Source organism: Dipodomys merriami, unplaced genomic scaffold, assembly GCF_024711535.1.
Source record: "Dipodomys merriami isolate MVZ:Mamm:240054 unplaced genomic scaffold, mDipMer1.0.p SCAF_574, whole genome shotgun sequence".
In the NCBI taxonomy this organism is placed as follows: domain Eukaryota; kingdom Metazoa; phylum Chordata; class Mammalia; order Rodentia; family Heteromyidae; genus Dipodomys; species Dipodomys merriami.
The window spans coordinates 413,438-480,605 of record NW_027206151.1 but is presented as its reverse complement, the minus strand read 5'-3'; the positions used below and the strand labels follow the sequence as shown (position 1 = coordinate 480,605).

At 52.8% G+C, this 67,168-nt stretch overlaps 6 protein-coding genes across 12 annotated transcripts; 4 read left to right on the top strand and 2 right to left on the bottom strand.

The window, feature by feature from the left end:
* Window positions 1-11,840: 11,840 nt before the first annotated feature.
* LOC138812987 (secretoglobin family 1C member 1) lies at window positions 11,841-13,194 on the top strand. The gene is made up of 3 exons (XM_070001226.1): window positions 11,841-11,922; window positions 12,422-12,621; window positions 13,029-13,194. The coding sequence occupies exons 1-3, from the start codon at window positions 11,868-11,870 to the stop codon at window positions 13,059-13,061; spliced, it is 288 nt and encodes a 95-aa protein (XP_069857327.1). The 5' UTR covers window positions 11,841-11,867; the 3' UTR covers window positions 13,062-13,194.
* Window positions 13,195-14,301: 1,107 nt separating this feature from the next.
* Window positions 14,302-17,037, top strand: LOC138812985 (ciliary microtubule associated protein 1A). The gene is made up of 7 exons (XM_070001225.1): window positions 14,302-14,434; window positions 14,782-14,898; window positions 15,018-15,218; window positions 15,508-15,609; window positions 15,737-15,858; window positions 16,311-16,451; window positions 16,737-17,037. The coding sequence occupies exons 2-7, from the start codon at window positions 14,790-14,792 to the stop codon at window positions 16,824-16,826; spliced, it is 765 nt and encodes a 254-aa protein (XP_069857326.1). The 5' UTR covers window positions 14,302-14,434; window positions 14,782-14,789; the 3' UTR covers window positions 16,827-17,037.
* Window positions 17,038-17,355: 318 nt separating this feature from the next.
* LOC138813017 (BET1-like protein) lies at window positions 17,356-21,951 on the bottom strand. The gene is made up of 4 exons (XM_070001299.1): window positions 21,705-21,951; window positions 20,387-20,478; window positions 19,857-19,913; window positions 17,356-19,741 (listed from the first exon to the last, which is right to left on the bottom strand). Exons 1-4 carry the CDS (start codon window positions 21,721-21,723, stop codon window positions 19,574-19,576), a joined length of 336 nt encoding a protein of 111 aa, XP_069857400.1. The 5' UTR covers window positions 21,724-21,951; the 3' UTR covers window positions 17,356-19,573.
* A 313-nt stretch (window positions 21,952-22,264) lies between these two features.
* On the top strand, window positions 22,265-27,741 carry LOC138813015 (synembryn-A-like). 5 transcript variants are annotated; one of them, XM_070001294.1, is made up of 10 exons: window positions 22,265-22,449; window positions 22,556-22,603; window positions 23,097-23,687; window positions 23,940-24,031; window positions 24,525-24,675; window positions 25,667-25,762; window positions 25,883-26,009; window positions 26,084-26,228; window positions 26,596-26,718; window positions 27,039-27,741. In XM_070001294.1, exons 1-10 carry the CDS (start codon window positions 22,366-22,368, stop codon window positions 27,157-27,159), a joined length of 1,578 nt encoding a protein of 525 aa, XP_069857395.1. In that variant the 5' UTR covers window positions 22,265-22,365; the 3' UTR covers window positions 27,160-27,741. The 5 variants fall into 5 exon arrangements, with proteins under 5 accessions (XP_069857395.1, XP_069857391.1, XP_069857393.1 ...); XM_070001290.1 differs by having other exon boundaries at window positions 25,847-26,009; XM_070001292.1 differs by having other exon boundaries at window positions 22,271-22,449; window positions 25,865-26,009.
* An 823-nt stretch (window positions 27,742-28,564) lies between these two features.
* On the bottom strand, window positions 28,565-47,961 carry LOC138813016 (NAD-dependent protein deacetylase sirtuin-3, mitochondrial). Of its 3 annotated transcripts, none has more exons than XM_070001295.1 (6): window positions 47,828-47,961; window positions 46,089-46,272; window positions 45,777-46,009; window positions 44,304-44,404; window positions 32,102-32,263; window positions 28,565-29,708 (listed from the first exon to the last, which is right to left on the bottom strand). In XM_070001295.1, exons 1-6 carry the CDS (start codon window positions 47,880-47,882, stop codon window positions 29,493-29,495), a joined length of 951 nt encoding a protein of 316 aa, XP_069857396.1. In that variant the 5' UTR covers window positions 47,883-47,961; the 3' UTR covers window positions 28,565-29,492. The 3 variants fall into 3 exon arrangements, with proteins under 3 accessions (XP_069857396.1, XP_069857398.1, XP_069857399.1); XM_070001297.1 differs by having other exon boundaries at window positions 28,565-28,995; window positions 47,828-47,958; XM_070001298.1 differs by having other exon boundaries at window positions 46,089-46,280; window positions 47,828-47,944.
* A 1,774-nt stretch (window positions 47,962-49,735) lies between these two features.
* LOC138813014 (26S proteasome non-ATPase regulatory subunit 13) lies at window positions 49,736-66,179 on the top strand. Its single transcript, XM_070001289.1, has 13 exons — window positions 49,736-49,887; window positions 51,745-51,823; window positions 56,018-56,052; window positions 56,139-56,194; window positions 57,200-57,243; window positions 57,412-57,498; window positions 59,684-59,855; window positions 61,813-61,892; window positions 61,974-62,099; window positions 64,659-64,721; window positions 64,962-65,042; window positions 65,213-65,329; window positions 65,825-66,179. Exons 1-13 carry the CDS (start codon window positions 49,793-49,795, stop codon window positions 65,918-65,920), a joined length of 1,131 nt encoding a protein of 376 aa, XP_069857390.1. The 5' UTR covers window positions 49,736-49,792; the 3' UTR covers window positions 65,921-66,179.
* Window positions 66,180-67,168: the final 989 nt, after the last annotated feature.

Below are 67,168 nucleotides of genomic sequence, written 5' to 3'. Positions count from 1 at the left end.
CCAACTCGCAGATGACCCGCTTCTGTAAAGATGGCGGCGGCACTGCCCGGTCACGTGATGTCACATTGATGGAAGGGTCACGTGGAGTCCACAGCCTTCATCCGCGGGGTGAGGCCCAGCCGATAGGCCGCGGGGTCGTGTAGGCCCAGGCCATTCATACATTATGCTTCCGGGTGAGGCCCAGCCCATAGGCCGCGGGGTCGTGTAGGCCCAGGCCATTCATACATTATGCTTCCGGGTGAGGCCCAGCCCATAGGCCGCGGGGTCGTGTAGGCCCAGGCCATTCATACATTATGCTTCCGGGTGAGACCCAGCCCATAGGCCGCGGGGTCGTGTAGGCCCAGGCCATTCATACATTATGCTTCCGGGTGAGGCCCAGCCCATAGGCCGCGGGGTCGTGTAGGCCCAGGCCATTCATACATTATGCTTCCGGGTGAGGCCCAGCCCATAGGCCGCGGGGTCGTGTAGGCCCAGGCCATTCATACATTATGCTTCCGGGTGAGGCCCAGCCCATAGGCCGCGGGGTCGTGTAGGCCCAGGCCATTCATACATTATGCTTCCGGGTGAGGCCCAGCCCATAGGCCGCGGGGTCGTGTAGGCCCAGGCCATTCATACATTATGCTTCCGGAAGCCGCTCCGGGGCTGGTCCTAGAAAGGATCTACCTGACGCTCCAAATCCTTCCATTTCAATTTTAAAAACTTGGTAAAAAAGATTCGGGTGATTCCCACCTGTAATCCCGGCCCCGCAGGCGGCGGCGGTGGCGGGTTCGAGGCCAGCGGTGGCGAGGGAAGCCGCGGGCCCGGCACGCACGCGGCGCTCCCAGCCAGGGCGGAACACGAGCTCCCGGACGCCGCGTCCTGCGGGGCCTCTGCGCACGACCCTGGCCGCGAACACTCAAAAAGGCGGGAAGCCGCCCTGCGGCCACGGGGCAGAGCGCTGGGCTGGACCGGAGCAGCTGGGGCAGTGCCCAGGCGCGGGTTCGAGCCCCGGGAAGAGGGGGGAGAGAGGGGAGGGGAGGGAGAGGGGGAGGAGGAGGAGGGGAGGGGGGAGGGGAAAGGGAGGGGGGGAGGGGGAGGGGAGGGGAGGAGGGAGAGGGGGAGGGGAGGAGGAGGAGGGGAGGGGGGAGGGGGGAGGGGGAGGGGAGGAGGGAGAGGGGGAGGGGAGGAGGGGGAGGGGAGGAGGGGAGGGGAGGGGAGGGGGAGGGGAGGAGGGAGAGGGGGAGGGGAGGAGGGAGAGGGGGGAGGGGGGGAGGGGAGGGGAGGAGGGAGAGGGGGAGGAGGGGGAGGGGAGGAGGGGAGGGGGAGGGGAGGAGGGAGAGGGGGAGGGGAGGAGGGAGAGGGGGGAGGGGGGGAGGGGAGGGGAGGAGGGAGAGGGGGAGGAGGGGAGGGGAGGAGGGAGAGGGAGAGGGGAGGGAAGAAAGGGGAGGGGAGGAGGGAGAGGGGAGGAGGGGAGGGGAGGGGGAGGGAGAGGGGGGAGGGGAAGGGGAGGAGGGGGAGGGGAGGGGAGGGGAGGAGGGAGAGGGGGGAGGGGGGAGGGGAGGAGGGAGAGGGGGAGGGGAGGAGGGAGAGGGGGGAGGGGAGGGGAGGAGGGGGGAGGGGGAGGGGGGGAGGGGAGGAGGGGGAGGGGAGGGGAGAAAGGGGAGGGGAGGGGAGAAAGGGGAGGGGAGGGGAGGAGGGGGAGGGGAGGGGGAGGGGAGGAGGGGAAGGGGAGGAGGGGGAGGAGGGGAGGGGAGGGAGAGGGGGAGGGGAGGAGGAGGAGGGGAGGGGGGAGGGGAAAGGGAGGAGGGGGAGGGGGGAGGGGGAGGGGAGGAGGGGAGGAGGGGGAGGGGAGGAGGGGAGGGGAGGGGAGGTTGGCCCCCGGAGGGACCCTCACGCAGCCAGCGCCCTCCTGCGGGCAGTGGAGGCCGCGGCCGCCTCTCCGACGCGTGGCCCTCGGTGCCCGCCTCGCCCCTCCGCGAGCCGCCCGGCGGGAGGAGGAGGCCGCGCGGCCGGGGGCGGCCGGGGGCCGCGGGGAGGTCGATAAAGGCGGGGCGCCATCCCGTCCCGCCAACAGGGCGAGGGTCGGTGGCCGGAGGAGGGGCGGAGGAGGGCCCGAGCGGGCGCCGCCCTCCCCGGCACCGCCCTCCCCGCCCTCCCCGGCACCGCCCTCCCCGGCACCGCCCTCCCCGGCCCCGCCCTCCCCGCCCTCCCCGGCACCGCCCTCCCCGGCACCGCCTTCAGGAGGTGGGGGGCCGCGGGGCCGGACAGGGCGGGGGGGGCGGGGCCGGACCGGGCGGGGGGGGGGGGCGCGGGGCCTCACCGGGCGGGGGGGGGGGCGGGGCCTCACCGGGCGGGGGGGGGGGCGGGGCCTCACCGGGCGTGGTGGGGGGGCGGGGCCGGACCGGGCGGGGGGGGGGGGGGGGGGGGCGCGGGGCCGGACCGGCCGCGGGAGGCCCCGGGCGGCTCCCAGACAGAGTGCCGAATCCAGGCATTTCTAGCGGAGTCCATTCCCGACCCTGGAGTTGCAGGCTTTGCTGACAGGCATTTTCAGCACAGAGAGGGGGTCAGCCTCCATCACACTCCTGGGAGGAGCGAGCTGAGAGAAAAGAACACGGGAGAGAAAAAGGCCTCGGAGAGCCCCAGGCGGGTGTGGGGGTCGGGAGAGGCCGACGGGACGCAGCAGGAGGCCTGGAGCCAGGGCCAGGCCCGGGCCTGCGCGACCCGACGCAGCAGAGGCCTGGAGCCAGGGCCCGCCACGGACCAGGCCCGGGCCTGCGCCAGGGCAGCCTGGGTGGAGAGGCCGACGGGACGCAGCAGGAGGCCTGGAGCCAGGGCCCGCCACGGGCCAGCCCCGGGCCTGCGCCAGGGCAGCCTGGGCGGAGAGGCCGACGGGACGCAGCAGCAGGAGGCCTGGAGCCAGGGCCCGCCACGGACCAGGCCCGGGCCTGCGCCAGGGCAGCCTGGGCGGAGAGGCCGACGGGACGCAGCAGGAGGCCTGGAGCCAGGGCCCGCCACGGACCAGGCCCGGGCCTGCGCCAGGGCAGCCTGGGTGGAGAGGCCGACGGGACGCAGCAGGAGGAGGCCTAGAACCAGGGCCCGCCACGGGCCAGCCCCGGGCCTGCGCGACCCGACGCAGCAGGAGGCCTGGAGCCAGGGCCCGCCACGGGCCAGGCCCGGGCCTGCGCCAGGGCAGCCTGCGCCAGGGCAGCCTGGGCGGAGAGGCCGTCCCGACGCAGCAGGAAGAGGCCTAGAACCAGGGCCCGCCGCGGGCCAGGCCCGGGCCTGCGCCTGGGCAGCCTGGGTGCGCGCTGTGACTGCCCCTTCGCAGGAGGAGTGTCACACCCGCCTCATAAAACAGGTATGTAGCCAGAAAAAAGAACAAACAGACCGTGTCCTGGACACCGTCACTAGTAGGCTGTGCACAGGCTGCAGGCCCCATGCGAAGCACAGCTGAGGGAGGAGACAGGCACTCACCTCTTTTTACCCTGTAGGTCAGCTCATACTGTAGGCCGTTGGTAGTGGTCGTCTTGAATTCAAGAATGTCCCAAGGAGAGAGGTGGGAGTGAGTTTGAGACGTCTTGGGGATGAGGCAGATGGGGTAGATGTGGTCTAGGGGCTCGCTTAGAAATACAGAGAAATGCAGAGATCACCAGACAATAAGGGACTGGTTCAACCCATTATTCTTCTACAGGTGTGTCAGCAGGAAAAGGTCCCCCCCCCCTCTCTGTGAGTTGTGGGGCTTGAACTCTGGGCCTGGGCGCTGTCCCTCAGCTCTTCAAGGCTAGTGCTCTACCACTTGAGCCACAGCACCACTTCCGGTTTTCTGAGTGGTTTATTGGAGGTAAAGTGATCCTCAGATCTCAGCCTCCAGAGTAGCTAGGATGACAGGCGTGAGCCACCAGCACCCGGCTAAGGTTTCCTTTCTTGATTATGGATTTTTCTTAGTGGCACAGGATCTTGTCCAGCTCTGACAGCCAGCTTGCCCTTTCCTAGGTGGACAAGTCCCCCTCTGCTTTCCAACTATAAGACCTCAGTCCTGACCTCCTTTACAGACCAGCCCTTCCCTGAGAGGGGCGCAGCAGTGAGCACCAGAGATGAGGCTCAGTCCCAGATCCCCGGCTGTACATGGGTTTCCCAGGCATCGCCCACTGAGCTCTGACTTTTCAGTAAGTAAACACCCTGTGGCAAGCATGGGAATTTAACCTTGGTCCTCCCAGCCCCCTCAAGTCCTGCCTGTTGACCTCTTGATAGCTCTGGAGCCCTCGCTCTTCCTACCCCACATGGGCCTACCTATTTCCTCCACCCCTGCAGTCCTCATCTGAGGCAGAGTAGGTTGTCTCTTAACTTGAATCTTCCAAGGTTCCCTGATGTCACTAAACTCAGAGATACAGCTGACAAGCCTTTGTAATCACTCTCAGCCTGCCTGCATTCCCCCAAGCCTGGATGTTTCCAGAACAGTTCAATGAGAAACCAACAGGATTTGCAGTCACCCTGAACCCTCTACTCCCCAGTGCTTAGTACTCCCAGAACAGCTCAGTGAGTTGCTGACAGGCTTTTGCAATTACCCTGAACCCTGCACCCCACTGCCCAATGCATGCTCTCCAGGCATTGCTTAGGAACCACAAATAACTATGCTTAATACCTAAGCCTCAGGTCAGGATAATGGAACAAACAGTGCTGGAGTGTTTTAAACAGAGATACTGACTTAACACAAAGTGCTTGGAAAACAGATGGCATTTATGTTCTAATAAGCTTTGCGCGCTGATGAATCCCATTACAAATGTCAACTGTACATCCAAGTGTACAAGTTCAGTACTGCACTATTCACAAAGCCAGGTTATGGAAACAGCCTAGATGCCCTATACTAGGTGAGTAGACCCAAAAAGTGTGGTACCTATACACAGAGGAATTTTACCCAGCCATTAGAAAGACCAAGGTTATGTCATTTGCAGGGAAATGGATGGACCTAGAGAACAAACCATATTAAGTGAGGCAAATAGCACATGTTTTCTCTCCTATGTGGAAGCTAGATCTAAATACTCTGGAACATGATATGTAGGACCCTAGATACTCACACACAGTGAGACCAAAGGAGGACACTTATGGAAGGAACACCATTTGCTTCTGATCATATAAAATATTTATTAAAATGAACTCCAGAAAATGGAAACGAGGGGTTTCTTTTTCTTCTTTTTTTTTCTCCAGTCCTGGGGCTTGAACTCAGGGTTGACTCAAGGTTAGCACTCTACCACTTCAGCCACAGCACCACTTCTGGTTTTCTGTGGATGTGGTACTGAGGAACCAAACCCAGGCCTTGATGTGTGCTAGGTAAGCACTCTACCACCAAGCTACATTCCCAGCCCCATAAAGGTTTATTTTTGTTGCTGTTGTTTTTGTTTCCTTTTCATCTTGTTTGTTCATTTATCTCTTAAGTTGAAAATGAACTATACAAGGTGACATTGTCCAATTGTCTTTACCTACTTGTCAAGAGCCCTGCAGGGAGTCTCTCTGCATGATAAGCTTGACTATCTCGCTGGAACATCTCTGGAGGCTATTTACAGAATCTGGTCTTTGCATCCTGCCCCAAACAAAGACCATGTAGCTGCTATTGACCACCTTTTCACATTGCCCTAAGCAAGCATCCTGCAGCTGCTACGCCCAATGAAAAAGCTTCCTTATTCTAAGCATATAAATACCCCTGTGTGAAAAATAAAATTTGGCAGCTTGATCAGAATCCTTGTCTTGCTGTCCTTTGTGTCTCTTGTCCCTTCATTCCTTCTCGCTTAGGTTCACTGCCCTCGTTGAAGTCCTGCGGGTCGGGACACCTACTGTATTTAACTGTAACCCCTTGTATATCATCTTTACGATAACAATTTTAAAAAGTAAAAATTAGGGCTGGAAAGGTGGCTCAGTGGTAGAGTGCTTGCCTTGTATGCATGAGGCCCTGGGTTCGATTCCTCAGCACTACATATGCAGAAAAAGCCGCAAGTGGCACTGTGGCTCAAGTGGTAGAGTGCTATCCTTGAGCTGAAGAGCTGAGGGACAGCACCCAGGCCCAGAGTTCAGGCCCCACAACAGGCAAAAAAAAAAAAGTAAAAATTAAAAGCCAGATGCTGGTGGCTCATGCTTGTACTACTAGCTAACCAGGAGGCTAAGATCTGAGGATTGCAGTTCAAAGCCAACCCAGGCAATAAAATCCATGAGACTCTTATGTCTAATTAGCCACCTGAAAACTAGAAGTGGTGCTGTGGCTCAAAGTGGTGAAACACTAGCCTTGAGCAAAAAAGGTCAGAGACAGCGCCCAGGCCCTGAGCTCAAGCCCGGTGACCAACACACACAAAAAAGCTCAGGGACAACACCTAGGCCCCAGGACCAGAGCGCGCGCGCACGCGCACACACACACACACACACACACACACACAGAAGAGGTCTCAAGCCTGCTTCTCTACGTGTGTCTCTGCCACAAGTATGGCACAAGCAACAGAGTGGATAGAAGACCTTCCCTGGGAGGATCTGCCTCTGGGACAAACCAACCTGTCCTCAGTGGGCCTGTTGAGAGCAAATTCTCTTCCCAAATCTCAGAAGGCTCCTGACTGACCTGGGCCAAAGCCCCGTCTCCACAAGGGTTAGTCCACAAGTTCTGGCCCATCCACCCAGCTTTCTTACTCCTGCACCATCCCTACTATCCCACTGGTTCTTCTTATTCTTTTACTTTCTTTTTTTGTTTTTTGTCAGTCATGGTGCTTGAACTCTGGGCCTGAGCACTGTCCCGCAGCTCTTCAGCTCAAGGCGAGCACTCTACCACTTGAGCCACTGTATCACTTTCAGTTTTCTGAGTGGTTTATTGGAGACCAGAGTCATGGACTTTCCTGCCTGGGCTGGCTTTGAACCGTGATCCTCAGATCTCAGCCTCCTGAGTAGCTAGGATTACAGGCATGAGCCACCAGTGCCCTGCTGGTTCTTCTTTTTCTAAAATAAGCCTGAACCAAAATTCCTAATCACCATACTCAACTCTAACTCCTAATCCAGCCCCAACTCATAACATAAACCCCTTACCTAATCCCCGCCCCTAAACTCTAACCTTAACCTTAGCTCCAGGCAGTACAAAGTAATACATTTACCTGTGATTTATTTCAACAAACCTCCTGCCTACCAAGGTGTGAGAACAAACTGTCATGGAAATTTGCAAAGGTACTTCTGTCGCTACCGCCTCGACCAGCAAGGAAGACGCGACACCGGACTCTTCTCTCTGCAGTTTATTCAGGACCTTTGAGTAATCTTCTGACCCCAACCCCGGGGAGAATTCCCCACAGCCTTAAGTACCCGCTGGGTAGCCAACCCTGATACGCCACGTGGGAACCACCAATAGGTTCAGGTGCGCGGAAGCAAGCCAGATTCTTTGCCTTAGCCATATAAGGAGTTGTTTACCACGAGAGCACTCGCCATCGGGAAGGCGGAGGGCGGAAGCCGGCGCCATCTTCTAGGTGCGGCCTCTCGCAGCTCTCTACAGTTCCCCCTTTTTTGTTTAAAGAACACAGATGAGAACAGAGGTCTGATCCCTGTTGTGCAATTGCAAGGACTGCATACAAGCCTTCTCCCAGAGGGAACCTTCTCTAGGGATGACTCAGCCTGTCCATTGATTCGTTTTTCACAAGGACGGGAAAAGGCGAATCGAACCCGTGTGCAATCAAACATGCTCTCCTCGAGGGCAAAACTCATGCCTCTCGACTGCAGTACTTTGGCTTTGCAATCTGTGTTCATTGTTTTAGAGTGGCAAGCCACGCTTGGGGGGACTGACCTGCTCCAATGACTGTAAAGGCTTGGATAATCATGGCTGCACTGCGACGCTGAGAACCTCTAATTTGGCAAATGCACCACAGACATACCAAGGAGGCTAACACCAGAAGGCCTGTCAGGGCTCCCAAACCCGCCCATTCCTTAAGATGATTCATAGCAGCGGAGATCCATGAAGATAACCCCTCCGCCAATCCGGCATCCACTCGGGTCGAGTTCACCATGACGATGGCAACCCTGAGCTGTTCCATCAGGCTGTCGAACTCCCCAGTTCAATTACCTAAAAGATAACTAGACAACTGTTTAGACAAATTTGCAGCGTTTTTTAAATAGGTTTTTTCCTGGGCCTGAACTCTGGGCCTGGGCGCTGTCCCTCAGCTCTTCAGCTCAAGACTAGCGCTCTACCACTTGAGCTACAGCGCCACTTCCGGCTTTTTTCTCTTCTTTTTGCTTATATGGTACTGGGGAATCGAACCCAGGGCCTCATGAATGCAGAGGAAGTGCTCTACCACTGAGCCACCTTCCCAGCCCCACTCCTTCTGGGTTAATTGCACCACAGCAGCAGCTAATCCAGCATTAGTTAGTGGTCCGCCCAGCTCTCTGCAAACTCTCATCCATGCTTCTAGTCCCCTATTCTTATATGGGGTTATGGCGGCTCTGCATTCCTTAGTGCACTGCTCATAAACAAGCTGTTTAATTAATGGCATGACTGCGTCTGGGTCACCAAAAATTCTGCCAGCGGCCTCGACCATACGGGCATCAAAGTCCGAAAACGGCTCCATAGAGCCCTGCAGGATTTTGGTGAGATTGCCACTCACCTCACCTTTATTTGGTAAGGCCTTCCATGCCTTTATGCCAATTTTATTGATTTGTTCATAAACTTGAACCGGGTAGCCTATCTGCTGACAACTGTCCAAGCAGCATATCTCTGTCCCAAGCTGGGTTCCCCGCAGCCTGATTGGCTGCAGCCTCTTCACTAGCAAATTCAATCAAAAAGGCCTTCCAATCTAAATACTGACCTGGGCTCAAACAAGCTCGTGCAAGCCCACTCCAATCACCGGGTGTCATGCAGTGTCTGTTTAGGGCCTCCACCTGGGCTACAGTAAAGGAGGCTGTGATTCCGTATGTCTGCACAGACTCAGCTAAAGATTTTATAACCTTAAAATCTAAGGGTTCATGATACCGCTGTCCCTGTGGATCCTGAAATATTGGACAGGCTAGATGTAACTCGGTTCTGACCGCTTTCCACACGCCTGGGCTGAAAGAACAGCCGGGGCTGCCACTTCCAGGGGCCTCCGCATAGAGCGGAGGGGCCGAAGGTGTGGGGCGGTGCACGGAGGGCGTGCATTCGTCTTTATCTGGGTCCTCTCCTTCCCTTTCCTCCTCTTTCTTATCTTTGTTTTTTCTATTTGTTCTATGAGTGATTGTAGTTCCTCTGAGTCTGTAGACTCAGAGGTCTCTAGTTCGGCAAAATCAGGGTATGACCCCCCCCTCCTCCTTTTCGCTGTCTGCCCTTTCCCATCTTTCTTCCTGCAGCATTTCTAGGGCGGCCTGACCATTCTCTACCGCCTCACTGCAACGCTGGTCCTCGAGACAGCCTCTTATCAGTTTCCATATTGGTCTCACTCCGCTCTTAAGCGTTCCTTGTTCAGAGGCAAAATCTAGGTCCCTCCCTAGTTTCTCCCAAGAGGCCACCGTGAGGCTTCCGGAGACAGCGAACCACGGGGCAACGATGTCACATTCATTCAAAAATCTCTCTAAAGTACTCTTTTTTATTTTTAACTTTTTTGAGTGCAGTAGCTCATTGAGAGCCAAAAAAATTGGGTGCGAAGAAGAAGCGCCCATGTTTTAAACATTTAAAGCTGGTAAACAAATTTTACTTTCACTTTTGGCTACTCTATTGACTAGCCCCGGGTTCTCGCTCTCTCTTTATCTACCGAGAAGAGCAAAAATCCCCCCCCCCTCTTGTGGCAGATTCCCCTTTTACCTGGGAACTTACTCCCCGCTCTTGTCGCGGATTCCCCTTTTACCTGGGGACTTATCCCCCGCTCTTGTCGCGGATTCCCCTTTTACCTGGGGACTTACCGGTGCACCACCCTGACCGCAGAGAGTTCTGAGTCCTCGTTGGGGTTATGGCTGAGTCCCCATACGGGCCACCACGTGTCGCTACCGCCTCGACCAGCAAGGAAGACGCGACACCGGACTCTTCTCTCTGCAGTTTACTCAGGACCTTTTTTTTTAATCTTGTGACCCCAACCCCGGGGAGAATTCCCCACAGCCTTAAGTACCCGCTGGGTAGCCAACCCTGATACGCCACGTGGGAACCACCAATAGGTTCAGGTGCGCAGAAGCAAGCCAGATTCTTTGCCTTAGCCATATCAGGAGTTGTTTACCACGAGAGCACTCGCCATCGGGAAGGCGGAGGGCGGAAGCCAGCGCCATCTTCCAGGTGCGGCCTCTCGCAGCTCTCTACATACTTCAGGACCATTCTGGTCAAATTCCATAGGGACATAGCATTGTCCTTAAGGTCTTTTGTTTGTTTTGGGTTTGGGGCTTGGGGTATATGTCTTCAGAAGAATAAGGGGCACAGAGGTGGTAGGTACAAACTGATTTTAACGGTCGTCCAACAAACTTAGGCAGCCAGAAGTAACAAGTCAAGGAAGAGTGACTGCAAACAGCTCAATCAGGCAAGCATTGCTCAGGACAAGGTCACAGGAAGGCAAGTATTGGGGGTGAGAATTCACAGCATGAGACTCTTTGGCTATGTGACAGGAATGTCACCAGGAGAGAGACACAGGCAGCAGAGAGACTCTCCAGTGCTCAGCACTGCTGAGACACCAGTGGAGATTCTGTAGCTGACAGTGCGTGGGCCAGGCTATAGAACAATGTATGTTTAGCTGAGGTAGTGGGATTGAAGAAGAGGGAAAATGGCAAACTGTATATCACAAAGGGATGCCAAAGGGCAACCCATAAAGGGCAATGGAAAGTGTAGGTGTCAGGCCAGACAGTAGAGCCAACCCTATACATCGGAAAGCTTCAGAAGCACAGAGGCCTGGGCCCAGCCTGGGGGGACGCTGTACCATCAGTCTAGACTCACTGACCTACCAAGACAGGCTCCATTGCATGGCAGGCAGGCCAGCTCCGCCAGGACCACGCCTCACCCACAGTACTTTGCTATAGATAACTTCATTATACATATCTTCTTCCTTTTTTGAATTCTGCATAAATTTGTCTGTGGAATTAATTTTATGCTAGCAAAGGAGGTTAGAGAAGATTCATCAAAGCAAGAGTCTAAGTGACACTGGCTTCAAGGACAGGACTAGAGGGACACCTGAGCCAGGGGGCTGTGTCTGGCCAAGAGACGCTCAGGGCCAGCTGGAGGCGAGTGAGTGGAGGAATGCCAAGAGCCATGCGGAACAGGCCCCAATGAGGATGTGGGCATGGTGGGTTCACAAACAGTAGAAGTGTGTGGAACCCAGTGTGGAAGGAAAGGTATCCCGGGACTGGGCTCTGTGGAAACAAGCACTTCTGTAGGAGAAAGGACTGGCCGCCCAAGGAGCCGTCGGCCACCAGAGGGCAGCACAGGGCAGGAGGAGAAGAGCTAGGCCACCATGCAAGCTATGCATGTTATCAGAACCAGACTGAAGTCCTGCTGATGTGACTGGGCCCCGTGCGGTGCCCCTCAGAGCCCCTCTGGCCCTCTCTGGATGCTGTCATCTGCTTCAGGTTCCTAATGGCCCTGTCCCTCCCAATCACATGCCCAGGCCATTCTCCATCCTAGTGGGAAGGCCCCACCCCTGACCTTTGCTGCCCAGAGCCATACAAGGCAGTGAGCAAAGAAAGGTCCACCACAAAACCCTCACTGTAGCCTCAGGGCTGCTGAGACTTTGGTCCTGGTCCAGAAGCTCCCTTCCCTAAGTTTATCCTGATTCCATTAACTCCACTCACCTCAACTCGTTTGCCAAAAGCCTAGACACGCCTGCCCAGCTTGCCTGACAGGTCTTGATGGACAGGTGGAGCCCAGCCCCTGGGGGAGCTGCCGCTAGCTAATATATAAAAGCCCAGGTTCCACTAAGCAGCTCCTGAGACTAGCCATGAAGAGGAGTGGTGCTCTCCTGCTGGTGGCCCTGGGCCTCCTCTGCATCTTAGGTGAGTTTAGGCTGTGTGTTTAGCACATCCAGGATGGGGGGAAGGGGCGCTAGGAAGTTGAAATGAGTGTGTCTTTGTACACACAGGCAGCAGAGACTCTCCAGTGCCCAGCAATGCTGACACCAGTGGAGGGTCTGTAGCTGACAGTGTGTGCGACAGGCTGTAGAACAATGTGTGTTCCGCGGAGGCAGTGGGATTGAAGAAGAGGGAAGATGGCAAACTGAACGTACACTGATTCTGTTGACTCCAATCCAGTGTCACCCACCATGGCTCAGTCCACGGAGCTTATTTCAGCTCCACACCAGGAGGAAATGATGCTGTGTTAGGGCTTGACTTTTCTTTCCCAGTGAGACTAGGGGAAGGACTAGTGGAAACCAGAGCATCTGGGACTAGAGTGATAGCGGAGGGGTCTGCAGAGATGAGGAGCTGTGTCTTCCAGGGAGGTTTGGGGGAAGGCTTGGGTAGCCCTGTCCTGGTGTCATCTCCCCTTGCAATGCAGGGTTGGCCACAGGAGAAGACGACAATGAGTTTTTCATGGACTTCCTGCAAACCCTGCTGGTGGGAACCCCAGAGGAGCTCTATGAGGGGCCCTTGGGCAAGTACAACGTCAATGAGGATGCCAAGGAAGCATTGACGGAGCTCAAGTCCTGCATTGATGGCCTGCAGCCCATGCATAAGGCGGAACTCGTCAAGCTTCTGGTACCGGGGCCTGGGCTCTCCCTCCCTCCGCGCCTGAACCCTCCCCTCGAGCGCTGTCCCTAGCTAGAACCCCAGAGCCCACTGCAGCCCTCCGACCTACTCCAGCCAGCCAAAGTGGATGCCCCAGACCTCTCTACCTACACAGAAAACTCTAGACCCTTGGATCTGATTCCCCAATTCAGGAACTATGTAAAGCAGACATGTGCACACACATGCACACACTCAATGCACTGATGCAGCATGTGTGTGCCAACCTCCCAGATACCAGAAGTGGCTGGACTGCAGGGTGGCAGGACCTGTCTTCTCCCACACACCCCTGAGATGGCCCAGGGCTGTCTGCTTCCTGGCGCTGCAGCTTTCTGGCAACTGCTCACTAACTCTTCTGGTTCACATGTATCTGCCTCCAGGTTCAAGTGCTTGGCAGTCAGGATGGGGCCTAAGTGGATCGCGACATGGTTCCCAATAGGCACAGGACCAGCCATGCAAGCAGCCATGGACACACTGCCACACTGCTGTTTACCCACAAGCAAACTCATCTTTCAACATGAATCAATAAAGCCTCCTACAGCCTGGGCCCTGGCTCCTGTCTCTCCCAAACAAAGGGACATGTAAGAACACACTCAAGGACACACTCCTTTCACCAAGGAGCAGAATGTAGGAGGATGGGCACACTTAATGGTAGATTGGACCCAGCAGACACAGGGTAGGCAGGGATGCAGCACAGAAGATGAACAGGCAGCCATGTGGACACGGAGGGGCATCAAGGAAGGGGGAGGGAGAAGACTTGTAGTCCTAAGGCCAGGGCAAGAGCTGGGGCTCAGACAAGGAAGTGGTCAGGGCAGTAGGGAAGACCCCCATCCGTGCTGAGGGGCTGCCTGCGAAAGCTGATGATTCTGTTCCGTAGCCATGCATGACAAGTTCATGTGACAGTACGGGCAGCAGATACCCAGGTGTCGAGGGCTTTAAGAACAATCCCTAAGAGTCACCCAAGGAAAGAGACCCTAACCTGAGGCTGAGTCCCAAGAGGATCCCTAATAACATCAAGAAGAAAGTCCACATGCTCCGGGAGACACTCAAAATCTGAGGTGGGGGGTTTGCTTCACTGGTGGGTGCTGAGAGCCGGCAAGGTCTGAGGATGGTCAGCAGGAAGAAAGCCTCCCCACTGCTGACTCCTGTCTCCCACATCCACTCAGACCCTAAGCCACTAGAATGACCAGCAGACAGACTCCCCGTATCTGTTATCTCCAGATTCGAATGGGAACATGGCTGAATGGGATCATTACATTCACTCCCTGCCCACCCTGGGCTCTGGGCCCTGGGAACGCTGCCTTGTTCCTCCCCTGTGCACCTTCATCCCAGCCAAGCACAGAGAGGGTAGGAATCTGGAGGGAGTGAGGTCTGGAGAAGATAGGAGTCCCTGGAGAAAATGGGGTCCCTGGTAGAAGGTAGGGGTCCCTAGAGAAGATGGGGTACTGGAGAAGGTGAGGGTTCCCAGACAGGAAGAGGCCTGGAAACGGTGGGGGTACCTTCAGCGGAGGTTCCTGGAGAGGAGAGCTTGAGGGGGGCCTGGACAGAGGGCATTGTCTCCATCATACACACTATGCTCTAGAACCCCCCCCCCCCAGTCCTACACAGCCACATTCTAGAGCTCAGGGGAGGGGACCCCTCCCAATTCTCCAAGCCCCTGGGGTGAGAGGGAGGCCTTTCTTTCATGCTCTGCTTTTGGGAACCGCCTGGCACTGACGCCAGGGGGAGGAGCCCACCTGCGTGGAGGCTGGGTCCCAGGCTGCCCTGAGCCTGCTCTTGCACAGAGGTGAGGCCTGCGGACCGGCCCCCCTCCCAAAGGCACCCAGCCAAGCAGCTCCCATTCTCCCTACCGGCTCCCTGCTGGTCACGCCTAGGGTTCTCCAAGTAGATGGGACCTCACCCTTAGGGCCCAAGACCTCCTTAGAGCCAGGGGGTGGGCAGCGTCTCAGGGACAGTGCTGGAGGCTAGGGAGGGCTTGGAAAACGCACACAGCCCCTAATTGCTTGAGACCCCACGGCAACTGCAGCCTGCAGCTCTGCCCGTGCGTCAGCAGGACCAGGGGCAGGAATGTGGGGGCCAGGGTGAGATGGGCCAGGGCCTCCCAGCACCTGTCACCCTCTTACCCATGGACAGAGCCAGCCATGGCGGAAGAGATATGGGTGGGCACTTGGAGGCCCCATCGCCCCCGGGGACCCATCATGGCCCTCTACAGCAGCCCTGGACCCAAGTACCTGATTCCACCCACTACGGGTAAGAGCCTAGGGGTGGCGGGGTGGGAGGAGCCAGAAGCCAGGTGTGAGGTAGGGGTGGGTCTGGAGCTTGGGGAGAAGGGATGTCTGGCTCCAGCAGCAAAGAGACTGTGCGCACAGGCTTCGTCAAGCACACGCCCACCAAGCTGCGGGCGCCGGCCTACAGCTTCCGCGGAGCCCCCATGCTCCTGGCCGAGAACTGCTCCCCGGGGCCCCGCTACAGTGTAAACCCCAAAATACTGAGGACCGGCAAGGACATCGGCCCCACCTACTCCATCCTTGGGCGCTACCACACCAAGACTGTGCTGACCCCAGGGCCGGGTGAGTGACCCCACTTGAGGCTCCCAGACAAGATGGGCATGGGAAGGCCAGGGTGGACCCAAGTACTAAGCCAAAACAGCAGAGCCCAAGACCCCACAGTCCCGTCTGACCTGCAGTGCAGGAGCCCGGGCCACAAGCCCTGTTCTCCCTGCTTGAAAGCAGCCCTCCAGTCAGGGTTTGCACCCTCAGCTCTGATCGAGCCCACTCACCAGTATGCTGAGGCCTGGAGGCCTCACTCAAGGTGGGAGCTACTCACATGCCTGCTGTCCCCGCACCTCCTCCCCCTCAGGTGACTACTTTCCAGAGAAATCTACCAAGCATGTGTTTGACTCGGCGCCCAGCCATTCCATCTCGGCACGGACCAAGACCTTCCGCGTGGACAGCACCCCAGGTCTGTCACAGCTCCAACTGTCAGCCAGGTGACCGGCGTGTGGGCCCTAGGGGTAGAAGAGACCACACGGTGGGGCCCCTGGGGGGTGAAGAGAACCCCAGGACTCCAGGCCCCCCTCTTTCCCCAGGCCCTGCTGCATACATGCTCCCGGTGGTGATGGGCCCGCACACCGTGGGCAAGGTCTCCCAGCCCTCCTTCTCCATCAAGGGCCGCAGCAAACTGGGCAGCTTCAGCGATGACCTGCACAAGGCAAGGCTCCCGGGGCCCCGTGCCCACCTGCTGAGACCCCCGGCCGGTCCCCTGAACGCATGGTGGGGGGGGAGCCAGGTACCAGCTTGGGAGCTGTGCTGTAGCCGAGAGCACTGCTGGAGGGCAAACAGCAGTGTTAGATAGGCGCGACCCGGAGAGAAGGTAAGCTCTGAGCGCTTGGGGGGAGGGTTCTAGCTTCCCTAGACTCAGGTCATTGTCCTCATACCCAAAAAGGGACAGTGTCCCCACTGCAAAGGGGCCTGACAGAAGGGGTGTGTGTTAGACTGGGGCACAATGGGGATGATTGCTTAGTGATGCTGAAATTGAGGCCTGAATCCCACAAAGGTGTTCATAGGCACAGTGGGTCCAGGCACCCCTGGTGACAGCAGGGTACCAAACCTGCCCCGTTCTCTGACAACACACGCTTACCTGAGTCCTCTTTCACCTCCTAGACCCCAGGTCCTGCAGCGTACCGCCAGACTGATGTGCAACTGACCAAGTTCAAGGCACCACAGTACACCATGGCTGCCCGGGTGGAGCCCCCAGGGGACAAGACTCTCAAGCCAGGACCGGGAGCCCACAGCCCTGAGAAGGTCCAGGAAGCAAAGCCTAGAGGCTGGGTGGGGGTCAGGACAGGACACACTCTGGGTGTGGGGGAGGGGGAGGCCTTCGTGGCTTCCCTGTGCATTGCTGTACTGGCCCGAAGCAACTCTTCAGGTGTGGGAACCAGAGCCCCAACCCTTCCCCAGCTGCTGTGAGTTAGCACTGCTGAGTGCTCCATGCTCAGGGTCCAAGCAGGCTCTTCACTGGCCACCTTGGCCCCAGGTTCTGGAGGGACAGCAGCCCGGCCCCACCAGCTCACGGCTTCTCTCTCCCAGGTGACCCTGACCAAGCCCTGCGCTCCCATCGTCACCTTTGGCATCAAGCACTCTGATTATATGACACCCCTGGTGGTGGATGTGGAATAGCCCTGCCCCGCAAGCTCCACACAAGAGGTCCCCACAGGAAGACAGCCGGGCTGGACTGGAAGCACCCTCTACCACCTGGGCCGCTGCTGGACTGGCTATGCAAAGCACAGCATGCTTATTTGGGCAATTCTAACAAAATATTTTTTCTACACTGTATTCCCATTTGCTAATCTTGTTTCCTGCTGTGTCCAAATTATAAAAATAAACCACACATTCCATTCTTAAGGATTTGTCCTGGGAAAGGCTACGTTTTCCTAGAAGCCCCCCATGACTGTCGGTGCCAACACACAGGAGGTCCCCTTCCAGCTTTCTCGGGGCTCCAGGGTCTGCACAGGAAGACAGGAGGCTTGCGAGCCCGGACCTCGGCCTCACTGTGCTGTGCCTACACTGTGGCCTTTCCCCTCCCCCGCTTGACTCTGGACCACTGTTAATAAGATGTGATGCAATTGCCCGAAACCCCATGCATCCAAAGGTGTGTGGGCATCCCACACAGGCACCTCATACAACAAATCAAGACAGAGTAAGTCAATCCTTCATAAAGCTGTTTATTTGAGTTTTTATTGCTGACAAGTTCTTGAGCCATGGGATACAGCCTGGCAACTTGTCCTCATAGCCTCACACACTGGCCTTTAAGGTCTTTTTATTTGCTGGCATCAAGAACCAAATTGGCATCCCGCTTTTCTCCTGGGTCCAGTGCCAAGTGCACAGAACCAAGCTGGAGGCCCACGTTTTTGGCACTGCCGTCCCCTTTACAGGAGTCACACAGCAGAAGACTCACACAGAATACGGAACAGAATTGCTAGAGCACTACCAACAGCTGTGGAGACAGAAAGGCGAGGAACAGAGACGGATACCCAAGGGGAACAGAACCACAGAGGTTCTACGAGAGATGGCAAAATTTCCACAAGGAACTCATCCCTGGTTAGCCATGTTCTCAGGAAGTTAGCAGTATCCTGCCAGAAAAAACAGGGAGGCCCAGCTGAATCATGATGCGTCTAACCGGCAGGGATCAGTGAGGAGGTGGCCCGGGCAGATGCTGCCAGTGTTTGGTGACAGGCAGAGGACTAAGACAAAGCTCAGCACACAAAGACACCCAGGGTGAGGGCGTTAAAGGTGTCCACGGAAGTGGCACAAACTTTACCAGCCCAGGGTTTCAGGGAAATAACAAAGCCAGAGAGAGAGGTAGTAAGAAGTAATCGATGCTGGAGCCAGACCCTCCTTCTCCAGACCCAACAGAAGGGCCAAAGATGAGGAAAGGTGACTATGGTGAGCATGTGAAGGAAAAGGAGGGCTGCTGACAGGGGGAGCAGGGGAGGGTCCTTGGGTTGCAGGCCAGAGCAGGGCAGGGCTGCCATGTGGAGAGGGCAGGCTGCGTCGACCTGACCTTGGAGGAGGTGGTTCTGCATGGCAAGCCTCAGCGTGGTCACAAGGTAGGTGGTGAGCCAGCAAGCGCTGAGGGTGGGGGACTGGAACACAGAAGCGCACACAACTGCACAATATATTCCTTGAGGACATCTTTTAAAAGCTGGGAGCAGGTGGCTCACACCTGTGATCCTGGCTCGTCCGGAGGTTGAGATCTGAGGATCAGGGTTCAAAGCCAGCCAACCAATTAAGTGATCCTGGCTAGTCAGGAGGTTGAGATCTGAGGATCAGGGTTCAAAGCCAGCCAATTAAGCACCAAAAAAGATGGAAGTGGAGCTGTGGCTCAAGTGGTAGAGTGCTAGCCTTGAGCAAAAAAGTTGGGGGTGGGGGAGAATGAGGAGGAGGAAAGAAGAAGACGATGACTCCTCTCACAAGTTCCGTCTGTATGAACTCAGGACTAGCCAAATAGGCAGTAAGGGCCAGAGACACCTGGGTAGGAAGTCTGTAGAGGTAGGGAGCAAGGAGTGTGGCTGAGGACTCTCCCACAATGAGGGGAACAGGCTGTGGGAGGCAGGGCAGGGGGTAAAAGTTCCCACTACAAACAGTATAGCTGCACGCTCAGGTGGAGTAGGGTCCTACAAGGAGGATCCTCACAGGGAAGACTACCTCACACACGGCATCTCAAAGGGCAGGTGAGACCTTTTCTGTGTTTCATTTCATCTCCTGGGGAAAAAGTTTTGGCAATGGGGGACCCAAGCCTAAGTCCTGAAGGTAGAGTCCTCTGTTCCCAGACATAAACATGCCCCTGTGGCCCAACCAATTCCAGCCCAAACCCACAGTGCATTCCTGTACCCACAGCCTTGCTCTTTGCAGGGGTCTGGCTATATCCAAGGATAGAGGGCACAGGCTTTAAAATCGGGGACTCATGATCTATGCAGATAAATACTTGCTCAGCAGCTCTAGTGAGGAGATTGCCACATCCAGAAATTGCCATATTTGACTCTCAGCTTGTGTGAGGTTCACAGACATAATCCCTTCTTTCTGTTGTCTGCCCCAGGCTCTTCAGATTCAGACATAGACAGGACAGGAGAGCATTAAACTATTAGAGCCCTGAGGGCTGGGTGGACAGCTGCTGGCCACACTGAGCACATTCAGGATTCTCAGCTGTTTGGCTCAAATCTAGCTTGTTCTGACCTATTGGAGGGCTGAGCCTTAGTTTCTCCAAACCACGAGTGCTCTGGTCAGAGGCAACGGTGGCCCTTACCACATAGGAAGAAAATGCATGGCCCATGATGATCACTGTAAAGGAGTATTTTTGTAGCATGTCCTCAGGAGCCCAAGATACCAGGTGAGGAAAACCCTGGATTCCTGTGGCTCCCACTGGCTCACGTCCTTGCCCTTGACAAGAGGTAGGAGAGGATGAAGAAGGCCACAATCAGGCCCACGGCCATACCACAGAGAAGCTTCCGATTGTCTCGCCCAGATCGTGCCATCATGGAAAAGCGCTTCACACTCCCTGTGAGCAGACCAGTCATGCTGGTGAAGTCCGAGTCCTGAGGGAAGGACCCAGCAGGATCACATACGGTGGCACCTTGACCAATCCACCACCCACACAAGCACAGACTTCAGAGCAGGTGGGAGTGGGAGGGCCACACCTTAGACCCTTACCATGCCATCCAGGTACTGGTTCTGGTCTTCAGCATCCCTATCAATGTCCAGGGCCAGCTGATAAGGATACAGAGATTATACAGTCAGGCCACAGCAGTCACAGAACATAGTACCCATCCACCCATCAAGACCAGCCAAACTCACCCATGTCTCTACCAGACCCAGTGTCCCAACAGACTGGAAAGGTTCAAGTATCACTCTGGGTTGTACTCAAGCCAACAAAGCTAATGGAAAGCTGCCTGATATCCCTCTGAGACTCTTCCTAACTCCTTTTTTTTTTTTTTTTTTTTGTCAGCTGTGGGGCCTGAACTCTGGGCCTGGGCGCTGTCCCTCAGCTCTTCAGCTCAAGGCTAGCCCTCTACCACTTGAGCCACAGCGCCACTTCCGGCTTTCTTTTTTACTTATGTGGTGCTGGGGAATTGAACCCAGGGCCTCAGGCATGCGAGGTGAGCACTCTACCACCCAGCCCCTCTTCCTAACTTCGTACCCCAACTCCCCAGGGGAAAGAAGGGGCACGGGCCACCACTGACCGATTTAAGCCTGGTAACCTTGGAGGCAAGGCTGTCGGCCATCCGCTTGTTCTCCCGGTCTAGAATCTCCTCCACAGCCCCGGAGCTCTGAGCTGTGAGAACAGACAGAGGCTGAAGACTCGCACGGAGTTTCTGACCTCTCACCCCAGCTGAATTTGTTTGGTAAGGCAGCTACGGAGACAGGGCTCCCTTGTGTCTGCCGAGCACCTGAGAGGCAGGCTGTGTAGCACGGTCAGCTCCCTGGGGGCGACCCCTTCTTTACCCCACAAGAGGTGGCTGTGACACCCAACACACGGTATCTGACAAAACCTGCCGGGCTGGACCCGCACCCGGCGGTTTCCGTAACAGAGCGGAGTGAACTGTGCTGGACTGACGCAGGAGGAGATCCTGAGGACCGGGGGAGGGGAGGGGAGGGGAAGGGGGAGGGGGAAAGAGGGGAGGGGGAGGGGGGAAGAGGGGAGGGCAGGGGAGGGGAGGGGGAGGGGGAGGGGAGGAGAGGGGAGGAGGGAGGAGAGGAGGGGGAGGGGGAGGGGAGGGGGAGGGGAGGGGAGGAGAGGGGAGGAGGGAGGAGAGGAGGGGGAGGGGGAGGGGAGGGGGGAAGGGGGAGGGGAGCGGAGGGGAGGAGAGGGGAAGGGAGAGGGCAGGGGAGGGGAGGGGGAGGGGAGAGGGAGGGGGAGGGGAGGAGAGGGGAGGAGGGGAGGGGGAGGGGAGGGGGGAAGGGGGAGGGGGAGGGGGAAAGAGGGGAGGGGGGAAGAGGGGAGGGCAGGGGAGGGGAGGGGAGAGGGAGGGGGAGGGGAGGAGAGGGGAGAAGGGAGGAGAGGAGGGGGAGGGGGAGGGGAGGGGGGAAGGGGGAGGAGAGGGGAGGGGAGGGGAAGGGAGAGGGCAGGGGAGGGGAAGGGAGAGGGCAGGGGAGGGGAAGGGAGAGGGCAGGGGAGGGGAAGGGAGAGGGCAGGGGAGGGGAGGGGAAAGGAGGGGGAGGGGAGGGGAAAGGAGGGGAAGGGGAGGGGGAGGAGAGGAGGGAGGGGAGGGAGGAGAGGAGGGGAGGGGAGGGAGGGAGGAGGGGAGGGGGAGGGAAGGGGGGAGGGGGGAAGGGGGAGGGGAGCTGAGGGGAGGCCCTGGGCGAGCTGCGCGTGCGCACTCCCGTGAACCCCGCGCCCACTGCCGCGCCCGCGCCCGCGCCCGCGCCCCAGGCCCGTCGACCCTCCAGGTCTCTGCTACCCCGGACGGGCGGCCACGCTCGCTCCGGGGTCGGCCTCCGAGCCGGCCGGCCGCGGCCCCGGCGCCGGCCCACGCCCGCGGCGCCCTCTCGAGTGCTCACCCCGAGACCAGTCCGCCATCGCGTCCCCGCCCGGCAGCGGCACCGCGGACGTGGCACCAGCGCTCGCGAGGCGCTCGGGCCGCAGCTCTCCGGCCTCTCCTCTTCCGCTCAAGGCCAATCACTTCCGGAAGGGCAGCGACGGGACGGAAATACGTCAGCCTCGGGGCCCCCCGAGGAGCGCGCGGGGCCGCTGATTGGCTCGGGGACCTGCCCGTCAGCCCCGTCCTTCCGGGCCGGAGGAGGCGGGGCGTCCGGGCCGTGCAACCCCGTCCCCACGGGCGCGCGCGCCTCGCCCCTCTCGCGTGGGCCCCGCGGCCTGCGCCGGCCCCTCTGGTGCGTGGCGCGGCTCCTCCGGGCCGCTGCGCCGCCCGCCCGCGCTCTCGGCTCGGCCTTCGGCGGGTTGCTGTGTTTCCCGCCCGCGCCTCCGGGACCGAGCCACGCAGGGGCGCCCGGGGGGTCCGCGGCCCGCAGCGCGCCCCGTCCAGCGCCACGGGAGGCGCGGGCACGGCCACTTCCGGGCTCCGGGCGGCGCGCGCCGGGCCCGCGAGCCCCGCGCCCCAGCAGCCCTCGCGCCGGGCGCGGCTTCCGGGCCGGGCGGGGCCGTCGGTTCGCCCGCTGACGTTTTCCCAGCGAGAGTTGGCGGCGCGGCGTCTCGGGGGCCATGGAGCCCCGGGCGGTCGCGGACGCTCTGGAAAGCGGCGAGGAAGGCGACATTCTGGAAGCCCTGCGGTCGTACAACCGGGAGGTGAGTGCGCCGAGGCCGGGCGAGGGGCGCGCGGCCCGGGCCTCCCGGGAGGGCGGCGCGGAGGCGGCGCGGGGCCGCAGCCCTGAGCCCGGCGCTCTCTCCGCAGCACGCCCAGAGCTTCGCCTTCGATGACGCCCAGCTGGAGGACCGGAAGGTGGGTGCGGTCGCGCGGGGCGGGCGGGGCGGGAGCGGGAGGGGCGCGGGCGGGGCGCGGGGCGCAGGCGGGGAGCAGGAGGGGCGGGGGCGCGGGCGGGGCGGGGGGAGCGGGTGGGAGGGGCCGCCGGCGGGGGGGGGCGCGGCGTGGGCGGGGCTGGGGGAGCGGGGGGGGGCGGCGCGGGCGGGGCTGGGGGAGCGGGCGGGGGGGGGGGCGGCGCGGGCGGGGGGGGCGCGGGTGGGAGGGGCCGCCGGCGGGGGGGGCGCGGCGTGGGCGGGGCTGGGGGAGCGGGGGGGGGGCCGGCGCGGGCAGGGCTGGGGGGAGCGGGGGGGGGGCGGCGCGGGCGGGGGGGGGCGGCGCGGGCGGGGCTGGGGGGGGGCGGGCGCGGGCGGGGCTGGGGGAGCGGGGGGGGGGGGGGGCGGGCGCGGGCGGGGCTGGAGGAGCGGGCGGGGGGCGGGGGTCGCTCGCCGCAGCCGCTCCGTCCCGTCCACAGAGGCTCGCCTCCCTGCTGGTCTCCGTCCTGGAGCGGGGCCCGCCGCCCTCGCACCGCGTCACCTGGCTGCAGACCGTCCGCATCCTGTCCCGGGACCGCGGCTGCCTGGACCCGTTCGCCAGCCGCCAGAGCATCGGGGCGCTGGCCCGCTGGGCGGACATCGCTGGCCCCGCGGGGCCCGGCGCGGGGCCCCCGGACATGGCCGTCACGCTCGAGGCCCTCAAATGCCTGTGCAACCTCGTGCTCAGCAGCCCCGCGGCGCAGCTGGCGGCCGCAGAGGCCAACCTGGTGGTGAGGCTCACGGAGCGCGTGGGACTTTACCGAACGAGGAGCTTCCCCCACGAGGTCCAGTTCTTTGACCTGCGGCTCCTCTTCCTGCTAACAGCGCTCCGCACCGACGTGCGCCAGCAGCTGTTTCAGGAGCTGCGGGGTGTGCGGCTGCTGACCGACACGCTGGAGCTCACGCTGGGAGTGACCCCCGAAGTGAGCCCCCCTGAGTTCCTTCCCCTCCAAGAGACTGAGCGAGCTATGGAGATCCTCAAAGTGCTCTTCAACATCACCTTCGAGTCCATCAAGAGGGAGGTGGACGAGGTGAGCACAGGTGGGGCTGGGCTCGGCTAGGCCATTTCATGGATGTGGCAAGACAGGAGCCATGCCTGTTTCTGTAAGTGGAACTAGGGTATGTTAACGTCATCCCAAGGGGAGTCACTAACGTCCTAGTCTGCATCGAGGACCGTTTGGGAGAGCAGCAACGGTCGTCTCAGCCTAGCACTGGCTAGGGAGGCCCTGGGGTGCAGCAGCCAGAGTGATGCTCCTCACAGGAGATCCTTTGTCTTTGGTCAGGAAGATATCGCCCTTTACCAGTACCTGGGAACGCTTCTGCGACACTGTGTGATGATCGCTGCTGCCGGAGACCGCACAGAGGAGTTCCATGGGTGAGAGCAGGGCTTGTGCTTGGGAGTGACATACTCAGATACCTAGGTGGGGGTGTCTCACTTGCCTGTGGACTAGAACCACCTTGAGAGCCAGGGCTGTACCACAGTGTCTAACTTTTGTCTGGGGAATCAGACGTTAACTGGCTTGCTTCCCAAGAGCGCAGGTGCTTCCCCGTATGGAACATAGGGGCAGGGCTTAGGGCAGAGGCAGGGATCACCAGGCAACCTGTTTTTTGTGTCTCAGTGCCTGGGCTGGCCTAGCTTTCCAGAGATAAAGTGGTGCCTCAGCCCAGACAGGTGGCGAAGGCAGTGTCTGCAGAGGAGCCCCTCCCCCCATGTTTCTGAGACCAGTCCTTGCTCTTGACTGTGGTTCTTAGTACCATTCTTTAAGACCTTAAGTGCTGACTTGCGCCGTGTATTCCTAGAAGGGGAAACTAGGAGTTACACCTGTGCTGAGGACCAGCTCAAGGATCCTCCATCCATCTTTCCCCAGGCACGCAGTGAACCTCCTGGGGAACTTGCCTCTCAAGTGTTTAGATACCCTTCTCACCCTGGAGCTTCATGAGGGCTCCTTGGAGTTCCTGGGAGTGAATATGGATGTGATCAGTGCGCTCCTTGCTTTCCTGGAAAAGCGTCTGCACCAGGTAAGCAGGAACTTTACCTGGACGTCCCTAGGGGTTCTGGCCCTGGCATCCACACACGGCTATAGTCACTGTTTCTGCCCTGCTCACATTAGCAAATGCAGGTCTGATGACCTGGCTGCTCCAAGCCTAGCCTTAGGGAAAGCTGCCAAACGTTACCCTGTCTCCCTCTGGACACCTGCATGCTTACGCCCTCTCTGCTGTTGTTTACTGCAAGGAAACAAGTTTCTTAGGGCTTAGTGAAGTGCTTGTTATCTTTTAAGTCTTTTTGTAGGTTCCTCCTGCATAGTCTTCAAAAGCCCCTAGTCCTTGCTTGTGACCTTCACACTTCTAGTGTTCGGGCATGGCAACCCTAGGTTACCCGCATTACCCGTCCTTGGCACTGAAGCTTCTGATCAGAGGTCCCTCTGATTCACTGACATTAGGCAGGGGAAAAGCTGCAGACTGAAGTGTGGCGGGCCTCTGAGAGAGGTGTGTGGTGCGTCAGGAGTGGGTGTGGAGTACAGAGCATGTGAGCTGTGCGAGTGCAGAGAGGAGCTGGCTAAGCCCCCTGTTGCTACAGCTGCTGGTGTCGGGCTCCAGAGAAATAATGCGGCTGGGCACAGATAGAAACTCAGCTACTTGTCTGCAAGGGAGGCTCCCAGGATAAGGAGTCTGTTGTTTCTCATTGCTATCATTTCCTGAGGATAGTATGTATACCAGGGGTATGCTGACAGCTTCCAACGTGTAGTTCAGTCACACTCCTAGTTTATAATTGAGCAAGTTACATTAAAAGCAACTGAGCTGTTTGCTTCAGGTCACAACGTCTTTAAGTAGGTTACAGAGTTAGGTCCTGTTCCCATCCCTTCTGAAGCTGACAGACACCCACCCCCAGCTCTGGCCCTCCACTGACTTCCTCCAGCATGGCCTCTCACAAGCCTTCCTGCCAGGACCCAGCACTGCCTGTGTGTGGGTGGCCTGCACCCCACCCCAGGGGTGACTGGCCCTTCTGCAGACCCACAGGCTCAAGGAGAGTGTGGCTCCTGTGCTGAGTGTGCTGACTGAGTGTGCCCGCATGCACCGTCCAGTCAGGAAGTTCCTGAAGGCCCAGGTACCCAGCAGAGGAGCCTGAGTGGGGGTGGGGGTGGACTTGCCTCAATCCACGTAAGCCTGGCGTCTCCAAGCCTGGCCTCAGGGACAGCTGCCCTCCCAGGTGCTGCCCCCTCTGCAGGATGTCCGGACCCGACCTGAGGTCGGGGACCTGCTCCGGAACAAGCTTGTCCGCCTCATGACACACCTGGACACTGACGTGAAGAGAGTAGCTGCCGAGTTCCTCTTTGTCCTGTGCTCTGAGAGTGGTAAGGGGTGCCCAGTTCCCAGGTCTGCCCTGCCCTAGCTGCATTCACACACTGATTCCTGCCTTGGCCTGCAGTGCCTCGATTCATCAAGTACACAGGCTATGGAAATGCTGCAGGCCTCTTGGCTGCCAGAGGTCTCATGGCAGGGGGCCGGCCTGAAGGTCAGTACTCAGAGGACGAGGACACAGACACAGAGGAGTACAAGGAAGCCAAGGCCAGGTGTGTGCTAGCTCACCATCAGACCTGTCAGTCCCTGCTCCTGCCCTCCCTGCCTAGACTCCCGTGGTAGGTGGGATGGCATGAAGAATGGGTGAGACTTTTCTAGAATCATCCACCTGTCCCAAGTGATGGTTGTCCTGATGACATGCTCAGGCTCCCGAGCAGGCTCTCTAGGGAGCCAGGAGTTGCCTGGAGCAGAAGCAATTACTGTTCCTGAAAGGAAAGTTACCTCTTCCATCACCACCAAAAATCTGGGTTTCTTCCCAGACCAGGCTTGATGAGGAAGATGGGAACACCGCCTGTCCACCCAGCACCACTTGTCTTAGAAAGTAACCTAACACGTGTCTCATGCTCTTGCCCTGGGAAGCAGCATCAACCCGGTGACCGGGAGGGTGGAAGAGAAGCCTCCCAACCCTATGGAGGGCATGACAGAGGAGCAGAAAGAGCATGAGGCCATGAAGCTGGTGAACATGTTTGACAAGCTTTCCAGGTGAGAGTGGTGAACCGAAGGGCCTGTGGCTGAGAGAAAGGGGACCAGAGGAAGGAAAAGACCTTGGAAAGGCTGCATTACTTTGTTTAAACTCACTGCTTGCCCTCTAAGAAATCCCACAGAAAAGAGGGGAAGGTCCTTATTGTACCCTTTATTACCAGTGATGAAAACAGGCCAAGAATTTGAGGGACTGTCCAACATTAAGTCTGTTAGATATTAAGATTTGGGCCAGACTGGCACAGGGTACTCCCTAGGCCCCGGTCGCAGCCAGAGGTGTGCAGGCAGGCCCTTTGCCCAGCCCTGCTGTGCTTTCCCCTCAGGCACAGAGTCATCCAGCCCATGGGGATGAGTCCCCGGGGCCACCTGACATCCCTGCAGGATGCAATGTGTGAGACCATGGAGGAACAGCTCTCCTCAGACCCTGACTCGGACCCTGACTGAGGACATGGTGTCTCTGCCTCTTCCTGAACTGGTGCTGCTTCCAGAGACGCCCTCAGTGCCACCCAGGGAAGCCACACACTCCTCTATCTGGGGACCCCCTTCTCTATCCCCCAAGTTCTGTCTTGTGATCTGCCTAGGACTGTGATGGTCGTGTTCTGCTGTAGGTGGGGAAATCAGCTTTTCCACATGCAAAGTTGTCTCTGTGATATGTGTAAGTGCGGAGGCTACTTGGTCAGAGACATCACAGCCAGTATGTGTGGGGAAGGGTGGTACTGAGCTGGGAACACAGGTGCAAAACCATCTGAGGTTGGTATGTTGGCCCAGAGCTACTGTATGGGGCATGTGGTGTGTTTTATGCAGGGGAATGGGCCTCTAACTATATAGCTGGAGTTTGGTAACAGAGCAAAGCATGTGCTATTGTTCCTGCTTCCTCAGCTCAGCACAGGGCTCAGCCACCTTACTGGTTGTGATAAATAGATCAATCCTACCTACTTATTCTAGCCTAACACATGAAAGAAAATGCCCTTGTGAGACTGTAAACTGACTTCAGAGGAATGGAATAAAGATGAGTTTTGGGCAGGACCATGCTTTTGAGTATCTGTATAAGATAGTGAAACAGGGCTGGGAATGTGGCTTAGTGGTAGAGTGCTTGCCTAGTATGCATGAAGCTATGGGTTCAATTTCCTCAGTACCACATAAACAGCAGAAGCCAGAAGTGGTGCTATGGCTCAAGTGGTAGAGTGCTAGCCTTGAGCAAAAGAAGCTTAGGAACAGTGCCCAGACCCTGAGTTCAAGCCCAGGACTAGCCAAAAAAAAAAGGTAAACATGCTGATATTAAGTAAAAACCCAAGCTAGTTTTATTCTCAGAATCTAACACTTCCTCCAGACTCAGTTAACAGTCTTGTTAACTGAGAAGCAAGGTCCCAGAACCACCTTCCATGGAGTCTTAACTTTTCCCATCACCCACCCTCCCCCTCAGGTGCAGCTTGGACAGGAAATGGTCCGCATGCACCAGGAAAGAGGGCACAACATATGGGTGGCAGATAAGGAGGTCAGCTATAAGAGTTGTGTCTGGGCCATGTAGGAAACAGTACCTCTACAAAATAGGAGATCCAGTACGCATCCATACAAGCTGGGGCTAACAGCGGAGCCAGTAACGTTTCCTAATACATGGTACCTTGTGTTTGAAGTTTTCAGTACCCTAACTAGACACCCAGGTGTAGGGGTGGGGGACAAGAGGAAGGTTAGGAACTGCTGGGCAGACTGCTCTGAAAGGCCTGGACCATTTTCACAATCCAAGGACAGACGAGTTCAGTCCCTCCTATCCCAAGAGGGGGACACCATGTCACAAAGTTAGCTTTCCACTCTGATACCAACACTTGCTGTCTTGAGAAGACAAAAAGGATGATTGGTTTTGCATTTATTTCGTGTGAGAAATTTGCTGATTAACTACTGCAGATGTTGGCACACTAGACAACCCTAGTCCATTGCTAGGGTACCAAAGGCTATGTGACCCAGACCTGTGTCTTGTGACAGACATGCTGAACTGCCCTCGACAGTCTGGTACAATAAAGTAAGCCGAGTCCGGGATCCGGTGAATCAGGTCGAGAGCCACTGCCAGCAGAAAGTATATTACAAGCTTCAGCAGAGTGAAGAACTAGACGAAGAAGACAAGGCAAGTAAGCGGCTCTTTGCCATCCATGTGTGTGATGTGAAACACGCCCATCCACGAAGAAGTTCCAGTGCAGCCTCAGATGTCTACTCTGGCTCAGGCTGTTTCCTGCTTTGTCCAAGATTTGTGAACCTGCCCACGCTGTCTTCAAGCACGTTGTCTCACTAGAAATGGGATGTGAATCTGCTGTATGATAGTTTCTCCTAGGCTAACCATTACCCTCCTACCTGTCCCATCCATTCAGCTGGTACAAAGGTGGGAGAGTACCAGTTACTGGACCCCAGGCCTAATTCAAACACAGCTGAAGACAAGCAAAATAATTTTACAAAACAGAAGCTCTTGTCTTTGTAAATAAGAGATCCCAGCAGGCCTGGCAGAAGTGGGTCCAAATGGAAGCCTTGTTCCAGTGGATTTTAACAACTCTGTGTTGATGCTCTCACATGCACAAAAACATAACACTTTGGAGAATTAACCTTGAGTGGTAGTTCTTAAGAAAAGCCGATGAAAACACACCCCATCATAACATAAACCCCTGTGGTGCTGGAAATACACGTCAAGTTGTTAGGCCACCCCAAGGTTCTTAAGTCTGTCCAGAAATGAGTCTGGCTAGGAAAAGGCCATCAAAGTCCAATCTGGTGACCAAACCCCAGAGCTCAGTAGTCTATATCTTTCTAGTTTCCCGCTGAACAAGGTCCTTTAGTTCTTCTGTCCAGCCAAGAAGGTCCACCAGCTTTTCCACGCTGTGAACCACATCCCCTAGCTGGGCAACGTCCCGGCTTCGAGGACGCCAAGCAAAGGGCCCCACCAGTTCCCGGTTGATGAGCAGTCGGGGCACTGAGCTCCGTACAGCCTCAGACAAACTGGCAAAAGGTTCCACCTGAAAAATGGTCAAGTGTGAGGAGCAGCATCAGTACCTGCCTCACCCCATCAGAATCTCACCTCATCAGCTCAGGACTACACACCACTTCCACAGAAACCTTGAGGACGCAAAACCAGACACATAGCCCTACCATGCATCATCTCCTACCACTTGACTGGATGATCTTATCTGCTTCACATTCCCAGTCTCTATCCATCTTGCCAATCTGCAAGCTCTGCCACGAGCGTCTTCTATTCAGCTGCCCACTGTAGCACAGCCTGGGCTCTGAGACCCTTCCACACCTATCTTAGCTGATGGAGAGGCCCCGAGCCCCTGCCCGTGGCTGAATCAGTGTTCCAAAGAGGCCTATGTTACCAGCATTGGCTCTCAAGCACCATCCTCTTTCAAGATAACACTGTGACAAATAAGATGATGCTATCAAGATGGGCTTATATCTGAAGAGTAAATACCCAATCCTGTCTTTCCTTAAAAATTTCTGGCCAGATATGGTGGCACACCTAGCCCTGGAAACCCAGCCCTCTAGAGACAGAATGGGGGGTTCATGGCCAGCCTGAAATAGAGTGCACTGACAATGAAAACCCACAGTTTATGCATAGGGGTAGAGCAGGACCTCTCTAGGTGTGTTAACTGAAGTTAGACAAAGGTACGAGACAGATTTGACTACTGTTCATTAGTATCCACATAGACTATGGAGTTTAAGAACATTTAAACTTCCCGTCACCACAGACATATGTGACTGTTAGTATTTCTAATTGATAAACTAATTTAAAAATGTAATTTGTGAACAAATTTATATGTGTGTGTGTGTGTGTGTACATGCATGTGTGCATATGCACAGGTACTGGGGTTTGAACTGAGGGCTAAGCTTTTGCTTAGCTTTTTCACTCAAGACACATTCTACCACTTAATGTCTCTGTCTGTCATCTGTCTGTCTGCCTGTCTCTCATGCCAGTCCTGGGGCCTGAACTAAGGGCCTAGGCACGGTCCCTGAGCTTCTTTTGCTCAAGGCTAGCACTCGACCACTTGAGCCACAGGGCCACTTCTGGCTTTTTCTGTGTATGTGGTGCTGAGGAACCAAACCCAGGCTTCATGCATGCTAGGCAAGCGCTCTACCACCGAGCCATATTCCCAGCCCCATATGGTACTTTTATAAGTAGAAGTGGGGATGGGGTGGGGGGCTGTTTTCATTTTACTTCAGAAATAAAGATGTAGCCTGGGTAATGGGGCTGGCTGAACCCACAACCTGACTATAGACCTCGAGGCCTTGAGGAGTCTCCTCTGTCCCACACCTGTACCCCCAGCTCTGCTGAACTCCACGCGCCTTTCACTTCCAACAATGAGTGCCTCAAATCCCAGTGAAATACAGGCAATACTCTAGGGTTACAGGAGTTCATATCACCCCCAGGTTGGACATCCAGGCTCTCATGGGTGTCGATCCCTACAGGTCTACCTGTACCAGCCAGCACCATCTGACCTCACCTGCAAGGGCACAGGACCGCAGAGCCCTCTCAACAGGAAGAGACCTGACATAGCGCATCAGTCAACAGGAAGAGACCTGGCATAGCGCATCAGGGCCTCTTGGCCCTGCTCTCCATGCTGGCCATCACGCCCCTCAGCTCATTCGTCTCTCTTGAAGGCACACATATATCACCTGACAAGATTGTGTCCAAATTCACTTTGCATCCACTCACCCACCCTGACCCATTGTTTGGTTTTCCCATAGTACACCCTGCCCTCTAAAAACCCTGTAAGCTCATACCTTTGTCTTACTTTGTCCAGAACACCAGTGAGGCCTGGATTACTGGAACAGTAATAGTGCTGGGCCTGTCAGCAGGCTGGGCTTTCTGGCCTTTCTATCTGCTGGTGCCTAGATCCAGTCAGGCTCAGCTCTTTTTCATGGTCTCACTGCTTACTCTAATCACACCTTTTAGAAATTTCCTGGCAATCAGAGCCAGATGCAAATCAACTTCTTGGACACATCTAGTGGGTGTCTTAGGCAACCGTGTGCAACTCAGTATCTCTCCGGATCACCCCTTACCAGCAAAGCCAGCCCTGCAAACTAAGCATTACATGCTCCCCTCCCCCAGGCTACAGTCCACTCCTGCAGTAGCATCCAAGGTACAATTCCAGCCCCGGGTCAGCTGCTCAGGTTTGAGCCTGGTCCCATACAAGATGGGCTTCCTGACCTGGTCTGGGAGACCCACCACACGGCAGCACCTTCTCTTCCTCCCGTCCCATACCCATTCACCTAACCTGACCCACTCCCCCAGGGCCACCAAACAGGAAATGCTTTGGATCCACTCACCTGCAAAGACGGCATCTTCACCACTACTCTGTGGTAACCCCTCGGTACCCACTTCCACCCAGCACCCACCACCACACTGACAAACCTCCAGGGAGGTACCCAGGATGAGCAGCAGATCTGCCATGGGGAAATCAGCCACGTGCAGCAAGAATCTCTGGGGCATTGGCTCCCCAAAGAACACGATGTCAGGCTTCACAACACCCGTGCAGACAGGGCAGCAGGGCACCCGGTCTGCCATCACTTCCGCCTGGGGAGACAGAGGGCTGCACTAAGAAGATATCTTGTAAGAGGAAAAGAGGAGAAGGCAACAATGTTTCAAAAAATCTCAAGTATGCACAAAAGCTGAATTATGTAATGAACGGCCAGGCACACAGCTTTAGTAATTAATTACCAATAGTTTGACAAATGTTTCACATAAATGTCCTAAAGCATTTAAGAGAAAATCCTAGATATCACCTAGCTTCACGCACAAATCGTCCCTCAGGCTGCGTGTCTACCCGGAACCACATCTGTGCAGTCCCCGGCCCTCAAATGCTGTTCTGTGGCATCTGGCCTACAGTGAGACAGCAGACGTCTGTTCCTGGTTTAAGCTGAAGTGAGCAGGGCATTGCTTTGGTGTTGGCGTTTAGTCTTCTACAACTCGCTGGCATGGCCAGGGCTGACAACAGCTGCCAAAGACCATATCCTTGTAGGACAAGATGGGATAGATGGCGACTGTTAATATACCCTGGGCCAGCGCACCAAGTGGAGAAAGGAAGCATGGAGGAAGGCATCCCAGCCTCGTGCTCCTGGCTCACGTCTGCAATACCAGCTACTTGAGACTGAGGTCTGCGGGTCCTAGTTCAACGACAGCCAATGAAGGAAATTCCACCACACTTATCTCCCATTAACCACCAAAAAGCCAAAAGTGGAGCTGTGGCTCAAGTGGTAGAGCACTAGCCTCAAGCAAAACAGCTCAGGGATGGCACCCAGGCTATCCTGGGAGTTCAAGCCCCAGTACCATCACCCAAAAAAAAAAAGGGGGGGAGAGGGGAGGAAGACACTTGCATTATAAGACAAAGCTTTGTGACTAACATGACATGCATTAGTAGTGAATCCAGCAAGAACAAACAGAAACAAATGGCAAAAGAAAGATCCAGCTTGGACTTCAGATATTGTCATCTACAGTTTTTTTTTTTGTTTTTTACTGTATCATGTTCAAATTAAAAGGGAAAGAAAAAAAATAACAGCTAGGCATCAGTAGCTCACGCCTATAATCTCAGCTACTCAGGAGGTCGAGATGTGAGGATCTGCCAGCCTGGGCAAGAAAGCCTGTTAAGACTCTTTCTCCAATTAACCACCAAAAAGCCAGAAGTGTAGTTGTGGCTCAAGTGGCAGATCACTAGCCTTGAGCAAAAAAAGCTCAGAGACAGGGCCTATGCCCTGAGTTCAAGCCTAAGGATTCACACCAAAAAAATAACCATTAAGAATTTTTTTTTTTGGGGGGGGGGAGGGCTGGGAAGGTGGCTCAGTGGTAAGAGTGCTTGCCTTGCATGCCTGAGGCCCTGGGTTCAATTCCTCAGCACCATATAAGCAAAAAGAAAAAAGCCCGGAAGTGGCACTGTGGCTCAAGTGGTAGAGTGCTAGCCTTGAGCTGAAGAGCTGAGGGACAGCGCCCAGGCCCAGAGTTCAAGACCCACGACTGGACCAAAAAATAAAAAAATAAAGAGATCCATGGCACAAAATAAGAGCCCAGACTGAGGCAAACAAAGGCAACTGATCTCTGATAAAGAAGCAGAGGCAATCCAATGGGGAAACAACAGTCTGCAACAAAAGGTGCTGGAATGCTTGGATGTTCACATGCAAAAAAAAAGTCTGGACAGACTACATGCTTCACAAAAATTAACTAAAAATGGCCAGGCATCAGTAACTCACACCTGTAATCCTACTTAAGAGGCTGAGATCTGAGGACCATGATAGAAAAGTCTATGAGACTCTTATTTCCAATTAATCAGCAAAAAGCTAGAAGTGAAGCTGTGGTTCAAGTGGCAGAGCACTAGCTGTAAGTTATAAAAAAGCTCAGGGACAGCGCTGAATTTAAGCCCCAGGATCAGCACAAAAGTAAAAAAAAAAAAAAAAACAATCCCAAAGGCCATAGAAGAAGTAATTCATGTCATATATTAAAATTAAAAGCTCTTGTTATGTGAAGGATATTGTTAAGAGAATGAGAGAAAAAAATGCCACAGACAGGAAAAAGTTTCAAAAGACCTATCTGATAAAGAATATTAACTAAAATTTAAAGACCTCTTAAAACTCAACAATAAAAAATAAACAGATTAAAAAGAAACCTCCCCAAAGAAGATTCAAAGATAAAACACCACATAAAATTATGTGTAACATCACAGGTCGTCAAGTGACAAAAATTAAATCAATGAGACAATTCTACACGCCTGTGAGACACTTCTACATGCCTGTAAGTCACTTCTACATGCCTGTGAGTCACTTCTACACGCCTGTGGGACACTTCTACACGCCTGTGGACACTTCTACATGCCTGTGAGTCACTTCTACACGCCTGTGGGACACTCCTACACGCCTGTGTCACTTCTACACGCCTGTGAGACACTTCTACACGCCTGTGAGACACTTCTACACGCCTGTGAGTCACTTCTACACGCCTGAGACACTTCTACACGCCTGTGTCACTTCTACACGCCTGTGAACACTTCTACACGCCTGTGAGTCACTTCTACACGCCTGTGAGACACTTCTACACGCCTGTGAGACACTTCTACACACCTGTGAGACACCTACATGCCTGTGAACACTTCTACACACTTGTGAACACTTCTACATGCCTGTGAGTCACTTCTACACGCCTGTGAATCACTTCTACACACCTGTGGGACACTTCTACACGCCTGTGAGATATTTCTACACGCCTGTGAGACACTACTACACACCTGTGAATCACGTCTACACGCCTGTGGGACACTTCTAAATGCCTGTAGGACACTTCTACACACCTGTGACTCACTTCTACATGCCTGTGAGTCACTTCTACACGCCTGTGGGACACTTCTACACGCCTGTGAAATATTTCTACACGCCTGTGAACACTTCTACACACCTGTGAGTCACTTCTACACGCCTGTGGACACTTCTACACGCCTGTGAACACTTCTACATGCCTGTGGACACTTCTACACGCCTGTGAACACTTCTACATGCCTGTGAGTCACTTCTACACGCCTGTGGACACTTCTACACGCCTGTGAGTCACTTCTACATGCCTGTGAGTCACTTCTACACGCCTGTGAGTCACTTCTACATGCCTGTGGACACTTCTACACGCCTGTGAACACTTCTACACGCCTGTGAGTCACTTCTACATGCCTGTGGACACTTCTACATGCCTGTGAGTCACTTCTACACGCCTGTGAGTCACTTCTACACGCCTGTGAGTCACTTCTACATGCCTGTGGGACACTTCTACACGCCTGTGAACACTTCTACATGCCTGTGAGTCACTTCTACACGCCTGTGAGTCACTTCTACACGCCTGTGAGTCACTTCTACATGCCTGTGAACACTTCTACACGCCTGTGGACACTTCTACACGCCTGTGGACACTTCTACACACCTGTGATTCACGTCTACACGCCTGTGGACACTTCTACACGCCTGTGAGTCACTTCTACACGCCTGTGAGTCACTTCTACACGCCTGTGAGTCACTTCTACAAGCCTGTGAACACTTCTACATGCCTGTGAACACTTCTACACACCTGTGAGTCACTTCTACACGCCTGTGTCACTTCTACATGACTGTGAGTCACTTCTACACGCCTGTGAGTCACTTCTACACGCCTGTGAACACTTCTACATGTCTGTGGACACTTCTACACGCCTGTGAGTCACTTCTACATGCCTGTGAGTCACTTCTACACGCCTGTCAACACTTCTACACGCCTGTGAACACTTCTACATGCCTGTGAACACTTTTACATGCCTGTGAGTCACTTCTACACGCCTGTGAACACTTCTACACGCCTGTGAGTAACTTCTACACACCTGTGAGTCACTTCTACACGCCTGTGAACACTTCTACACGCCTGTGAGTCACTTCTATACGCCTGTGAGTCACTTCTATACGCCTGTGGAGACTTCTCCCCGCCTGTGAGTCACTTCTACACGCCTGTGGGACACTTCTACACGCCTGTGGAGACTTCTCCACGCCTGTGAGTCACTTCTACACGCCTGTGAGTCACTTCAACACGCCTGTGGACACTTCTACACGCCTGTGAGTCACTTCTACACGCCTGTCACTTCATGCCTGTGAGTTACTTCTACACGCCTGTGGACACTTCTACACACCTGTGATTCACGTCTACACGCCTGTGGACACTTCTCCACGCCTGTGAGTCACTTCTACACGCCTGCGAGTCACGTCTACATGCCTGTGGGACACTTCTACACGCCTGTGAGTCACTTCTACACGCCTGTGGGACACTTCTACACGCCTGTGGTCACGTCTACACGCCTGTGTCACGTCTACACGCCTGTGGGAGTGGCCCACATCCAGAGCTAACAAGGAAGCATGCTGGGAAGGACAAGAGGCAACAGAGCCCTCAGCGCTGTCGTCGCACGGAACGTAAAACCACTTGGAAGACAGTTTGGTGATTTATGATCAAACTAAACATACTACTACTACATGACCTGTCTGCAGTTAAGCATGTAAGCACTTGAGCACCTGGCAGGGGTCAATGCAGTGTGCAGCTTTTATCAGTTAGCTCAGCTGAAAGTTCCCTCACCTCAGGCTGAGTATTCGGTTCTGGGCCTGGCCAGCCGTGCCTACTGTTGGCCCCCAAGAGACCACAGCCTGATTTTGTATTTGCTTCCTCGTTAAGAGCCTGACCTCAACTCTACCTCCCTGTATAACTTTCATCCTGTGGGAAGGTTGCTACCCCTCACTCTGTAATAAATAGTTGAGAACAAGTCGGGCCTGTTCTTTCTCCTCCATTTTTGTAACATAGGGAGCCGAAACCCAGGAGAGGTTAGTATCCAGAGCTAACGGACCCCCCCTTCCGCCTCCTGGCCACGTCTCCCCAATCGTCTCCATCTCTCCTTGGGGTCTCTCTCCACTGGGAGGACAGAGCCTACCACGCTTACTATTTTAGGCTAAACAACCACCAGTCACCCCTGGAACTCCCTGAGTTATCAGCGTCAGCCCTGGCCCCTCCGAATCTCTCTTCCTCTCCTCCATGCCGTGACTCTTGATCTCTAGGCCAGGAGACCCTTCACTGTTTGGCAGGCTGCATCCCTGCACACAGCCTTCAGGACAAGGTATTCATCCAGATCCACGGTAGAGACGCCCCAACGCGGCTCTGAGGACTCTGGGAATCTCCCACTTTCTCTTGGTCTGCACGGTCTCCAGAGACTTTGGCAATCTTTCACATTTGACTGACCCCAGATTCTCTTTAATTAGGACCTTGGGGATGCCCTTCTCCTAATTATTGGGTTTGTTCTTTGCCTTCCCTAAGCCTCAGAGATGCCCCTGGTGGCAGAACAGGTCATTTCGTAGTCCTTCCAAGTTTTCTGAAATGGGTTCTCAATTGCAGCCCCCTAGAATTAATTCACTTATGTACCCAGATCTGGCTGGCTTCAGTACAAACTCCAGCCCAACTTTGATACTTTAGATTTTGACATTCTGACTGACTTCCTCCAAAGAAATGGTCCAGGTCCCCTACATCCAAGCCTCCAGACTCCCTCCCCTGCTCTCCTGTTCTGCTCACCAAATCCTTCTCGGCCATAAAACATTCTCAAAATCTAAATTGTCATCTAAAAAGTCCCAGCCATCTCCTCTAGAAAGGTAACTTACCTTGTCTTATGGCAGTTCAATCTGTCTCTTCCTGCACACACACCTTTTCTTTTCTCTCTCCCTCTGATGACCTCCGGACCAGAGACCCTTTACCACTGGACTGCCTCCATTCCAGCTGACAACCCTTCAGCTTGTGTATCGAGAGGGAGATGCAGGCTGGGTCCTGGGGACCCCTCTAGGTTCCCTCTTGAAGGCTAGCTGTTGTAGACTTGCACTTTTGACCCCACAATACTGCAAGATATACATTTCTCCAATGGAATGGCAAGTGGTCAGAGTTCCCTAAGCCCAAGCCTTTTTCTGTATTTGCTCTTGTAACTGCATTCTTCCGCTCTGCAGTCAGTCCTCAATAAGTAAACTCCCTCTGTGCCTGCCAGACCAGTTCTTGGCATCCCCAGGTGGGCCACCTGTGCCAGATCACTGCCAAAATGGCGCCTCTGCTCTGGCTCCTTCACCAGTCTATCGCTGACAAACATACAGGGGCCAGTTTCTTTCTCTGACTTGAATAATCTGGCCCTTTTTCCCACCCAAAAATCCCATAATGGGAACAGTAAGACAGTATGCCCAAAACAAACCGGATCTTTTTGTTTTGGGGACTCAGACACTAATCCATTCCATTTCTCTTTCCTGAGTCTACTCACTTCAGAATCTGGTTCTCAGAACTCCTATAGAAGGCTGCAAAAGGCACCCTGAGAAGCCCTCCTTCTCCCTCTTCCCTCTCTGGTAGCACTGTCCAATCACTCGTTCACTCTTTAAGCCTCTCTTTCTGTACCTACATTTTGTTGCCTCCTCCCCTTAAAAATGTCTACAGGAATTTAGGTGATGCACCACTTCCTCCGCTGAAAACCTGGTTTGGGAACCTTCCCCAACTCTCTTTGCAAGCCCTTGAGACTGAAGAGACCAAGGCCAGGTGGTATGTTTCCATGTGACCCCTCACTCTTCTACCAAGCTTTACCAAAATAATTTTAAAGTTTTCCCATTCTCACTAACCAATGTTTGTTCACATGTGAAATTCTGTTTTGTTTGTTGTTAGCACAAGTTTTGCTCTTGAGTTTGTCTTGTATTTTGTTTGGTGTTGCCACTGGCCATGTGGTTCTATCATACAACAGGCAAAAATATCCTTTGCTGCTGAATTCCAGAAAACTTATAGCTGATTTTCTTTCTTTTTTTTTTTTTTTGGGGGGGGGGGTCGGTCATGGGCCTGAGCTTTGGGCCTGGGCCCTGTCCCTCAGCTCTTCAGCTCAAGGCTAGCGCTCTACCACTTGAGTCACAGCACCACTTCTGGCTTTTTCTGTGTATGTGGTGCTGAAGAATCGAACCCAGGGCCTCATGCATGCCAGGCAAGCACTCTACCACTGAGCCACCTTCCCAGCTCCATGATTTTCATTTTTTTTAACCTAAATGCACCTTAAAACTTTAGTGCACAAGTGTGTGTGTAAACATGTTCAAAATAAGCTCATTTTCATACATAAAAACTGTCACCATGGTGTGAGAAAAGTAGTCCTTCCTATCAAACTAAAGTGCTTCTATCTTAAATATTGATTTTTTGATGCTGATATTTCCTGAAATTGCTTTTTAACTTCAACTGTCACTATTATCTGTGCTGCCAGAGACCAACAGCCATGTGAGAAATGCAAATCCTGTGTCAAGGAAGTTAACAAGTATCCTGCAGTTAGAAGGAAAATCTTTATCAATGCAAGTAGCAAAATACTTAGGTACTTAGAAAGTGAGCCTAATTCCTTAACTAGGAGAAAGGACAGTTTGGATTGAGATAAAAATCTAGCAAACTGGCTCTGCCCAGGCAGCCTGACTGTGGGTGGAAAACAGTAAATTGCCTTGAGGAAAGTTATTGTGCAGTTCTGAGATAACCAAGATTTAGCTGGATCCCAGACCAAAGGAAAAAAGTGGGTAGTTTTAAACCTAAGCCTCAAAAAAGTTCATCAGATTTGTGTGTGAACACATGTGTCTAATGTGTTTCCCAAGTATGTATGTTTTAGATACAGAACTGACATCTTAATTATATCCAAAAGTGCTATTTTCAGTTAAAAAGTAACTAGATTGTTTAATCAGTTGCTGTTTCAAAACTCTCACATCTATTGTTGAGTTTTGTGATTATGGATTTTGTGCTCTGCAGCATTTAGTCAGACCCACGGGGGGGAGAGGGAATAAATAACTCTTCCAAATACTTTTTGGTCAGACTTAACTTTTATTCTTGGTAAGTTTTAGGTAAGCCCTGTGTCAAAACTATTTCTATTGATCTCCTTGTTACTTCAGTTGGGAGTAAGGGGCTATTACAAAGACTCATTAGATTTGAGGATCGTGCTTCAAAGCCAGCCATGGCAGAAAAGTCCCTGTGAGACTCTTATGGCTAATTAATCAGCAGAATGCTGGAAGTGGTACTGTGGCTCAAAATGGTAGAGCACTAGCCTTGAGCAAAAGAGCTCTGGGACAGTGCCCAGGCCCTGAGTTCAAGCCCCAGGACTGATAAAAGAGGCCAAGTGGGACATTAGCCCAGCAAGAAGCAGACACCCACATGACAAAGCTTGTCCTGGGGATGAGAGTCTATCCAGAGGCAGTTGGAAAAACTTCAGATAAGAGAGAATGATGTCATGCGCTAAATGGAGTTCACTTTGTGCATGCCCTTTCAAAATTAACCAGAGCCAAGAGACCATAGAAAATAGTTGATAAGCATGCCTATTTATGTTCATACCTGTCTTTTTTCTAACTGGGCAGGAACTTACATCTATTACCTGCTATTTCTATTAATAGTGGATCTCCCAACCATACTCTATAATATTTTTTTTTTTTTTTTTTTTGTCGGTCGTGGGGCTTGAACTCTGGGCCTGGGAGCTGTCCCTCAGCTCTTCAGCTCAAGGCGAGCACTCTACCACTTGAGCTACAGCGCCACTTCCGGTTTTCTGGTGGTTTATTGGAGATAGGAGTCTCACGGTCTCTCCTGCCCGGGCTGGCTTTGAACCGCGATCCTCAGATCTCAGCCTCCTGAGTAGCTAGGATTACAGGCGTGAGCCACCAGCGCCCGGCTTCCATACTCTATAATATTAAGGCCGCCCATCAGTCCTTTAACCACTCCAATCCAGCCTCAGCTTCTGTCCACTATGCCCTCCTCTACCCAGTCACTGATGTTAATTAGTCAGAGTAGTAAGGGACATGATCCACTAACTCCAGGACCGCCTAGAATGTAGGAGACAGGGGCTAGCCAAGTCACCCAATTTTTTTCTTTTCCATCCTTCTGCAGTCTGTAGGCCCAATTATCATGATCATACTGGCAATATATATAGGCCCCTGCCTTGTCAAATGTCTGATTTCCAGGAACATGTGCAAACATTCACATCCCAATGGGTGACCAACTCCTTCATGTCCACAGGATACCAGCCACTCGACAAAGAGGAGCCCTGGCCAACACAAGACCTCACTGAAACCAACATCTAAACATTGCCTCTCATCAGCAGGAAGTAGCTAAAGAAGGACGACCATTGACTTTTTTTCCAGCCTCCCCTTTTTGGTCTCAGTCCAATTTTTCTATCTATCCAGAGACTGAATATGAAGAATCGACACCCCCGCCCCCCCAGGTCAAGCGAAACACCAGGAGCACACTCATGGGCGTAACTGCAGGCAGGTCATTCTGACCTATGCCTGGCTGAAAGTTCCCTCACCCAGGCCAAGGGTGCTTGCCCTTTGCCCCCAAGAGACCACAGCCTGTTATTTTATTTCTGTTTCCTTGTTAAGACCAATAGAAACCTGACCCCAACTCCACCTCCCCACACAACCTTCATCAGAGGAAAGCTTGCTTAACTCTCACTGCTATAATAAACAGTCCTCACCTGCTGAGAGCAAGTCTGGCCTATTTTTTGATCTTCCACTATTGTAACATACTACTTACAATTCCAACTCTGTAACATTCTGGAAAAATTAAAACTTAGAGTCAGTAAAAACAAACAAACAAAAAAAACAAAACCAGCCGGGCGCTGGTGGCTCACGCCTGTAATCCTAGCTACTCAGAAGGCTGAGATCTGAGGATCGAGGTTCAAAGCCAGCCCGGGCAGGAGAGACCGTGAGACTCCTATCCCCAATAAACCACTAGAAAACCGGAAGTGGCGCTGTAGCTCAAGTGGTAGAGCGCTCGCCTTGAGCTGAAGAGCTGAGGGACAGCGCCCAGGCCCAGAGTTCAAGCCCCCACAGGCAACCAAAAAAAAAAAAAACAAAAAAAACAGGCTGACAGAATGGTGAAGGGCAGGAGGCTTAAACAAGTAAAGCACAGAAGAATTTTAGGACAATGAAACTACTCTGTATGCTAGCTACTATAATGGTGGACTTGAAGCATCACACGTTTGTCCAAACCCACAGAATACACACCAAGAGTGAGCCCCACTGTAGTTTTATATTCTGGGTGATACTGACATGTCCATGGGGGTTCACAGCACACCCCACTCTATTGGAGAATTTGAGAGAGGGGAGGCTGTACATGTATGGGGCAGGGAGTATATGGGAATTGTCTATAATTTCTACTCAATTTTGAACCTAAAACTCCAAAAAATAAAACCTACTTGAAGAAAAATATACTTTATTCATTCCTATGGTTTGAGGTTAGCCCAGGCAAAACGATGAAATCCTGTTTCTATTTGTCCCCTTTATCTTTGGTGCTCAGGGCCTTATGCATGCCTGGGAAAAATAAGCTAGGTGAGGTGGTACAGGCCTGAAATCCCAGGCCTGAGTAGCAGAGGCAGGAGAATTTAGTCTGAGGTCACCCTGAGGAAAAACGCAAGACCCTAGTTGAAAAGCAAACTAAAAGCAAAGAGGACAGAGTTGGACTCAAATGGGAGAGCATCTGGCTAACCAGTGCAAGACCTTGAGTTCAACCCTCAGTACTGCCAAGAAAAAGAAAATTACAAATATCAAAAGTAAACATGGGTGCAATGGTTCAAGCTACTTGGAAGAAGATCAGGAATTGCAGTTCAAAGCCATCCTGGTCATAAAATTTATGAAACTCGAACTTACTCAACTGCCTGACACATCCCAGCAATAAAAAAAAGTAGGAAGATTGAAGCACAGGTATAAAAACAAAGAGGCTACCTCAAAAATAACCAATACAAAAAGGAGCTGGAGGTATGGCTCAAGTGATCATTCACCTGCCTTGCAATAGCAAGGCCGTGAGTTCAAACCCCATACTACTCAAACAAAGTGTTCCACAACAGGTGAGAGGCTAAATGTAATACTCCATAGCTAATAAAAAGAAGGAGCAGGGCTTTAGGTGTCAACACTAGATAACTAAAATTCTGCAAAGAAAGTGAGTGCAGAAGATTAAGCTTAATTAAGACTCCATCACTGAAAAACATTAATGTCCATGTGCAGACACTTCTCTTTTTCTTTAAAGGCCCTGAACATTATATACCAAATTGTTAAAGGCAAGGCAGGAGGGATTGGTTAAAGGGAAATTCAATTTCCTTGCATATTTCTGTACTTAGTTTTAGTTTCCAATTTTGGTCTTCCCATCATGCAACTTGGTGCTGGAAATCACACCCAGTGACTTATGCACACCTAGAAAGTGCTCTACCACTGACTCATAGCCCGAGCCCTGCCTTAGTTTGTATAAGCACATGGTACTTTTCTAAACCCAAAATAAAGCCAGGTGCCAGGGGCTCACGCCTATAATCCTCGCTACCCAGGAGGCTGAGCTCTGTGGATCATGGTTAGAAGCCAGCCCAGACAGGAAAGTCCGTGAGACTTTAATATCATATTAACCACCCAAAAGCTGGAAGTGGAGGTAGCTCAAATGGTGAAGTGCCTACCTTTCATGAAAAAGATAAGCGAACAGCGCCCAGGCCCTGAGTTCAAGTCTCAGTAGCAGAACAAAAAAGTCCTGAGGTTTGAATTCAGGGCCTGGCCACTGTGCAGGAGCCTTTTTACTAAAGGCTAGCATTCTACCACTTGAAATACATTTCCACTTCTAGCTTTTTGGTGTTTAATTGGAGGTAACAGTCTCTGGACTTTCCTGCCTGGGCTGGCTTTAAATCACAATCTTCAGATCCTGAGTTGCTAGGATTACAGCAATGAATCACTGGTACGTAGTCACCACATTTTTATTTTTATTTATTTATTTTTGTCGGTCATGGGCCTTGAACTCTGGGCCTGAACGCTGTCCCTCAGCTCTTCAGCTCAAGGCTAGTGCTCTACCACTTGAGCTACAGTGCCACTTCCGGTTTTCTGGTGGTTTATTGGAGATAGGAGTTTCACGAACTTTCCTGCGCCGGCTGGCTTTGAACCGAGATCTTCAGATCTTAGCCTCCTGAGTAGAAAGGATGATAGGCATGAGCCATGGTCACCCGGTTCACACACATTTTTAGAATAGCACTTACCACTTTTACAGCACCCTCAAGAACTGAAGAAAGGAGACTCATCAGTGGAAAACTCACCCAGCAGTGGTCCCCTGGGAAGGACCTTCGACAGACTATGCAGGTAGCTGAGGCAAAAGTCCCATGAGCTTCTACCAGCTTTCCAGCTGGGATGCCAGACACTGAAATTGAAACCAAAGTTCAGTGTTAACAGCCTGAGATAGCTGAAGTCTGGGGCTTGGCAAGCCTAAACTTTAAACAAACTGGAATGGCTAATAAACAGACTAAAATGTAACTTCTCAACCGGGCATGGTGATCAGCACACCTCTAATACCAGCACTCAAGAGACTAAGGCAAGAGAATTATGAGTTCCAGACCAGCCTAGGCTACAAAGCAAGACTGTCTCTAAACAAAAACAGAAGGTGAAGAGATGGAGACTTCCCAAAAAGTGTGCTATTGCTGTTCATTTCTGAAAGGCTTGGGGCAGAAACCTCCAGGCAGCTTCCCACCAGTGTCCCAACTACCGTGCTGGAGCGATGGCCTGGCAACTCCACCCTCCTCCAAGGCCTGCCCAGCTGCTCCTTTCGAGAAGAGAGGGCCTCGGGCCTTCTCCCAGGAAGTGTGCTCCTGGAGCAAAGCAGGCAGGTCTTTTCAGATGACAGTACTTCTGCAGACTGGCAGGGCGGCTGCTGCTCGGCAGTGCACCAGTACTGCACCTTGGGCAAGGCCCTGACGGCGCTTCCCTCACACAAATAGCCTGGCAAGCACAGCCTGCACAACGCTACTGCAACCACAGCAATTTCACCAAGAAATTATCACAGGCTGACCTGGACAGCACTGAATATTTGGTGATTCTTCTGTGTGATAACAATTGTCTTAAATAACTGTGGTGATCTATGTTCTAAAGTATATCTCCCAAAGACACCCACTGGTTTAGATTGTTTCTAAATTAAATTGGGGGCAGGAGTGTGAAGGAAATGCAGGAAGAGCACAGACCAACATGGACTGACATGTCAGTAATGAAGAGTTATGGAGAAGACATAAGTGCTCCTTGCAATGTTCTCTTTATGTACTTGACACATTTCTTTTCTTTCTTTTTCTGTGCCAGTTCTGGGGTTTGAGCTCAGGGCTTGGGCACTTTTTTGCTCAAGTTAGTGCTCTACCACTTGAGCCACAGCTCTACTTCTGGCTTTTTGATGGCTAAATGGAGTTAAGAGTCTCACAGACTTTCCTGCCTAGGCTTGCTTCAAACTCGATCCTCAGAGCTCAGCTTTCTGAGTAGCCAGGATTACAGGCATGAGCCAAGTGGCTCCACATATTTATTAAGAGACAAAAAGGAGATCATCACACTAGATTCATAAAACAATGTGAATTTTAGTTCTTCCTCAAACTCACAACCCAGTAACTTTGTGGGAATAGGGAGGCTCCCAACAATAGTCTGGAATACTTGGAGAATGCAAAGGCATATCCAGTTGGCTTGAAACAGCCCCAGGGATGAGGCCCAGCCCTACCTGAAAACAGGCATAGAATGTTCGAGGGGGATAGAGGGCTCACCTCTCTCAAGCCCGTCGATGTTTTGTGTATAGAGCCGCAGAAGCAGACCCTTATCATGGAGCAGTCGGAGGAAGTAGTGAGTGACATTGGGCCTATAGTTCCCAGGGTACAGCTCCTTGGCCAAAGTAAAAAAGGGCTTGGGGTTGTGAAAGAAAAATTCAAGTTCAAAAATGGCCTCAGGGTATGGGATGTTGTACTGCTGGAGGTTGCTGTAAAGGCCGCTTCCGGGAGATCTGTGGGATAAAAGGAAGAAGTCTAACCCTTCAAAAGAGTGGAGACATAGCATCAATGCCACTGGGGGTTGAAGTGTACCTGAAATCTGGAATGCCACTGGGTGTGCTAATGCCAGCCCCAACCATGGCCACTACTCTTTGGCAGGCTCTGGCACGAATCAGCTCAGCAATATCCTGAAGGGAAAGCTTCTCCTTCTCATGATTGCCTCCACTTCCAAAGAGGCCTGAAGCACCCACAGAAAGAGATATGAATCTTCTTCCACCTGTAGCACTGACAGCAAGAGCAGAGCAGAAAAGCAGCAGACAACAATCAGTCTCAAACTAGCAAGAATGTGTATGATTCAACCCTTCCCATCATAAAACCATCACTTCTCCCAGGCTCCCTAAAATAACTACTTTTCTCACCACAGATAACTACTAGCAGAGTAGTCTTGAATTAGAAATCAAGATTTACTTGGGGGCAAAAAGACTGGTTTAATGGGGATTATATAAATTAGAATAGCATACCGAAGTTCAAGCCAGGCAAAAACCATTCCTTTATGGGGGTGGGAGAATGTTCTCATCAAAGCTCTACACCTTAATGTGGCAGGTATACAGTATGACATTTGAAGAGCATATGGTATACAGTGACATATGACAGATATACAATGACATTCAAAGAAAATTAAAACTTTCATGCTTATGTATTATTGGGAAGAAAGCTAGGCTCTAGTGACTATTCCACACCTGACAGCTCAAGTTCAGACTGCCACAACTCAGCAGCCAAGGTTAGACAGCAGGCAAGGCAGTGTGTATACTACAGGTCAGGGATCTCCCTGGGCAGCTCTGGGATTCTTGGGTCACCTTCAGAAACCAGGAACTAACAACATTAGGAGTTTGAAGTTTATCTTTCAGAGGAAAAAAAGCACATAGCAGGGCCTTGGGATCTGTAAACTATTCAACATCGGGGAGAGTGAGAGAAGAAAACCAAAAACGTAAGTAATACAGAGTCTATGGCAGCTCTACTGAGGTCTGCACAGAGAAGCTCAGGCACCACTGTTTCAAACGGCTCTCTGGAAGACCTCCTGGGTCTACTCTAGAGCTTGACTCTTGGGCCCTCTTAACATCTAATCAAGTGCAGCTCCTCCCCTTACTCTGGCAACCTGCCGTGAGGTGGGCCAAGGGCGTCTTTCTTATAACCTGAGGGCTGTGCAGCCCCTGGTCCATTCTTTTATCAGATGTCCTTGATGACTTTCTTTGGCCGCATCTCTGTCTACATTGTGGAGAAGTGAAAAGAGTATGACACCCTCTTCAAATACATGAGGTGGAAGCCAAGTAGACACAATAACAGGCGACTAAGAGTATTTCCTTTGTTAGCCACGCATGCCAGAAGATGCTAAAGGCACATCTTTAGCCGTGAGGACAATTCAGGGTCTATATCCCAGGAGGATGATCCTAATAGTGCTTTCTTTTGCCTTTTGTGTGGGAGTTGCACACACCCATCTCCTTTACGCCACCTACCCCGGCCCTGGCCCAAGGTCTCCGTACTCCTGGCACCCGAGGACTCCCCACAGTGCAGTTCTAAGCTTTCCACTGGCTCCTCGAGCCCCTGCTTCAGCCCGCCCCTCCGAGCAGGCCCACGGGCCAGGTCAAGGCCCAGCCCGCACCCCCAGGGGCCGCTCTGAGGGCAGCTCCGGGCCCTGGGCCGCGGCCGCGCAGGTCGCGGGGGTCAGCGCCGCGCAGGACGGGGTGCGGCTCGGCGGCCGTCCGCTGCACGACCTTCCCGGAGGGGGCCTCCCGGCGCCGCGGGCCCGCCCGCCCGCCCGCCCGCCCGCTCACCTCCCAGGCCGCACAGCCTGAGCGCGGCCAGCGCCCGCTGACCCCGCAGCGCCATGGTGCTCCCGGGCGCGTCCCTGCCGCTCGGTCACGGGCCTCCAGGCCACGGCCCCGCCCCGGCGCGTCACGTGCAGACCCGAGCTCGGCCCCGCCCCGGCGCGTCACGTGCAGACCCGAGCTCGGCCCGCCCCTTGGTGTTACGTGTGGACCCGAGCCCGGCCCGCCCCTTGGTGTTACGTGTAGACCGACATTCCGGCTAGCTCCCGGCGCGTCAAGCGTGGACCCGAGCTCGGCCCGCCCCTTGGTGTTACGTGTGGACCCGAGCTCGGCTCGCCCTCTGGTGTCACGCGTGGGCCCGAGCCCGGCCCGCCCCTTGGTGTCACGTGCAGACCCGAGCTCGGCCCCTTGGTGTCACGTGCAGACCCGAGCCCGGCCCGCCCCTTGGTGTCACGTGCAGACCCGAGCCCGGCCCGCCCCTTGGTGTCACGTGCAGACCCGAGCTCGGCCCGCCCCTTGGTGTCACGCGTGGGCCCGGGCTCGGCCCGCCCCTTGGTGTCACGTGTGGCCCCGAGCTCGGCCCCGCCCCTTGGTGTCACGTGCAGACCCGAGCCCGGCCCGCCCCTTGGTGTCACGTGCAGACCCGAGCTCGGCCCGCCCCTTGGTGTCACGCGCGGGCCCGAGCTCTGCCCGCCCCTTGGTGTCACGTGTGGACCCGAGCTCGGCCCCGCCTCTTGGTGTCACGCGCGGGCCCGAGCTCGGCCCCGCCCCTTGGTGTCACGTGTGGACCCGAGCTCGGCCCCGCCCCTTGGTGTCACGTGTGGACCCGAGCTCGGCCCCGCCCCTTGGTGTCATGCGTGGGCCCGAGCTCGGCCCCTTGGTGTCACGCGCGGACCCGAGCTCGACCCGCCCCTTGGTGTCACGCGTGGGCCCGAGCTCTGCCCGCCCCTTGGTGTCACGTGTGGACCCGAGCTCGGCCCCGCCCCTTGGTGTCAGGACCCTAGCCCGGCCCGCCCTCTGGTGTCACGCGTGGGCCCGAGCCCGGCCCCGCCCCTTGGTGTCACGTGCAGACCCGAGCCCGGCCCCGCCCCTTGGTGTCACGCGTGGGCCCGAGCCCGGCCCGCCCCTTGGTGTCACGTGCAGACCCGAGCCCGGCCCCGCCCCTTGGTGTCACGCGTGGGCCCGAGCCCGGCCCCGCCCCTTGGTGTCACGTGCAGACCCGAGCCCGGCCCGCCCCTTGGTGTCACGTGCAGACCAGAGCTCGGCCCGCCCCTTGGTGTCACGTGCAGACCCGAGCCCGGCCCCGCCCCTTGGTGTCACGCGTGGGCCCGAGCCCGGCCCCGCCCCTTGGTGTCACGTGCAGACCCGAGCTCGGCCCGCCCCTTGGTGTCACGCGTGGGCCCGAGCTCGGCCCGCGGTCGGCGCCCGGCCCGCACCCGCAGGTCAGAGGCGGACTCGACGGCGGCCCCCGGGGTCGAGCGCCCGGCCGTCAGTCCCCGGCCGGCCCGGGAGGCGCACCTGCCGCCCACGGCGCTGGCGCTGGTCCCGGCGCGGGGAGGGCCGTCCCCGCGGGACCCCGGGCTCGCGCGCAGCTGCAGCGCCGCGGGCTGGAGCGTGGCTCGGCGGCGGAGCGCTGGCCTGGCGCGCACCACGCCCGGGTTCGAGTCCTCAGAGCTCAGGGGGTCGAGCGCTGGCCTTGGGCAAAAGCAGCTCCGGGCAGCGCCGGCACCAGGGGAGCAGCCCGGACGCGGGCCGTGCGCGTGCGCGTGCGCGTGCGCGTGCGGAGCGAGCCCCGGGCCGGGGCGGGGCGCAGAGACGTTACCCGGGCAACCCGCGCGCCGCCGGCGCCGGGCTCCCAGCGGGCCACGCGCCGGGCGGCGCGGCGCGGCGCTTCCGGGAGTGACCGAGCACTTCCGGCCGCTGTCCCCGCCGCCGCCCTCTCGGCTGTGAGGAGACCCGAGCTCGGCCACCATGAAGGACGTGCCGGGCTTTCTGCAGCAGAGCCAGAGCTCCGGGCCCGGGCAGGCCGCCGTGTGGCACCGACTCGAGGAGCTCTACACCAAGAAGTGAGCCCGGGAGCCTGCGCGGCCGCGGGGAGGCGGCGCGGGCGCGGGGCGGTGCGGGCGAGGGGCGGCGCGGGCGAGGGGCGGCGCGGGAGAGGGGCGGCGCGGGAGAGGGGCGGCGCGGGCGCGGGGAGGCGGCGCGGGCGCGGGGCGGCGCGGGAGAGGGGCGGCGCGGGAGAGGGGCGGCGCGGGCGCGGGGAGGCGGCGCGGGCGCGGGGAGGCGGCGCGGGCGCGGGGCGGCGCGGGAGCGGGGCGGCGCGGGAGAGGGGCGGCGCGGGCGCGGCGCGGCGCGGGAGAGGGGCGGCGCGGGAGAGGGGCGGCGCGGGCGCGGGGAGGCGGCGCGGGCGCGGGGAGGCGGCGCGGGCGCGGGGCGGCGCGGGCGCGGGGCGGGGCGGCGCGGGAGAGGGGCGGGGCGGCGCGGGAGAGGGGCGGGGCGGCGCGGGCGCGGGGCGGCGCGGGCGCGGGGCGGCGGCGCGGGCGCGGGCGCGGCCCCGGGACCCCGGGGCCCGAGCCGGTCCGCAGCGGCTGGGGGCAGGAGTCGCCGCTCCCCGGCCGGCCGGCCTCCCAGCGCCTCCCTCTGGCCCTGCCGCAGGGCCCGCAGGGTCGTGGCGGCCCGGGGCCAGCGCGCGGTGGCAGCCGCTCCACAGGGAGCGGCAGGTCCCGGGGCTCCTCCGCGTGTCACGTGTCACAGTGACCTTTCCCACGGCCTGGAGCCCACACCAGTCAGCCGTGCGATTGGTGCGTTCTGCGACCGGTTACAGGGATGCCCCAGTACTTCCTGTCCCTACTTTCCACTTCACGTTGTGCTTCTTGCTCCGGAGAGGTCTCAGAGTTTGGGTTTGTTTAGAAACAGGATGAGATTTAGATCCACCGTAAGTTACTAGCGTTTGGCCAGGCGACTCAAGCCTGTGTCCCTGTCTGGGAGGTGGAGGTCGCTGACTGCAGTTGGAGCCCCAGCAAAAAGGTTGAGAGAGTATCATGACCAAAAGCTATGTGCAGTAGTGTGGGCCTGTTATCTCAGCCAGAGGGGGAAAAGTAGCTGGCCCTTGTTAGCCCAACAACTTTGTGAAACAACTTGGAGGATTGCAGCCCAGGCCTACCAGGGAACAAAGCAAACCTTACCTGGTAAATAACCAATGCAAAAGGGGCGGGGCTGGACTCAAGAGATAGAGCACCAGCTTAGCAAGTGGAGACCCTGAATTCAATCCCCATTACAGCCCCACCCACCAAAAAAGTAAATTACCAGCATTGGGAGCTGCTCCATGAAGAGACAAGTCCCATAGTATCCCTCCTACTGACCATGGGGCATTTAACAGCCTTTCACCCAAACATTCACATGTCTTCATAGTGTCTGTCAGGCTTCTGATAGTATCAGTTCTTAGTGTGTGACAAATGGTAGGTAACATTTGATCTGCATTATTAAATATTCGCTTTTAGTGTTTATGTGAAGGGTGTTATGTCACTGTCCTAGAGGTTTTATGTTTTAGCTCATTCCATCCTTCAGCCACAGATGAGAAAACTGAAGTTGTTTTCTTGCCTCCCCTGAGATACTTGGCTAATAAGTAGGAGAACTTGGATTTCAATATAGTACTGCATAATTTCAAGATTGTTTCCAGTTGAAACAATCACCCTTCGAAGTCTAGAAAGATGTTTTCCATTTCATAGCTGGGAAAACTGACTTAGGATAAGGGAGCTCAAGGTAGCATGACCATTAGTAGCAGAGTCTTAGCATTCTTTACACTGTGCCCTATAAAGAATAAGGAAACTGGTTAGCATTTGTTGTTTGCTAGGACTATCAAGGTTGAAAATATTTGTGACTTCATGTTAGTTTATGGCTCTAAAGGGCATAATGTTTTTCAGGTTGTGGCATCAGCTGACACTTCAGGTGCTTGATTTTGTGCAAGACCCGTGCTTTGCCCAAGGAGATGGTCTCATTAAGGTAAGTCATTTATGGTGATAAGTCAGATTATATGAATATGTTTTTTGTTTTTTGTTTTTTTTTGGTCGGTCGTGGGGCTTGAACTCTGGGCCTGGGCGCTGTCCCTCAGCTCTTCAGCTCAAGGCGAGCGCTCTACCACTTGAGCTACAGTGCCACTTCCGGTTTTCTGGTGGTTTTATTGGAGATAGGAGTCTCACGGTCTTTCCTGCCCGGGCTGGCTTTGAACCGCGATCCTCAGATCTCAGCCTCCTGAGTAGCTAGGATTACAGGCGTGAGCCACCAGCGCCCGGCTTATGATTTTTTTTTTTCTTTTTTTTGTCGGTCGTGGGGCTTGAACTCTGGGCCTGGGCGCTGTCCCTCAGCTCTTCAGCTCAAGGCGAGCGCTCTACCACTTGAGCCACAGCGCTACTTCCTATGAATATGTTTAAGGACTACTGCTTTGTGATGATCATAATGAGATCAAATCACTTTATGCCAGGGATTGTTGTAGGCACTCTATATTTTTTTTATAACTTTGGGGAACAGCTACTATTTTAATTTTGTGGTTGTTGTTCTTTCTTTTTTCCTAGAAGCAGACCTAAGAGTTAAATGATTAACCTACCTAACAAGTCACAGAAGAGCTTTCAGAGACAGATATTGTCTCAGCCGGAATGGTGGCTCACAGCTATAATCCCAGCAACATGGGAATTATAGGTAGAGCATTATTCCTGGAGGCCAACCCAGGCAAAAAGTGGCAGACCCTATCTGAAAAATAACAACACAAAAGGGCTTAACGTGTGGTCAATTGGTAGAATGCTTACCTCACATTGACAAGGTCCAGAGTTCAAACCCCAGTATCACCAAAAAGAAAGAAAACTACAATTTTTGTTTCTATGATTCTAGACTAGAGCTGGGAATGAGACTGAGTTGTAGTTTGTGCTTAGCATTCATGCAGCCTGTTGTTTTATCCTTAGCGCCACCAAAACAAAATAAACACAGTGAAATGGTATATAATCTCAGGAGACTCAGTCAAGAGGATCATAAGTTCAATGGCCTAGGCAATATAATGAGACCTGTCTTTTGTTTTTTTTGGGGGGGGGTCCGGTCATGGGGCCTATACTCTGGGCCTGGGCGCTGTCCTTCTGCTCTTCAGCTCAAGGCTAGTGCTCTACCACTTGAGCCACAGTGCCACTTCCGGCTTTTTTCTTTTTGCTTATGTGGTGCTGAGGAATCGAACCCAGGGCCTCAGGCATGCAAGGCAAGAGCTCTACCACTGAGCCACCATCCCAGCCCCTGTTTTTTTTTGTTTTTGTTTTGGCCAGGTACTGGTGGCACATACCTGTAATTCTACCTTTTCAAGAGGCTGAGATCTGAGGACCATGATTTGAAGCCAGCCCAGGCTGGAAGGTCCAGAAGACTCTTGAGTGGTAGAGCACTAGCCTTAGGCATAAAAGCTTATGGACAGTGCCCAAGCCCTGACTTCAAGTCTTAGGACTAGCACCACAAGAAAAGGCCAGGTGCTGGTGTCTCATGCCTGTACTCTTAACTTAGGAGGTTGAGATTTCAGGTAGGAAAATCTGTTAGACTCTTACATCTAATAAATTACGCCCCCCCCCCCCAAAAAAAAAAAGCTGGAGGTGGAGCTGTGGCTCAAGTAGTAGAGTGCTAGCCTTGAGTAGAAAAGCTCAGGGAAGCTGGGTGCCGGTTGCTCACGCCTGTAATCCTAGTTACTCAGGAGGCTTAGATTTGAGGATCGAGATTCAAAGCCAGCCCAGGCAGGAAAGTCTGTGAGACTCTTATCTCCAATAAACCACTAGAAAACCGGAAGTGGCGCTGTGGCTCAAGCAGTAGAGTGCTCCCTTGAACTGAAGAGCGCAGGGTCAGCGCCCAAGCCCAGATTTCAAGCCCCATGACTGACCAAAAAAAAGCTCAGGGACCATGCCAAGGCCCTGAATTAAAGCCCCAGGGCTGCGCGCGCGCGCGCACGCACGCACACACACACACACACACACACACACACACACACACACGAGAATAGATATAGATGAATGAAATAAAATTCTAGCTTAAAATATTACCTTATAGCATGTCCAGGTATCTTTTATTATTTACACATTTTTTCAGTGTCATGTAGGCCAGGGTAGTCTAGAACTTCCATCCTCATCTATCTTAAGCTTCTTAAGAACTGAGATTATAATCCTGAACCACTTTGGTTTTTTGTTGCTGTTGTATTTTACTTCAGGGAAACTGTTCCAAAAGAATAGAAAGTTCAAGATAGAGGATGATACAAAGAAAGATTGCCATAGGAACCTTGTAGATAATTCTCACTCCCCTTCTTTACCACTCTGCTTGTGGAAATACTTCTGACCTTAGTAATGTAGAAACAATATTTGTTCACTTGAGAGAAGTAGGATTGAAGGGGCAACAGCATAATATGCTGCCTTTTTAATAGATTACTTTGAGGATTTGTAAGCAGGAAAGGGAAAAAAACTTTCTAGCCTGAATCCCCTGAAAGAACTCAGAAGCCTCTTGAGATCTTCTCAGGCATCTTTTTCTGATTTTGAATGAATCAGATTTCTATTGATAGCGCACCTATAATTGTAACGTGAGTTATTTTTCCTGAATACATTATTTTGTTTATATTGTTAATTTGTGTGTGTGGGTGAATGTGTGTGTGCCAGTACTGGGTCTTGAACTCAAGGTCTTATGCTTTTTTGCTCAAAGCTAGTGCTCTAGCAGTTGAACCATACCTCCACTTCTGGTTATTTGGAGAGGAGCATCTCAGAGACTTTGAGATTCAAAACCTGAGCTGGCTTTGAACCTCAGTCCTCAGATCTCAGCCTCCTAAGTAGCTAGGATTATAGGTGTGAGCCACCAGCACTTAATGCATTATATCGCACATACTGAAGCTTACCACTTTACCACTACACCTCCTAAAGCTGAAAACTTTTTTTGTGTTTTTTTTTTAAATATTATTATTATTACTATTATTATTTGACTGTTGTGGGGCCTGAACTCTGGGCCTGGGTGCTGTCCCTCAGCTCTTCAGCTCAAGACTAGTGCTCTACCACTTGAATCACAGCACCACTTCCACAGCACCACTTCCAGCTTTTTCTGCTTATGTGGTGCTCAGGAATCGAACCCTCATGCATGCAAGACAAGCACTCTACCACTGAGCCACGTTCCTACCCCCTTTTTATGGTTTATATCCATCAATTTGCCACTCTACTACCAAAAATAACTTGCAGTTGTCTGTAAGCATAAAGTTTTTTGCTGACCATTGGAAAAATGATTAAAAAAAAAAAAAAGTATTAACAGTTGTTCTCCAAGGTTCTACATCTTATAGTGAAATATAGTTCATTGTTATCTTTGCAGTCTTAACCTTTGAATTGTTTATATATGGCAAAGTGTTCACTCAGCTCTTGTAGTAATATGACACTCAGCAGATTTGAGTTCACTTTTTCATAGATAAATAAACCTTGAAAGTTGTTAAGACCAAGTTCACATAGTGTAAAATGAATGGTACTCATTAATACAGTCACTGTTTTTTGTTTATGTACTCCAATTTTTAAAAAATCAGCAAACTTTTTGAGTAATAATCCCCCTGTTGGGAGAAGGATGATTATATTTATTTAGATGATTGTATGCCAGATATAAATAACTGACACAGCAACATTTCCATCTTGCTGCTTTGTATTCTAGAGAACTATCATGCTCGTTTCAAAATTGAACTTATCTGGAGGTTTCTTCTCTTTACCCACCATGAACACTCCCTTTCCCCAGCTAACCTAGTTGTGACCTTAGAAGTTCATTGTCAACCTGCCTTCCCTGTGCCCAGCCCACATCTGATCATATCCGGTCCAGCTTATTGGCATGTCTTTGTATCCTCAACAATGCTCTGTTCCACTGTCTTTCAGTCTTCTTCTTCCAGTGGTCTCAGTGTTCTCTGGTGTTTTTCTCTGTACCTAGTTTTATTTTCCTAGTTCAGCCTGGCCTAGAGAAGAATCTAATCTCCAGTGTCTTCTACCTTATCCTTCAGAATCAGTGCAATCTGTTCATGTCTGCCGTCTCCTCAGCTACTTTGTATATGATGGGCATTTTGATTTACACCTGGTAATACTGATGCAGCTTCTTTAACTAAAAATAGTGGTTTTGACATCTGATTTTGCAGAATGAAAGACATCCTGTACTTACTCTTCTGTTTTGGTTTCACAGCTTTATGAAAATTTCATTAGTGAATTTGAACACAGGTAAAAAACCTTTTATTAGTTATTTACTTTGAAAATAAATATGTTGATATTTTTTGACACTCAAAAGCTGGTGGTTATTATTTCAGGGTGAACCCTTTGTCCCTGGTAGAAATTATCCTTCACGTGGTTAGACAAATGACCGGTAAGCCTCATTTTGTTTCATAGTAGAACAGATCAAGTGGTAGTTAAAGTGATCTTGAAATAGGCTTTTAACTGAATGGAAATGTAATTAAATGTAATTTAATAAACAGTATTGGCTGGGAGGAGTGCACACTTTGAATCCTTGTACTCTGGAAGCTAAGGCAGGTGAATCACAAGTGCAAATATAGCTTAGGCTATGTAGTTAAGAAACTTGTCTTTTAAAAAAAAAAAAACCAGTCACTGGTGGCTCACACCTGTAATCTGAGGGTTCTGGTTCAAAGCTGAGGATTGCGGTTTGAAGCTAGCCCAAGCAGAAAAGTCTGTGAGATTTATCTCCAATTAAACACACACACACACACACACACACACACACACACACACACACACACACACACACACACACACACACACACACACACACACACACACACACACACACACACACACACACACACACACACACACACACACACACACACACACACACACACACACACACACACACACACACACACACACACACACACACACACACACACACACCAGAAGCGGAGCTGTAGTTCAAGTGGTAGAGTAGTAGAGAGCAAAAAAGCTCAGGGACAACACTCAAGCTCTGAATTCAAGCCCCAGGACCAGCACCAAAAAACCCCACTGGCACATACTTGTAATCTCAACTACTACATTGGGTAGTTGGATTTAGAAGATCATGGTTCCAGCAAAAATTAAATGAGATAGGGTTTATCTCAACAAGCCTAGGCTAAGGCCCAAGACCTTACCTGAAAAATAACCAAAGCAGTAAGGGCTGGAGGTTGGCTCAAGTGGTAGAGCACCTGCCTGACAATCACAAAGCCCTGAGCTCAATCCCCATACTGCCAAGGAAAGAGAAAGAAAAAAACATTAGATTGAGTTAAGTTTTTATTACACCTTCTGATCTAACCCTGCAAGGTGTTGGCTAGTAGAAACTCTGCTGCTGGTGAGCCTGACTTTGTTCTTCTTTCTCTTCTAGATCCTAATGTAGCTCTTACTTTTCTGGAAAAGACTCGTGAGAAGGTGAATATAAAGTTTTAACAGCACCTGTGGGAATATATGAGACTTGAATGTTCCTCTTTAGAAGCCTTTAATCTCCTGGCTTGAAAGTGAGATCAATGTCCGAGTAGTGGCTCACTTTGTGAATTTGCTGCCCACATTCTGAGTTTCTCTTGTTTTTGATATTGTTAGGTAAAAAGTAGCGATGAGGCAGTGATCCTGTGTAAAACAGCAATTGGAGCCTTAAAATTAAACATTGGGGACTTACAGGCTACAAAGGTAAGGTTACCATAATAACCTATTTATCTGTGGTTTAAAACTGGGAGTGGGGGGAACTGAAAAAAAAAAAAACTTCCCTTCTCTTTAACTGTTAACTCAAAATAGTTTTGAGTTATAGAAAAGGTACAAAATAGCACTCATATTTCCTTTTTTTTCCCCTTCTTTGTTCTGCTGATAGGTCTTTGAATTCTGTGCTTGGGTGCTCTCCCTTAGCTTTTTTGCTCAAGGCTGGTGCTCTACTATTTGAGCCACAGCTTCACTTCTGGCTTTTTGGTGGTTAATTGTAGATAAGAGTCTCAGACTTTTGTGCTAAGGCTAGCTTTGCACTCTAATCCTCAGATCTCAACCTCCTGAGAATCTAGGGTTACAGGCATGAACAACCTGTACTGAGTTAATCCAGATTCCCCAGTGATTACATTTTGCCACTTTTGCCTAATTGTGTGTGTGCATGCGTGTGTGTGATTTTTCTTTCTCAAAATCATTTCATAGTGAGTTGTTCATATGAAGCCTGCTATCCTTAAAACAAAAGAACACTGCCTGTGTGACCACAGCTTTCCATTCTGTCAGATCTCCACTTCGCCTTGGCTAGGTGACATTCCTGGGCTCTTGCTGGCCAGGTGCAGCCTCCTCACTACTGGCAGGTCATGTGCTCCTCCATCTTCTTTCTGCCTCAAAAACTCTTGTTGAAGTTTCCTGTCTTGCCTTTCTTTTATCTTTGTTCAGTTTGGGGGACAAATGTGGAGTATGGTTAACAGTGAGACCAAAGTATATAGTTAGTCCTTGGGGGGTAAAGGGGGAGGAGAGTGGGGTGGGGCTGGTGGGGTGGTGCTAGTCCTGAGACTTTAACTCAGGGCCTGGGCACTGTCCCTGATGAGCTTTTTATCACTACCACTTTAGCCACAGTTCCACTTTGGGTTCTTTGGTGTTTGAGTCGAGAAAAGTCTTAACAGACTTTCTTGCCCAGGCTGGCTTTGAACCTTGATCCTCAGATCTCAGCCTCCTGAGTCACTAGGATTATAGATGCCTGGCTAGTCATCTATTTTGTTTAACCAGAGACTGCATGTATTTTTGTTTGGTTTGGTTTTGATTTTGGTAACCATGATATTAATGAAAATAGGTTGGTGGGGTAAGGGTTGGAAGTTCTCCTTGCCTTAAAAAAAAAAATGCCTTTTAATTATTGCTACCCATCCAGGATCTTGTGCATACTTGTTACACTGATTTTATTTAAGACACATGGCCACTGTGAGACAGTAAGGAATTCTGTAACTGGCCATCCTTGAGTTCCAACCAGGTCAGGAGCAGAGCAGCATATGCAGTAAGCACACTGTGCTCCCAACCCTGTTCCTCCTCACTGGGGCCTCTCAGTGCATACTTCCTTGTCCAGGCAGATGTGTACAACTCTTAGTCTCTACTCCTCTGGTTTTAGGGCCATCATGTATAGATGTAGGCAACTTTTACCCAAGTTTTCGTCTACCATGTGTTGTTTCACAACTTACAAATGCAGTGAAGGGATATAAGTTGCTTCTACACGTAATTTATTATCATCTCTATGTCTAGTTTATTGTGTATGTGAGCAGTCTCCCATGTGTGTTTCTGGAGAAGAATTGAGTATGAGGTGTGTGAGCCCCCAGACTCCTGATGCTTCCTGCCTTTGTCCCTTGATTTTTTTTTTGGGGGGGGGTCCGGTCGTGGGGCCTGAACTCTGGGCCTGGGCGCTGTCCCTCAGCTCTTTAGCTCAAGGCTAGCACTCTACCGCTTGAACCACAGTGCCACTTCCGGCTTTTTTTTCTTTTTGCTTATGTGGTGCTGAGGAATCGAACCCAGGGCCTCAGGCATGCAAGGCAAGCGCTCTACCACTGAGCCACCTTCCCAGCCTGTCCCTTGATATTTTTGGGGGGGGGGTCCGGTTGTGGGGCCTGTGCCACTTCCGGCTTTTTCCTTTTTGCTTATGTGGTGCTGAGGAATCAAACCCAGGGCCTCAAGCATGCAAGGCAAGCACTCTACCACTGAGCCAACTTCCCAGCCCTCCCTTGGTATTTTTATGTCATTGTACTCTTGCAAATTTACTAGAGGTTAAGTTTTCTAGTGTCGCGTTTATCAGTGCCTCACTTTGCAGTATATGCTTTTTGTTTTTGTTACTTTTTAAATCTTTAAATTGGAGGACAATTACACTTCCTGTGTGTAGGAGACAATTGAAGATGTGGAAGAGATGCTCAGCAGCCTCCCCGGAGTGACGTCCGTTCATAGTCGTTTCTATGACCTATCCAGTAAATACTACCAAACAATTGGGAACCATGCATCCTACTACAAGGACGCTCTACGGTTTCTGGGCTGCGTTGACATCAAGGATCTACCAGGTAACAGAGCCTTTACAGTTCATGTCACACAGGCATATTGCTGAGCACAGCAGTTATGAGGTGCTGGAGGAAGTAGGTTCAGCTTCATTCAGGTGGGTTCATCCTCTGAAGTAAAGTAGAAAGATTCTGTAGCTCTGGTTTATAACTTATTGGTCTCCAGCACTTAATGTGTATGACAGCAAGGCTAAGTCCTACTAATCCCTTCATCTTCTCCAGGTTCATACTGTTACCTAAGTCAGAGGTCTTACAGGAAGTATAGTATGTGATACAAGGACCTTCTGATCTCCTGCAAGGTGGAGGTCCCTGAAATTCCCTAGAGCTGAGGGCTTCTGAAAACCAAGCTCTGGATTAGAGTCTTTCAAGGATCTGACAAGTAGAAAGAAAGTTGGCCAGAGCTTTGGGAAAGAAAGAAAAGTATGCATTTGCATAAAAATTTCAGCATAAGGGGCTGGGAAGGTGGCTCAGTGGTAGAGCGCTTGCCTTGCATGCTCAAGGCCCTGGGTTCGATTCCTCAGCCTCACATAAGCAAAAAGAAAAAAAGCCAGAAGTGGCGCTGTGGCTCAAGTGGTAGAGCACTAGCCTTGAGCTGAAGAGCTGAGGGACAGCGCCCAGGCCCAGAGTTCAGGCCCCACGACCGGACCCAAAAAAAAAAAAAAAAATTTCAGCATAAGCTAGGTACTGGTAGCTCATGCCTGTAATCTTAGAATCACAGTTCAAAGCCAGCCAGGACAGGAAAGTTGGAGCTTTTTGTTTTGGAGGCGGGGGTCAGTCCTGCGGTTCAAACTCTGGGTCTGGGCACTGTCCCTGAGCTCTTCAGCTCAAGGCAAGTGCTCTACCACTTGAGCCAGAGTGCCACTTCAGTTTTCAGGTGGTAAATTGGAGATAGGCATCTCACAGACTTTTCCTGCCCAGGCTGGCTTTGAACTGTGATCCTCAGATAGCAGCCCCCTGAGTAGCTAGGATTATAAGCATGAGCCACAGGTGAGAATCTTATCTCCACTAAAACTACCCAAAAAGCCAAAAGGGAAGCTGTGGCTCAAGTGGTAGTGTCAGCCTTGAGCAAAAGAAGCACAAAGAAAGCACCCAGGCCCTGAGTTCAAGTCTCCTCCCCCCCACCCCCTCCCCCCAAAAAACCCCAAAACAACAGTATAGTATAGATAGACCTCAAAATATGCTGGTGAAGCTAAGGGATCAGAAACTCTAAAAAATGCTGGTGCAGCTTTGCAGATCAAGAAAAATACACTGGAAAAGCAACTACTGCAGCCCAGAGAATAGAGGGCTTGATGTCAAGGGAGCAGAAAGCTGGCTTGTTCTAGTTTTATTTTTATTTTATTTATTTATTTATTTATTTATTTATTTATTTATTTATTTATTTATTTATTTTTTGTTGGTCGTGGGGCTTGAACTCTGGGCCTGGGCGCTGTCCCTCAGCTCTTCAGCTCAAGGCGAGCACTCTACCACTTGAGCCATAGCGCCACTTCTGGTTTTATGGTGGTTTATTGGAGATGAGAGTCTCAAGGTCTCTCCCGCCCGGGCTGGCTTTGAACTGTGATCCTCAGATCTCAGCCTCCTGAGTAGCTAGGATGACAGGCGTGAGCCACCAGCGCCCGGCTTTGTTCTAGTTTTAATAAATGCAGACTGAGGTGACATTCAGACAGCTGAGTGGTAGTTTTACTTCCCATGGCAGGACCAGGATGGTTCTAAGAAACTCATTACTCTGGAAAGAACAAACTGAATGTTGAACAAATTCACATGCATTTTGGAAACAATTAGTGATCTGATTGCTCCATCCATAACATTCATTTCTATGTGATTCCTATTGTAACCCAGATTGGCTCAACACTTTAAGAAGAAGCTGCCAAGACTGTGTTCTCTTACTTGTGTTATGTTTTGTTACTTTGTTTGGCTTTTCAAGGCCAAACAAGAGTTGGATATGATTGGTATGTTCTTGTCTCAGTGTCAGAGCAGCAGGAGAGAGCCTTCACACTGGGGCTCGCAGGACTTCTCGGCGAGGGAGTTTTTAACTTTGGAGAACTTGTAAGTTGACCTGTATAGATTCCTTGATGGAGCAGGGGAGAGGGAGGCTGCCTTCTGCCTGCTGATGTCTCCTCTCCACAGCTCATGCACCCTGTTCTGGAGTCTCTGAGAAGCACTGACCGGCAGTGGCTGATTGATACCCTTTATGCCTTCAACAGCGGCGCTGTAGACAGATTCCAGACACTTAAGACTGCCTGGGGCCAGCAGGTAGGCCCCGTGTGCCACTGGCTACACGTGTCCACTCACCAAACAAGTACTCACCTGGCCTTTGCTCTACACGTGTCTAGCGCCCAGGAGGCCTTAGGCACAGAGGGGGCAGTAGCACACCAAGGCAGCAGATGGTCAGTGATGCTTAACCCTAAAGAAAGAGTAGAAGGTGTATAAAAGAGCAGTACGTACATACACCTTCATCTGTACGGAAGGTGCAGATAAAAAGGTGTCAACCTCCTGAGGGAAGAACTGGCCTGGGCGTTAGAAGAACAGAATCAACACCTTCGTCGGTGCTGGATGAAAGGATGTTACCCCCTCCGGGGAAACGTGAAATAGTAAGGGAAAAGCAAATGCTTAGTATGCTTGCTAAACTGAGTAAGCATGTGTGTGCAGCTACATAAGCAGGCAGTCGCTTAGTGTGAGAAAGAGTGGAGAAAATGCAAGGAGAGGGAGTCACTCTCAGGAATGCAGTGCAGCCGGAACCACAGGATGGGGGGGCCACACAGGAGCATGGTGGTGGGAGGAGTTAGCAAGAGGTGCTTAGTGATAAGTCAAGCCTTTTTTAGTGAAACTAGTAGCAAAATTGCTGGAGTGTTAACTGTAGTAGGAATTGTGGTTGTGTTCTTGATTATGTATTTTCCTGAAACTTCCACTTTCTTAAAGCTTAAACTTGCAAAGTTCATATATAATGGAGCAGGATGGGTATGAACGTAGGATCCCAGAGGAGACAAGAAGTACTAGACTTAGTCGGCCTTAACTGAGTCTGTGTACTGGCATCTGTGCGCTCAGAGAGTGGGCACAGTGACCCATACCTGTAGTCCCAGCTGCAGTCAGACAATCGCTTGAGCCTTGCACTTGGAAACTGGCTTGAGCAACATTAGAAGACCTTGTCAAAAAAAAAAAAAAAAAAAAAGCTGGGTACAGTAGCTCACACCTATAATCCCAACTATTTGGGAAGTAAAGATAGTAAGATCAGGGCTGGGAAGGTGGCTCAGTGGTAGAGCGCTTGCCTTGCATGCATGAGGCCCTGGGTTCGATTCCTCAGCACCACATAAGCAAAAAGAAAAAAAGCTGGAAGTGGCGCTGTGGCTCAAGTGGTAGAGCGCTATCCTTGAGCTGAAGAGCTGAGGGACAGCGCCCAGGCCCAGAGTTCAGGCCCCACGACTGGACCAAAAAAATAAAAATATAAAAATATATTTAAAAAAAAAAAAAAAAAAAAGATAGTAAGATCAGGCCTTGAGGTCAGTCCAGGGGAAAAAGCTAGCAAGATTCCATCTCCGTGAGCCAGCTTTCGTGTTGCCTTCCTCCAGCTGTACAGAAAACACTGTGCAGTTGACTGCTGTCTGGGTGAGTGGATGTGTCAATATGTCCATCCCTGATGTCCCCCTACCTGAAAAGTAAAGAAAGCAGAAGGCTAGGAGCATGCTATAGGCGGTAGACAACCTGTGTAGCAAACATAAGGCTAAGTTCAAACCTCAGTAGCCACCCACCCCCCAGAGAGGGGTGGGGGGACCACACCAATTGGCTAGCCATAGCAGTTTATAAAGGGAGAGTAAGATCAGAGGTTCGTTATACCAGTGACTAGGCTGGAAACGCTCCTGCTGAGGAGAGTAAGGTTTCATGATCGTTTTTGTTTTTTATCTTGAGATGGAATCTCACTGTATTTCCCAGGCTGACTTGTGGGCCAGGAGATCCTCCCACCTCAGTCTCCCAAGTGCTAGGGTTATAGGTGCAAACCACTCTGCCTGCTGCTGTGTGTTATCAGTGTTTGCATTACGTCATCAACTGCCATTAGTTTAATTCTGTGTTCACCAAATAACTTGCTGGTCTGTTGGCAGGAGAGAATATGCAGGCCTCACAAAAGAGTGCTAGTTCATATTAGAACACGATTTTCTGTTATAAACCAGACACTTGTTACTTGATTCAGCACAAGTCCCAGGACTCAGGGGCTCCTCAGAGGAGTTCCGCACCATGCTGATGGATAGCAATGCCACTGGGAGCCTCCAGGAGCACAGGACAAGTCCTTTCCTGGAGGTGCCTGTGCCAGGAGAGGCTGGGGGTACCTGGCAGTGTTTGTGATACCATTACTAATCTTGTTGGTAGTAACAGCTCATAAAAGTCTTTCATTTCCTGCATAAAAGGAAGTTAGTATATCATTTGTCAATGAACTTTATCAACACACAGTATAATATTTTGGGTTTGCCCAGTTTCTTTTTGTTGAATGCACCATAATAAAGCCTAGGTTAAGCCCAGCACTGATGGCTCGTGTCTGTAATCCTAGCTGCTCAGGAGTCCTGAAATACAGGATGAGGACTGCAATTCAAAGCTAGCCAGGGCAGGAAAGTCTGTGAGACTCCTATGTCCATTAAACTATCCAAAAAGCCAGAAGTGGAGCTGTGGCTCAAGTGGTAGAGTGCTATCCTTGAGCAAAGGAAGCTCAGAGACAGCCCAGGCCCTGAGTTCAAGCCGCAGGACCAGCACAAAACAAAAACAAAAAACACCTAGGTTAAGTAATTGATCAGCTGAAACATGAGAGATGTCTCTGTCTTTTTGCAGCCTGATTTAGCAGCCAATGAAGCCCAGCTTCTGAGGAAGATCCAGTTGCTGTGCCTGATGGAGGTAAGAAGCACCCGGGAAGCAGTCTGTCCATGCATCCGGGCTGCCATCAGGCTGCTGGACCCTGAGGGCCCCTCCCACCTTTCCTGAGTTTCTTTATAGTAAAACACATGGCTGTAGTATGTGGGATACTAACAAGGGGGTTCTCCATTTTCAGAGTAGGTTTTGACCAAAAAATCCTTACCAATCAGTTCTCCGACCATTCTTATTTGGGAAAATTGTTTTAAATAACATTTTTTTCAGATGACTTTCACACGGCCTGCCAATCACCGACAGCTTACTTTTGAAGAAATTGCCAAAAGTGCTAAAATCACAGTGAATGAGGTACAGTTCTTGGCCTGGGGTACTGAAGAGCTCAGGCAACTGAATGTGTGTCTTCCAGGCAGAGGAGGGCCTCTGTGAGCACTGTGCCCCGGCCCGTTCCCCCCACCCCACCCTGCCAGCAGAAGCAGTATTGTGTGCACCCAGAGTGTCTCACACAAGTCCTCAAACAGGTGGAGTTGCTGGTGATGAAGGCGCTCTCGGTGGGACTGGTGAGAGGCAGCATAGATGAGGTGGACAAGCGGGTGCACATGACCTGGGTGCAGCCCCGAGTGCTGGACCTGCAGCAGGTGAGGTGACTGAGGCTGCCCGCCTTCCCAGAGGGAGGCGGCACCTGTGGGATCCTAGCTTCCTGTGGCACATGCCACCTGGGAGGGAGTCATTGCTCAACAAGAGGGTTAGAGATGGGATTACTGCTACAGGAAGTCAGTTTCATGTACCTAGGGTTTGAGCACTGCATTTAGAAGCTTAGAGCGACAACATGCTGGTTATAATCTCAAAATTGGTACTCAAATCAAATGTGTTCCTGGTTTTGTGATTTGAGCTCAAATCCTTCTTACTCATATTGCTGGAATTTAATCCTGCGGATTTCCTCTATTCTCACCTGTTCTCTTTAATAATGTCCTTGTGATAGGAATTAACAGGGGTGATCATATCATACACACACCCCTACCTCCAGCTCTGATATTCTTACCACTGCCCCAGGAGTGATCTGGAGACATAACATGGTCCTGTGTTGCCTGTGACTTACTGGTCCTGACACACTGGTCCTGATTTGCCTTCAGATCACAGGAATGAAGGACCGGCTGGAGCTGTGGTGCACCGATGTGAAGAGCATGGAGATGCTGGTAGAGCACCAGGCTCAGGACATCCTCACCTAGAGCCGCTCCAGTGCTCCAGCTCAGCCTCACCCAAGGAGGCATTTCCTGGCCCAGGAAACTGGCAGCAGAGATGATTACCTGTGTTCAGCTGCTCGCCCTCTGGAAAAGCAGCCTGAGTGGTGAAAGGGTCCTTCAGGCCTCAGATGATGAGGACGAGATTGAAAGTGGAATCCGTATTTCCACCCATGTCCACCTGCTGGATCTTTACCAGTGCAGTTCAGAAATGTTCTGACAATAAACGCCTTTGCTTTGTCCTGTTTACGGTTCTTTTCTTAGCTTTCAGGCTACGCCTATGCCTAAAGATAGCCTGCCCTAGAACTTGGGGGCCAGGGCCTTCACTCTGCCTCCTCACTTTCCACTGCACACAGGATCGGGGCAGAGGCTTGCGCTCAGTCACCTAAGGAGCAAGTCCTGTCCTTATTGTCAGATGCCATAGTGACCCCTTTCTCCTTCTGCCCCCTCTGCCTTCAGGGATCCACGCATTCACACCCGTGACACCTTTGCCTCCTCCAAACCAGGGCACCCCGACCTGAGCAAGAGTTGGGTGAGAGTCCGCGTGAAGGCGGGGAAGGGTTAACGTGACCTCGGGGCTGTGCACGGTAAGGCTCCAGTGCCTTCATGCTGAGAGCTTTTCCTGCAGCTCTCCAAGTGAGGTAAGACCCACCTGCAGGGATCGGGAAGCTGACGAAGGTCACCATCCCAGCAGCCCGTTCCTGACAGAAAAGCACACGTGAGTCACAGGGCCATGCCTGACTACCAGAGGAAGTCTGACTGCCCCAGTCCACAGGGACCCGCAGTGTGGAGCTGTCTCAGGCAGAAGCAGCCTCCACAGCTAGATGGCGCTGTCCCTGCCTCCTCTGGCAAGGGCCAGCCGTCATCTCCATCTGCCTTCCGCTTGTCAGTGGTGTTAGCAGGTTGGCAGCCTCTGTCCCTGCAGGAGGACTAGCCTTGGGCTCCAGCACTCAAGATTCTGTCTGGCTGCCAGCACGCCATAAGTGTGCATTCACTTCCCAGCTGTGGCTGTATGCTGGGGTGCAGTGCAGAATGGCTGAGCCACTGAGTTAACTTGGCGGTGGACAAGGTCCAACTCCCTGTGCTGCATGACCGAGTGTGGTGTGCAGAGGTGACCCCACCTGGAGCTCGGTGTTCTTGGTTCTGAACTTGGGGGACCAGACTCAGAACCAGGCCGACATCCGCAGTTCCCGCCTGAAAAGGGCCAGCTAGAGACTAGCCCTTCCTGTTTAATCC

Coding starts and splice junctions, on each gene's coding strand:
- LOC138812987 (XM_070001226.1), top strand. CDS start 11,868: ATGAAGAGGAGTGGTGCTCTCCTGCTGGTGGCCCTGGGCCTCCTCTGC. Junction 11,923..12,421: donor GGGCCTCCTCTGCATCTTAG/GTGAGTTTAGGC, acceptor CTTGCAATGCAG/GGTTGGCCACAGGAGAAGAC. Junction 12,622..13,028: donor CGGAACTCGTCAAGCTTCTG/GTACCGGGGCCT, acceptor ATCTGCCTCCAG/GTTCAAGTGCTTGGCAGTCA.
- LOC138812985 (XM_070001225.1), top strand. CDS start 14,790: ATGGCGGAAGAGATATGGGTGGGCACTTGGAGGCCCCATCGCCCCCGG. Junction 14,899..15,017: donor CCTGATTCCACCCACTACGG/GTAAGAGCCTAG, acceptor CTGTGCGCACAG/GCTTCGTCAAGCACACGCCC. Junction 16,452..16,736: donor GAGCCCACAGCCCTGAGAAG/GTCCAGGAAGCA, acceptor TCTCTCTCCCAG/GTGACCCTGACCAAGCCCTG.
- LOC138813017 (XM_070001299.1), bottom strand. Junction 19,914..20,386: donor AGGTTACCAGGCTTAAATCG/GTCAGTGGTGGC, acceptor TATCCTTATCAG/CTGGCCCTGGACATTGATAG. Junction 19,742..19,856: donor ACCAGTACCTGGATGGCATG/GTAAGGGTCTAA, acceptor TCCTTCCCTCAG/GACTCGGACTTCACCAGCAT.
- LOC138813015 (XM_070001290.1), top strand. CDS start 22,366: ATGGAGCCCCGGGCGGTCGCGGACGCTCTGGAAAGCGGCGAGGAAGGC. Junction 24,676..25,666: donor TGGAAAAGCGTCTGCACCAG/GTAAGCAGGAAC, acceptor GCCCTTCTGCAG/ACCCACAGGCTCAAGGAGAG. Junction 25,763..25,846: donor GGAAGTTCCTGAAGGCCCAG/GTACCCAGCAGA, acceptor GCCTGGCCTCAG/GGACAGCTGCCCTCCCAGGT.
- LOC138813016 (XM_070001295.1), bottom strand. CDS start 47,882: ATGGCGCTGCGGGGTCAGCGGGCGCTGGCCGCGCTCAGGCTGTGCGGC. Junction 46,273..47,827: donor CAGGCTGTGCGGCCTGGGAG/GTGAGCGGGCGG, acceptor TCAGTGCTACAG/GTGGAAGAAGATTCATATCT. Junction 29,709..32,101: donor TCCTGGGTACCTCCCTGGAG/GTTTGTCAGTGT, acceptor ACCATTTTTCAG/GTGGAACCTTTTGCCAGTTT.
- LOC138813014 (XM_070001289.1), top strand. CDS start 49,793: ATGAAGGACGTGCCGGGCTTTCTGCAGCAGAGCCAGAGCTCCGGGCCC. Junction 62,100..64,658: donor AGACTGCCTGGGGCCAGCAG/GTAGGCCCCGTG, acceptor GTCTTTTTGCAG/CCTGATTTAGCAGCCAATGA. Junction 65,330..65,824: donor GAGTGCTGGACCTGCAGCAG/GTGAGGTGACTG, acceptor ATTTGCCTTCAG/ATCACAGGAATGAAGGACCG.